The 50,667-nt window shown below is 35.2% G+C and overlaps 2 protein-coding genes across 3 annotated transcripts; one reads left to right on the top strand and one right to left on the bottom strand.

The window, feature by feature from the left end:
- Positions 1-11,912: 11,912 nt before the first annotated feature.
- CENPK (centromere protein K) lies at positions 11,913-30,156 on the bottom strand (the record flags this gene model as incomplete). Of its 2 annotated transcripts, XM_084233475.1 has the most annotated exons (9): positions 11,913-12,071; positions 15,631-15,684; positions 19,763-19,889; positions 20,241-20,339; positions 20,439-20,521; positions 22,160-22,206; positions 25,447-25,519; positions 27,426-27,482; positions 30,040-30,156. In XM_084233475.1, the coding sequence occupies 9 exons, from the start codon at positions 30,154-30,156 to the stop codon at positions 11,913-11,915; spliced, it is 816 nt and encodes a 271-aa protein (XP_084089601.1). The 2 variants fall into 2 exon arrangements, with proteins under 2 accessions (XP_084089601.1, XP_084089602.1); XM_084233476.1 differs by lacking the exon at positions 20,241-20,339.
- A 1,523-nt stretch (positions 30,157-31,679) lies between these two features.
- On the top strand, positions 31,680-50,325 carry PPWD1 (peptidylprolyl isomerase domain and WD repeat containing 1; the record flags this gene model as incomplete). Its single annotated transcript, XM_084233275.1, has 11 exons — positions 31,680-31,878; positions 35,398-35,500; positions 37,217-37,317; positions 37,466-37,586; positions 39,756-40,203; positions 41,334-41,524; positions 42,340-42,529; positions 45,413-45,594; positions 47,700-47,781; positions 48,674-48,856; positions 50,182-50,325. Exons 1-11 carry the CDS (start codon positions 31,695-31,697, stop codon positions 50,323-50,325), a joined length of 1,929 nt encoding a protein of 642 aa, XP_084089401.1. The 5' UTR covers positions 31,680-31,694.
- Between the last annotated feature and the right edge of the window lie 342 nt (positions 50,326-50,667).

The following is a 50,667-nucleotide window of genomic DNA, read 5'->3' as shown; positions in this document are numbered from 1 at the left end:
CTAATGAAAGGAATTCAGTTACCTTTATTTCCAAATATTTATATACAGTCTTCCTACTCCAAACCTTCCCATGAGACACTAAAGTATAATTGTTGCTTCATGAACAACACTCACTTTTCACTTTATTTTTTTCAGATCATTTGAGTGGTTTGCACAATAGTATCTTACATTAAATGAGTCTCTCATATCCTCCAAATTAACCTCCTTTTAAAGAAGAAAATATAATTAACACATTTGAATTAATTTTGATAGGATTCTACTGAATCATTGATCCTTTTTTTTTTTTTCCCCTGTTTTCTTGGGCACTGAAATTAATGATAAACTCACAATATAGTTTAGGGAACAATTTTTTTACCATAGAAAAACTTCCTGACCTTCACAGTTTTGTAAACCCCACTCTTAACATTACTAGCACTGACCTGTAAACACCCCAAGTTAACTAAGCCAGTAGCTTTGAAGAAAAAAGTAATATGGAACTACTTGGCCAGAAGCAAACTAACATTTGATTTAAGGTCTTGTAGAAAAAGAGCAGTGGTGCTCAGTAGAAAGAACAGGAGTTTTGAAGTTAAACAAACCAGAGCTACAGTCTGAGTTCCACCACAAGCTACAGTATTTGGCACATGGGCACTCAAAAAATTTGGCTTCCCTTCACCTTTCTCAGTCCTTCCTCACTCTACTTTTTTTCCCAAGCCTTTCCTTCCAGTGAAGAAACTTAACCTTAAGTAAACGAGTTAACTCAAGTTCAACTACAATCCACAACTAACATCTAACCAGTATTTGTCACTTACACAATAAAAATGAATGGGTTAACTGAGATCTGAATTGACTGGAAAGGAATCTGTACCTCATAAGCAAATATGTATAGGCATTGGCTTTCCAGGTATAGTTTCCAAAACTCTGACTAAAGTTAAAATATGACATAATTGCCCAGAAATCACAATGCACAAACTATTTGCAGTTTATAGTAGTAGAATTATTATGTTGTAGAAGGCACAAAGGCTTTGAGTACTGGCTCAACTCCAAGTTATTTAACCTATTTGGATATGTTTCTTCATCTATAAAACTGTGATAATATCTACCTCACAGAAACTGGGTGAGAGATTAAATTAGATTACACAAGATATAAGTGTCTGCACACTTCGCTTTAATGACTAAATAAATATTAGCCCCTTCCCCATTCATTATCTTATTCATCATTTTTCAAAGGTCTTCCTTCAGAAATCGTTCCATGTTCCTCTTACTCCCCCCAAAATGTAGAATAGCTGGATAAGATGATACAATCAATCAACTGGCTGTCTTATCTTTTAGAGCAAACAGTAAAGAATTTAGGTCATGATAACTGGGCTTACAACTATTTTAAATTTGAAAACAGAATAATTAAAACTTCCATTTTACTTTGATTTCACACATACTTCTTTTCACTTATAAAAGTAAGTGAAAGGATATTTTACCTGCTTGCATAGATTAAAGCTACACTAGCTAAACAGAAATAAGATCAGACAACTTTACTACAGTGATCCCCTCAGCAGTCTGCTCTGATAGAAGGGCACTTACTTGTCTTTTTCCTCTATCATCTTTACTTCCCACTCAAGTGATCTGGGAGTAAGCAAGGTCATAATTTCCTCCCCTGAACTATTATTATGGAGCTAAGAGCTTGTATAACATCCTTCTCAACTTCTTTCATCCATTTTAACTCTAGTTATTTAGTTTAAGACTGATTTGGTCTTTCAGAAGAACCAACAATACTATGCTCCCCGTGGGTACTTAATTTTATATGTGAAAATTAACTTGTCATTCCATCTTTCATCTATTCTCTCAACAAATATTTATTGTCTCCTACTATATGCTGAAGACATCACTAGGCACTACATACAAAAGTTTACAAATCATTACAAACTTTATGAGATTGGTTTCCAAGGGAAGGTATGAGTAAACATATTTAAAACTTATCAAAAAACCTAAAACTACAAAACATTAACCTATAAAAATCAAACCATAAATTATACATAGTCCCAAATTGTTTTTATAGATGATATGTTAAATATACATTCATTAGCTGTATTGTAACTTCTCTTCTGAGAAAGAGAAATACCTTTTTCTTTTGAGGTTAGTCCAAAATATTGACAATGATGTCTTTAATAGGACCATGAGAATTACCTACCTCTTTCACCTTCTTCCACCCTTCCAAATGTTCCAGACAATATTTTACTAACTACCTTAATGTGTTAAGTCTATTCTCTCACAATCCAGACACAGCATAAGACTTAGCATAGAAGCCATCCTAAACCACTAGTAGACACTAGGGGTTGGTAAGCAAATGAAGAAGCAGCAGTAGGAATAGATACAAGTAGAAAATAATCTTACATGTATTGGCCCAGACATTGAAAGAAGTATTAAAATATATCAGGTCTTGAAGTTAGAGAATTTTCCCCTTGAGAATCACAAAAGTGATCACAACATAGATTTCATCTGCTGTCATCTATGGTAGATGAATAAATTTGATTGGCTGAAAGTCAACTTATTTCCCTCTATAAGCTATTCTGCAAAAGTCCAAAACATCAACAATCACATTTAGACACAAAATTAATGTACTACAGAACTGCAGCTCACCACTTCGGTGAAACATAGGAAAACAATTATCTCCAAAATTAATTTTCTCAATTTACTTCAAATACACCAGTTTAATGTTATATTGCTTTCCCTATCATGAATTTTGAGAAATGTCATCCCCACATCTAAGTTCCAGTCTAATCAACATAAGCTAAAAAAAAAAAGGAAAAGAAATTAGTCCAAGAAATTTGAATATAAAAGAAAGTTAAAAATCACACTCCAGTGTCTATTTTTTTTTAAGTTCTAAGCAATAGTTAAGTTGCCCCCTTCCTCCCCTGCTCTGCACACCCTGCACCCCGACTGCCCCCTTTAACAACCATTCCACATCTCCCAGACAGAGGGTAACAGTCTGTGCTGCCCTGGTTGAGCTGATCCTAAAGTTAACATTCAGCAGCCCATTTCCAGACAGCAGCGCTAAATCTATTTGGATAAAACGCGTGTGACCCAGACAGTTGGCATTTGGCCCAAACGCGTTGCACCGGCAGCTCAAATAAAAACAAGAGTAAGAAACTCACTCTCTTGTTCACTCTCAGAGCGCTTTCTCACTGTTGCTCTCTTTGCCTCTAGCACAAGGAAAGAAATTACCCCAGACAGGCATTGTAGTACACATTATCAGAAGGCAGTTTTCCAATAACCCCTCCAGCACTCAACTCCCACCACCCCACAAATCCCTGAACTTTGATCTCATATACCATATATACAGACATACCCCGATACTGAAGGCTCTGGAGGGTTATGAGTCTAGCACGTCCCAAGTGGCCAAAAGTAAATCAAAAACACACGCTTCCATCTCTTTGATTAGCCTATTAAGAGCTTAACATATCCTAGAGCATGGGGGCTATAGCTAGCACATTAATTCTGCCCTCTGAGCCCAAGCATAAAATATGCACTTGTCTGACTACCTAAGACACTGACATAAAACTATAAAATTCAGAAGGCTTTGCTTTAAGAAAACTGGAAATCAGTTTAAAATACACATCATTATTACTTCCCTGATTACTATTTGGTGATTAGTTAAAACACCACAAGAATCATTATCAAGTCATATTTCATAAAACATGTCTATTCATATAATGAACGTATTTTTTTTGCATCATAAAATTCTTGCAAGACCCAGAATTCTCCAACCCCCGACTAGTCTGGAGTTAAAAAGATTTCTATCTGTAAAATGAGTTCAGTCAAGCTCACTCAATGCCATTAAAACACACACACACATACACACACGCACACACATACAGACACATACACACGCACAGAAACACACAGAGAAAAAGTTTTCTACCCGTTATTCGGAAGGCAAGCAAAGCACAAGTTTTGATTTTTAAAAAATGGTTTCATTGAATATTGTGAAGACTTCCTTACCGTTTTCATCTTCAAATTCTGATTTAAAAAGTAAGTTTCAAACAATAGAGATTGCACTGGACGACTCACGTACTCCCTCTCCTCTCTCTCTTTTTCAACCCCCCTTTGCAAAGACACAGCAGTCAGTTATTCTGCAGCCAGAATAAAACCCTATAGTCTGGCTAACCCCGGCTTTAAAGAACGAACGTTCGGATTTGGCAGAAAAAGAGATGCCTTCAATACATCCAGGCTATCATCCTGAGATGCTGCCTTTGCAAACCCCTTTTCTCTCCCGCCCCCCACTTCAAAAAAAAAAAAAAAAAAAAAAGGAAAGGAAAAAAAAGAAAGGAAGGAAGGGGAAAAAAGACTTATTGGGGGTGGAAGTGGTGCCCTCTCTTCCTGAACAGCTTAGTGCCTTTGCTATGCAAATAACATGTGAAGAGCATCAAAAGGTATCAGGAGAAAAGAAGACAAGAGGAGCAGGAAGGGCAGCAAAGTTTTGTTGAAGTAGCCCTAGATCTCACTACGGCCCCCAGCCAACTTGAATTGCAGCAGGAGAAAATTTTGGCAGCTTTTCCTCGGAGGGAGGCAAAGCACACTGACGTCAGTCTGCAGATGTGCGGGGCTGCTGCGTCGGGTGCGCATGTGTCCTGGGTCGTCACGTGGAGGGGGAGGGGAGGTAGAGGTACAATCGGGGAAACCAACTACCAGCTTTTCAGAAGGGCTTAAACAATGTCAACTTTCCACCCTGTGAATGAAAAATTCTGGCCCTCCTAACCTCAATCCCCTACCCCACTCCGCCTCTTTTCCTTCTCCTCTAACCTCTTTTAGAAATTCTAGCCTGGTTAGTGATTAGTTGTTTCTTGGGAAAAGAAAGAGGAGGGAGAGAGGATGAATGACTTTAGATGAACTAATGTCATTAAGATCTCTGGTGTCGTTCTCCGTGTACTTTTTTAAGTCCACATAACAAAAAAAAAAAAAAAAAGGTAAAAGTTGCACAAAAACAATGTCATTGGGACACTGATAGAAATTTTGATCACTGGCCGATTTCAAGAATCAGTAGCTAGCGGACTGCATATGCACAAAATGCCTTGTACTTTTTAAATATACCTCAACAAGTGAGATTGCCACATACAGAGAGAGTAGACTAAACTCAGCTAAGACCAGCACATTTTCCATCTTATTACCGACTTCAGGTTATGTGGGGCTTTAAAAGAAAAAAAAAAAGGTGGGGGGAGGAGGCAGTGGGGGAAGAGAGAGAAGCTTGCATTATTTCCAGATGAGAGTGAGACTGGATGGTGTTTTAAAGTGCAACCGGGGAAAGCTACAAGTGGAGTGTTGTGATGTGTTGGGGTTTGTTGTTTTGTTTTGTTTTGTTTTGTTTTGTTTTAAGTCGGTACATTGAATGAAACTTTAATGACTGCCCAAATGAAAATAAATCTTAAGTCAGAACCCCCAAAAGGGAGAGAGGGGATTGGACCCTGCTGCGATCTCAAGATAAACAAAAACTGAAAACTGGTTCTTCAAGCTTCCCCATCCCACCCTCCCGCCTTCCCCCTCCTCCAAACACTAGCTCCCAGTTCATACTTTAAGGTAAAACGCTGCTACAAGGTAGCACTTTCACTTTCATTTACTGGGAGAACGCCACTGGCATTGAACTGTGGGGATAATGCCCAAATATGTTTTCCATGTCCTAAGCAAGCAAACAGTCTGGCATACAAATCGGAAACAGAAAAAAAAAAAATGTGAAAATAGCTCAGGACAAATGTTGCCTTTCAGCAGTGTAATCTGCTGCATCATTTATCTGTCTCTACCGTTGACTGTAGGGTAGGGAGAAGTTTAAGAGTTTCCGAGGTTGGGGGGGGGGTAAGGGGCGCGGGCAAAGGAGATTGACGCCTTGAAATTCCAGTCCTTAGTTAATGCCAAATCAATTTCCGATGGCCAAAACCAGAGAGGGGAATTGGACCGGAGAGAAGGGGGTGGGAAAGAGGATCTTTCTGAATACCAACTCTTAAATTTCAAGCTTCTGCTAACATTATCGCTCATTTGGTGGTTTTTTTTTTTTTTTTTTTTTGGTTTGGGTTTTTTTTTGTTGTTGTTTTTTTTTTTTCTTCCTACACCGGAGGTAGTAGGTGTAATTCTTCTGGTGAATACATGAATAGTTGGCTAAAAAAAGGCATGAATCAGACTGAGAAGGTCCAAGAATACAGTTATTTCCATTCTTTTTTGAGGACTGAAAGAGCAAAGCATCTGTCCACAGTCAATAGTCCTCATCTTGACCTTAATCAGTAGTACTTGGCTCAATGCCATTTAAAACTTAGAAATAGGAACTGTGGCTGGCATTGACAGATTTAAATAGCGATGATTTATAAGGAGATATAGATAGAGGTATTAAAATACATGAGATGGGTAATTAGCAATAGTTTTAAACATCAAAATAAGAACTGGCACATGTATTTTTGCATCAAACCACCCTTTAAATAGTTGTAAACTATCTTTTTTTTTTTTTAAGAAATGGTAGCAGACACAACCAACACAGAAAACTAATGTTAGGTAGTAATCATCTACATAAGCTACCTGAACGTTTTAAAACTAAGACAAACTGCCCTAGGAAGTAGCAGCTCTGTAAAGGAAAGGTTTTTATTCAGTGAAAACTGGACTTTCACTAATTACTTATTCAAAGAGTGCCATCCTGTGTCTAAATAGAGTAATGAAAATTTTCTAACAGGCTCCTTTTCTCGAAATGACTATAAGGAAAACTGTATGTGTAAGGATGAAAAATTATTAACATGAGAAATGATAAACTATCCATTTAACTTTGTGGTTTTAATGGCCTTAAAGAAAACTTAAAACACACATGAAAACAGAAAAATGCAATGAATCCCAAAGTAACCATCATCCAGTTTCAATAGTATCTATCAACACATGACCAATTTTTTCTCATTACTTCCTTCTACCCACTGGATTATTTTAAAGTTAATTCCAGGTAATATTTATTTTTTAAAAAAGATTTATTTATTTATGCATACAAGAACTGGGGTACAGGCCAGAGGGGCAGGGGGTGAGAGGATTCACCAGAGTGGGGAACAGAACAGGCAGATTGACTGAAATACACTGCTGAGGGGAGCAGCAGGCAACACAGGAGAGGTCTGCTGCGCCATGTGGGTAGCTCTCTGGCCAGCAGGGGATCGAACTCGGGTTGCAGAGGCTGCAGATAGCTTCACAGCACCACACTTAACCCCTTGCGCCACCAGGAAGGCCCCCCCCCACGTAATATTTCATTGACTCCATTGAGAATTTCTCTATACTTTTAAAATACAAGGATTAAAAAATAACTACTATAATTACTCTTAAAACATTAATAATTCCATAAGTCAGTCAAATATGACATCTTGTCAACTGCAAATAAAGGCTTAAAAAACTTTATTGAAGTCAGTATCCATATGTCACTTTAGGTTGAGCTATCTCTTATGTCTTTCTTTTTTTGACTTTATATCAAAGTAGAACATTCACAGAGAAAAGTACATAAATATAAAATGAAGAAAATGTGGGGTCTACTGAATTTTCAAAGTAAACTTGCTGGTGTAATCACATAACTCTTTCTATCTATTAGTTCCCCTTATTTTTTCTTTATCTTGCAATATAAATAGAATATTATTATGCTATCTTTATACTATATACAGAAATTTTAGTGCAATACCCTTGCATTAATTCCTAATTGAAATACAGGAAACATGTTCAACTGTGAATTTCAATTGCAGTAGAAAATTTTAGTGGCCAGTCTATACTCTGAAAATTTTCCCTTCAGCTTTTCTTTCTCAATTTAAGAAATAAGGATTATGGACAGAGTAGAGCTAATAGTAAATCTCCTACTTATACCTAAAAAGTCTTGCTAGCAGTCTTTAGAAGCCAGAAACCTACATGTACTGCAACTTTTCAGGAAATTTAAGGTGGACTACATGGAAATTTGGAAGTGGAATATGTATGTGTGTATGTGTGTGTGCGTGTGTGTGGGTGTGTGGTGTGTGTGTGTGTGTGTAAGAAAGTGAAAAACAGGAGCAACAGCTGAAGAGTTTGAAAACCAAACAACAAGGACAGAGGAACTTTCAGAGATAATGAATATTGCTAATTTATATATTTTTAATTACATTATCTTGCAAATTTAATTTATTTTCCTTAAAACCAAGGCATTTCTTGAAATTAGACTGCTTTTATTTTCAGGAAAATGAGATAAAGAATTCTGACCTATGCCTACTGGGATTATTATATTGGAAGAAATAGTAGTAGACACAGCCAACACAGTCAAGATGGTGAATTTGGAATTCTACCTCCCAAACATTAAAATCAGATTAACCATGTGAAATTCTACTCACTCTCTAAACAGTATATTTATTCTTTCAATAATACTGAAGTTGAATTTGAACTAGTGAAAATAAAAATTTTCTAATATTTTGAAAAATTATTGTACAACTTAAATAAGGTGCAAAGCCTCAAAACATAGAGGAAAAGACTTATAAATTGAACTTACATTAAATGAAAATTTAAACCATTAAAATTGTAAATCTAAGCCAGAGATTGGAAGAACTTGCAGCTCATATAACTAAACCATAGTAATTACCTAGAATATTTAAAGAACTCTCATAAGTGTATGATATAAGCCAAAAATTAATTGAAAATGGCATAAAAAGAAAAGTCATAGGAGAAAAAAGCCAATGACCAATAAATGAATGATAAGTACTCAATATCACTGAATGTTTCTCTTTCATATGAATTGGGAAAAGTTGTCCCAAGTTGATAAATATCAAGTATTGGGAAGGATTTGGTGAACTAAACATCTAACATAATGTTGGTGGAAGTATAAATTAAGTGCAAACAGCACACAAAGCAATTGGCAATAAAATGGAAGATGTGCGAAATTTTTGGTCCAGTCATTCCACTTTTAAGAATATGCTAGGAGAGGGCCTCCCAGGTGGCGCAAGGGGTTAAGCACCACACTATGACGCAATCCACAGCTTCTGCAGCATGAGTTTGATCACCGACCCGCCAGGGAGAAACCCACATGGCGAGGCAGACCTCTCCTGCCTCACCCGCTGCTCCCCTCAGCAGTGTATTTCAGTCAGTCTGCCTGTTTCTGTCCCCCACTCTGTCTCTGGCCTGTACCCCAGTTCTTGTATGCACAAATAAATAAATCTTTAAAATAAAAATATGCCATGAGAAACGTTTGCACATGAGAATTTCCATTAATAATTATGACAAGGCCCTCCCTGGGAGCCTAGGGTTTGTCTCAGTGCTATCACCACAAAGGCCTGAGTTCAATCCCAGCCAGGGAGCTACCCACATATGGTACAGCAAACCTCTCCTGTCTCTCCGCTGTTCCCCTCAGCATTACATTTCAGTTAATACACCTGTTTTTCTCACTCTGTTTCTGGTGAATCTTCTCACCCCCCATACTTATGTCCTATACCCCAGCTCTTGTATGAATAAATAAAATAAATCTTTAAAAAAAAAAAGAAAATGCCAGGGCTTCCCTGGTGGCGCAGCGGTTGAGCGCTGGGTTGCGAAGCTGCCCGCAGCCTCTGCAGCGCCGGTTCGATCCCCGGCTGCTCCCCGGCCACCAGAGGAGGGTCCCACATGGCGCGCAGACCTCTCCTGCTGCCCACTGCTCCCCTCAGCAGTGTGTACTTCGGTCCTTTTGCCTGCTCTGCTCCCCGCTCTGCCTCTGGTGAATTCTCTCACCCTCCCACGCTTCTGACTGTACCCAGTGCTTGAATAAATAAATAAATCTTAAAAAAAAAAAAATGCCAAAGCATAATAGGTCATTTCATTTACCATTGTTATTACAGTTATTTGGTAGTAATCACCAGGGTATTGTATAGAATTGTATATTATATAGAATCAAAGAAATGTTAATTATCTTAATACATATTTTACATTATATATAACATAATACATTAATAATTATATTTTTATTTTGGATTATAATTATATTATTAAATATTGTAATATTATAATTGTATTGACAAAAGCAATAAAGCAGTAAACTAAAAGTTAACTAAACAAAAAAGGAAAATAGGGGAATCAGAAATGTTAATGTAGATGCACAACCATATAGAACATATGGTAAGACTCAACAGGGTCATATTCAACTTGGCTGGATTTTCAACTAAACAGAGATTTAATTTCTCTCAAATCAATCCGTGCATACACATCAACTAATAGTGAAGTCAAATATAGTTTGTGGTAGACTCAAACAAATTTTGTTTTCAAATTAGGATGAAATCACCATCTGATGTGGAAAAGCTAGAATGTGATATTACTTTCCAATATTTTGCATTATCATATTTAAAAGCTGGTGAAACAGAAACAAATCCTCAGTTCTGAATAGATATCAGTGATTTTCTTAAATGAAAAGGGAAAATAGAAATAGATCCCCAGAACTGAAACATTTCTCCATATAGGCTTCGAAACATCAAAAAGTTTTGAGGGCTGCAAGGTTAGGAGTACAAATCAAAACTGATTCTACTATATTTTGCTCATGATTAAGATCAAAAGATTCAGCAAATTATCTCACTATTCAAGCTTCAGTTAATGAATTAAATAAAGAGGCAATCATCATAGGTTTCTCTAAGTGCCTTATTCATGATACCATAGTGAAAAGACTCTTACCAGTAGATCTATAAAATGTGAAACAAAGTCCAAATAAATCAAGTTATTGCCTTTATATATTTCTTCCTATATTTTTCAACACAGAGAGTTTCACACACAATAGTATTAATTGCTCTGTGGAATTACAATAAGGCTTACACTGCCAAAACCATTTTTCCCTTCTTCAGTAATTTCAAAGAATAAAAACTGCTCATTCCTTCAACTCCCAACAGAAGTATTCTAGTTAAGTATTTTATATGTCATTTCCCCATAAAAGAACTAACAATCTCTAAAATACACCAGTATTTGTGTTTTCTATATAAGGGGCATCGTATATGTAGACTATCATTTGATAACTTTAAAAAAAGATTAAGTATTTTATTTAAGGTAAGCAAGAAACTTAGATTATATACAGTAGAAAGCATTTTCAAATAGAGCAGCAAGTCTCTTGAGAAAACAAATGATATTAAATATTAAATGGGTTTGGAATTTTCTAGTTTAACTTACATTTTCTAGCTTAGCCTGATTAAGACACACAATAATTCATTTTGAAAAGGTCCAATTTGTTAAAATATGCCACATCACAAAAAAACTAGAGATTTTTAGATGAGAATTTTATTTACAGAAAAGTCATGAGAATTAACAAAATTTGATGAACACAATTTTGTTAGGAAAAATCAACAAAATCAAAAGTACTTTAATATATAATATCATTTGTTATGTAATACATATTAAAATATAACTTCCATACTACTTTTCATATCATAGTTTTTCATATTTAAATTTTTAAGAAATCTAAACATAAAGCAGTATACATGGAACAAATTTTCTAAATAAATTATGCTGCTTTCTACATTAGATATATCGATTTTAAAACCACTGCAAATTAAATGCTTTTTCATTTTAATTCCTAAATTTAAAGGAGGTGAGTACCAAAAGGAACTAAAAATGCATAAAAGAAACAGTCATAAATTTTAAAAGGAAAATATAACATTAGCATTATCATTAAGTAACTAAAGAATTTTCAAAACAGGTTGCAGATAAGGTACATTAATATTTATAATGATTATGTCCAAGATATTTTTCACTTGTATTCTTGTCCATACAGTTTAAAATACCAAAACACAGACTGAGTGAGAAAGGATTATTTTTAAATTAATAAAAGATGGCAGCATGTGTCAGTTTAAGTATAAAAGGAAAATGGACTATGATCTTTGATTTGAAAATACGGTGCTTTAGCCAAGTAATCCTTAGTGCTTCCATTATCATTGAATGACGAGATTCTGTAAAGTCTGGGTGGAAAAGCGACCATTTTTTTACTGATGGAAGGCTTCTAATCTTATTCGGGTTGGATCTTCTGGATGTCTCAAAGCAATTCCATTACGCAGGAGCAGTTCAATATAAGGTGGCCAAAAAGAATCAATAATTTTGACATATGGATCATGTGGAACATCAAATAATCTATTTAAAAGAATCTAGGAAAAAATGTCATTGAAATTATATCTTACTTGTGAAAAAAGACTTAGCTGTAAAAAACATCAAAATTATTCATCAAAGCATGTTGTTCCTTTTACTCTTTGAATAACTGTTTATGTCATAATTTGTGTGTTAACATAATTTTCTTTTTTAAAAGACAGTGATATTAAAAGCTTTAAAATGAATAAAAGCTTTAAAATGGGGCCTCCCTGGTGGCGCTAGGGGTTAAAATGCAACCTATGAAGCTATCTGCATCTACTGCAGCACAAGTTTGATCCCCAGCCAAGGAGGTACCCACATGGTGCAGCAGACCTCTCCTGACTCGCCTGCTGCTCCCCTCAGCAGTGTATTTCAGTCATTCCTCGTTCCGTTCCCCACTCTGTCTCTGGTGAATCCTCTCGCACTCACACCTCTGGCCTGTACCCCAGTTCTTGTATGCATAAATAAATAAATCTTTAATAAAAAAAAAGCTTTAAAATGAATCTCTGCATCTTAACTCTGAAAATATTTCCTAAAAACTAGTTAAGGGGCATATACAATTCTCCCACTTCTCTTGGGATAAAAAGTTCTTTAGAAATTTGGTTATAACTTCTTAAAAATAAAAACCAGAAATTTAAAAATTAAAAAATTATGCATCAAATTAAAAAAACAATATACAGGGCCTCCCTGGTGGCGCAGGCGGTTGAGCACAGCGCTGTGAAGCTGTGCACAGCCTCTGCAGCGCGGGTTTGATCCCAGCCAGGGAAGTACCCATATGATGCAGCAGACCTCTCCTGTCTCGCCTGCTGCTACCCTCAGCAGTATATTTCAGTCAGTCTGCCTGTTCTGCTCCCCACTCTGTTTCTGGTGACTCCTCTCACCCTCCCACACATCTGGCCTGTACCCCGGTTCTTGTATGCATGAATAAATAAATCTTGGGGCCTCCCCAGTGGCACGGCAGCTGAGTGCTGGGCTGCAAAGCTGCCCGCAGCTTCTGCAGCGTCGGTTCGATTCCCGGCTGCCAGCGAGGGTCCCACATGGTGTGTAGATTTCTCCTGCTGCGCCCACTGCTCCCCTCAGTAGTGGATATTTCATCAGTCTGCCTGTTCTGTTCCCTGCTCTGGCTCTGGTGAATTCTCTCACCCACACTTCTGACTGTACCCAGTGCTTGTATAAATAAATAAATAAATCTTTAAAAAAAAAAATATATATATATACACACACACACACACACACATATCTTAGCATTGTAAGAAAAAGAAATCACCAACTCTACCCCCATCAGCAAAAAAAACCCCACCTATTCTGAAAAATCTTCAGAACAGTAGTTTTAGCATCATTTCCTTCAACTTTATCTTGAATATTTTTGGTTTCTTTTTTTTTATTATTAAATATTGTACTTATTTATACTAGGACTGAGGTATAGTTCAGAGGCACGGGAGGGTGAGAGAATTCACCAGAGACAGAGTGGGAAGCAGAACAGGCAGACGGACCGAAGACACTGCAGAGGGGAACAGTGGGCGAGGCAGGAGAGGTCTGCCACGCCATGTTGGTTTCTCCCTGGCCAGCCGGGAAATGAACCTGTGCTGCAGAGGCTGCGGACAGCTTTACAGTGCGGCGCTCAACCCGCTGCGCCACTGGGGAGGCCCTATTTTTGGTTTCTTGCCAACGTTTCTTGTCAACATCAAGAATGTTGACAAGTCTCGAGCATTCATACTAAATTACATAGGCTAACATTTCCCAAACTGCACCCCATAGAATTAGTCTTAAGGATCTTCTTAATCTTGAAAACAGATTTCTACGGTCAAATAAGGGGAAGGATTGCTAATGTGCACTGACTGTCCCCTTTCCTTCCCAAATCTAATGCATTAGTTAAACTTTTCAAGAAACACAGATTTAAAATTCTTTGAACACTAATGTTTTATGAAACATACTGGAAAATGCTAAATATATATGGATTATTACCCCTTTCCCTCAACAAATTTCCAGTATCTTCACAAATTACAAAACCTGAATACAAGAGAGTTAAGAGATTCCTCAATAGGTCATAATTAGTGACAGGTGATGGCCTAAATTCCTTATCGCTGAACTACCAAGTCCAAGCACTAAGTAAAAGACAGTAGCTTGGGCCTCCCCGGTGGCGCAGCGGTTGAGCGCTGGGTTGCAAAGCTGCCCACGGCCTCTGCGGTGCCGGTTCGATCCCCGGCTGCTCCCCGGCCACCAGAGGAGGGTCCCACATTGCGCGCAGACCTCTCCTGCCGTCCACTGCTCCCCTCAGCAGTGTACTTCGGTCCTTCTGCCTGCTCTGCTCCCTGCTCTGGCTCTGGTGAATTCTCTCACTCTCCCGCACTTCTGACTGTACCCAGTGCATGTACAAACAAACAAATAAATAAATAAAAAACATGTCTCTTAAAAAAAAAAATAAAATAAAAGACAGTAGCTTAAGTAACATGAATAAAAGAAAAAGCATAATGTACACAAATATAAAGTACCATAGAAGTATAATTAACCTGATGCTCTTATTTCAATTATATTTCATAATAATCATTTCATAATGTCAGTATCTCAGCTCTTAAAATGAATTTTCATCTACCATTAACTTTAGCTATTTCAGGTTTCATATCCTGGTAGAAAAAAGGTTTTGTCTTATTTCAGAAATGACTAATGCTAAAAATCCAACTTTAAAAAGAACATGTGTATTGTTCTACTTTTCACTGATTGCAGTTTAAATACTGGCTTACTTTTATTATTGATAACACAGCTTGGAAACGAAATGGTTTCAAAATCCAAGTTTTAAACTTTATTCCATAGCACATTATTCAAAAAAAATTACACATGCATTTCTCAGTTACTACTTATAATATTTGCTAATATATGACAATTTTTATTCAAGAAAGCTAAGTCATCCATGAGAAATATTAGTTTTTCAGTTTCAGTATTAGCTGGGATAACTAGAATTATGTTAAAATGCTCTAACCACAAAACTAATCAATATTTTTATTTTTCTTCTCTTACCATTCAAAACTACTTAAATGAATAAAAGTAGGCTTTAGCAGCCAAATCATACAAGCACAATGAAACAAATCACTTTCTTTTAAACTTACTAGTAACTTAAAAAAGGCACATTAATTGTTAAATAACCTTCTCTTCAGACTATATTAATTTCCTCTTTTACCAATTTGCAATGGATTGTCAAGTCAAGATCTAAAATATTGGCAATATATGTTAATTTGGCTTGAGTTCAAATACATTTTTTAAAAAGTCAAAGATATTTACAAAAGAAAGTAACTGTCAAGAAGAAAATGTTGGGATTACTCAATAGTTAACATTATTTTATAAAAGAGGCTGATGTTATTTAATGAAAAATTATACACAAAATTCTGCAACTTTGTGGGAAGAATCCTTAGACTCACTTACGCATTTTATATAGGATACAAAGTTGTCAACTAAAGATTTCCCAGATAAAAATTGGTATATGCCTTAAGAACTAAAGCAGTATGCTTTTTCAAGCTTGTGTAAAATTGTTCACATATCACTACTTCAGAGACACCTTCAGAGAAAATAACACAAAATACTTACCTCTAATATTTCATGCAGTGTTATCAGCTCCATAGCTGAGTCTTGAATGTTTTTCTTTGACAGAAATATGAATAAAAAATTAACATTTCAATTCTGCCAATAGCAGAATATAGATGATAAAATTAATATTTCTTAATTGTAATGGTTAAAAGTATACTAAAATCAAACATTTACAATTAAGCGATTTTATCAGAATTCTGGGCATAAACAACCTGCTTGTACTAAACAAGCAGGTATGTAAAAGCAAAGTGAAATTTTATCCAATTTTAAGATACAATTCAAACTATAAATATATAATAGACATTATTGTTATTCATATTATATACACTCATATAAAAGAAAGTCCAATGTTTGAAACCCCAATCAAAATATCACAATGGCATCCCAAACTGTATTTATACAGCTTCAGGAAAGGAAACTTGCTTCCCAGGGGGCCTTGTTCATCTTTCTACAGTTGTTCTTTTCTTTTCTTTTTTTTTTTTTTGCATAGAAGAACTGGAGTGTAGGTTAGAGGTAGAGGGGAGTGAGAGGATTCACCAGAGACAGAGTAGAACAAGCGAATTTACTGAAATACACTGCTAAGGGAAACAGCAGGCAAGACAGCAGAAGTCTGTCGTGCCATAAGTAGGTTAGCTCCCTGGCTGGATCAAACTTAGGGGATCTCAGGTGATAGCATTGAGAGTTAACCCGTAGGCACCAAGGAAGCCCTTTCTATATTCTTGACAGTTCCTCAAGTTAACTCAACTCACTTGGAATAACAGAGAATATATCTCATTCAATTCCATCCAAAAGTTCCTCAAATAGTTGAAGACAGCTAATATGAGTCCCAAGTCTTCTCCATACTAAGCATCATTAGTTCCTTCTATTGTTTTTCAATGCCATTGACTTGTGTCCCTCTCATCATGGTTGTTCTCTCAGTTTGTCCTAATTTGCCCTTTTTTAAAATCCAGCCTCCACAATGATCTAAGTATGTTTCCAACAACAAAGATGAAAAGAACACTCATTCTCATACTTATATATGCTGATATTCTATTAATTAAATTTAAGAATTCATAAGCTATTTTACCCTGATGACCTCTATCCGAGAATACTGTTATCCAAAATGCCAGTCTTTTTCATACACATACCTAATATCTTCTTTATTCCTCAATGTGTAAACCCAAGAAAGATATTCTATGAGTGCTACCAAGTATTTTATTTTCTTTGGCCTAGTTCCTGATCCACTGAAAAGTATATCTTATGTCTATTATCAAATACTTAATATTTAACCCTTTTAATTTCAATATCATTTGCAAACTTTGATGACTATGTCTTCAACTTCTTTATCCGAATTACTGTTAAAAATGTTCAATTGAAAAAAATTCTAAGGGAAACTGCTAGATATTTCCTTCCCAGATAATACTAATCCTAATTAGCAGCTTTTGATTCAGATATTCAACTAATTGCAAAGTTACCTACTGCAGAGGCAATCTGTACTTTCTTGATAACAGTGAAAGATTACCATGGAGCCTTCATAAGGTCTTACAGAAAGACAAATATATTAAAGAATTAGTAAGATAATCCTAACAGGGACCTCCCCGGTGTTGCAGCGGTTGAGCGCTGGGTTGCGAAGCTGCCCGCGGCCTCTGCCGCGCCAGTTCGATCCCCGGCTGCTCCCCGGCCACAGGAGGAGGGTCCCACATGGCGCAGAGACCTCTCCTGCCGCCCGCTGCTCCCTTCAGCAGTGTACTTCGTCAGTCTGCCTGTTCTGCTCCCCGCTCTAGCTCTGGTGAATTCTCTCACCCTCCCGCGCTTCTGACTGTACCCAGTGCATGTATAAACAAAAACAAACAAACAAACAAATAAATAAATAAAACATGCCTCTATAAAAAAAAAAGAAAAAAGAAAAGTTTAAAAAAAAAAAAAAAGATAATCCTAACAAAAATAAATGTGATTCTTAAGTAAAGAGATCCAGTAAACTTGGATGTCAAAATCTCTGATCCCTTAATACTTTATTAAATGAAAGAGTGGTAAGAATCAGCATATGACACATTTGTGATGAAAGGACTGAGACAATCAAAAAAAAATGCAGAGGAATAATACAATGAAAGGAAGTAAAAAAGAAAATGTTTCAAAACAGGGACATGAGAAACAATAGAAGATATAAAAAAATAAAATTTTCATGAAAAAGAAATATGAACTAAATCTGCCCCTGGCTGGCCTTAGGAACCTGAACAATCTCACATTAGTCTGAAAAATGAAAGAGATCAATAATGACTCTTCAGTGATTGTAACAGTTTTGTAAAAGGAAAAGAATGAGCAAAGGTTACTGAGCACCAGGTTATGAAATTCAAGACATGTCTAACTATATTGAGCATAGTTGGAGTCTTGGAGAAATGAGATATGAACAAAAAAATCTGAATATTAGATTTAACATTGGGAACATTATTTTCATGGTCATTGAACAGTCATTGTTCTCTAAATGACAAGCTGACATGGTGTCTATTCATTTGGAGGCATTTTGCTGTAAAATGGGTGGACTATTCTGCTATTAACATGGGAGATGATATAAATGTCAGGACAAGAAAAGCTTTCTGTTTAGTTTCTTTTCAAACTTGGAATATCTGGACATATTTACAGACTCTTTGAAATAATTCAAAAAAGAAAAGCAAATAAAGGAGAAAAAATAATTTTAAGAATTATGTCCTTTCAAGAGGCAAATAGGATGGGATCCAGAGGAGAGTGGAAATATCATACTATCATAATATTAATGGGAAATAAAATATGAGATAGTGCATGTCATTTTAATTATACTTAGGATTCAGTGTTGTATATATGTATAACCCAGCTTAGATGCACACATTTATTCCTCCATATTATTTCCACCTGTATGTCCCTTAACCAAATTAAATTGATGATGCACTAAATATTTCTTTAGAAGTCTTCTAAGCTTCATTAGGTGTCAGTTCCTTCAACAGAATAGATCAATTTAATAATGATTTATAGTATCCTTGATCTCTTATTTATTTTATCTCCTATATCAAATTTAGGTCTTTCAGTTAACCGCCTAAAATATATCACATATTTTAATACTCTTTTCAAGTGTTGCCATCCTTGAAATCTCCCCAATATTTCTAAAATGGAATTCTGTAGCAATTGATGTCTAGGTTTCCACTTATTGTATTTTACAAGACAGCCTCAAAATACAAAAAGATTCATTTTAAAACATTAAAAAAATATTGATTTTTCTGCTAAGCATTGTGTCCTTCATAGCAAATAGAATAAGGTGCAATAGACTGTCTTTTATTTAGAAGAAAGTCTAGGCATGCTCCAAGACTCCAGAAACTTCGGAAATTTTATCTATACCAATGTTCTTACCACTTTCTTATTTGATCTAATTAACAATATAACAGAACAATGTGATATTCTATATCTCATATATATATATCCAGATCTCATTGTACTATTTTATGGCAAAGGCAAGAGAGTTAATGTAGTCTTTTGACTAGTTGATAAATTAACATCCATGAAATAGACTCTAAGGACAGAGAGATTTCCATGTAGGAATACTTGTGGGAAATACTGATATTTTCAGAAGCTGTGGGAAGTTAAGGAAGCATTTTGAGCAGGGAAAAAGTCAGTAGCTATGCAGTCATACAGGAAAAGTTGGTTGCCTATGAAATAATACAAAAGCCTCAGCCAATCTCAAGAATTCTAGAGATGCAAGACTATGCAAACTTGTCTACATCAAGACTAAGAGGCTATGCCCTTTTAACCATTTACTGTCCAGTAATTGGATGAGTGCTACCTATAAGGAAAGGAACTTTTCTTTACAGAGGTAACTCACTTTGGCTAAAGTCAATGTTTCAAAGGAGAATCACCTATGAAAACACAACAACCACATTCCCATTTCACTAACTCCTTTAACAGAGTTCAATAGATTATTTTTAAAAGCTGCATTTAAATCATATAAATACAATATAAAAAATGGAATTTAATTCTAATATTTCAGTAAATATATTGATACTTCTATACATATATCTTTGTGAGTGTATATTATAAACATACAAAATATATCAGAGAATTTACATTTGAACCATCCGAAACAAGTTCACATATGAAAAAATACATGAATGTCTTCTCCAAAACTTACCTTTTTCTTTTTAACACTTCTATCGGGCAGAGGAAAATGGTCTTCTAGAAACTCACCCAAGGTAAACAGGAGTTCTTTCTTATATTCCTTTATATTATTCATTTTAGTTTTCAGCTCATTAAAGATTCTAATAGAATTTAAAAAAACAAGAGAAATATGTCACTGGTGAATATATAACTATGTGTAACCGATCACTCAAAGCTAATCAAAAACATTGTTCAAACTTCATTTGCTAAAACCAAATAACTGTCTTTATGAAAGCAATAGTCTCTGTTTAACATGTAGTGAAACTAAAGGTACAACCAATTCAAATCATTCATAAAAGATTGTATAGGTAATAGTTGGCAAAAGTTAGAGTAACTCATGATTTCTAGTAAAATTTATCATATTTTCTAGTAAAATTTATCATATTTTCAGATATGTAACATAAAAGAAAAATACTTTTTTTCTATTTTTATAAACCCAGAACACGAAATACCTTGATTCAGAAAACGTGACAACCTCATGTTTCAAGTCATTGTATACTGCGTTAAGGGATTCCAGTATCTGTTGCTGTTCATTCAACCACTGTTGTTCCCTTTAAACATGGAAAAACAAAACAAAGAAATAGAAAATAAAACACTAACACTAATTTAACATGCATCAATGATTAACAGTAATTATAATGTAAATATACCTTTCCAGGTTTTCTTTTAACTTTTCATTCTTTGACTGAACAGTAGACAGTACCAATTCAAGATCATGTCTCAATTTTTGGAACTAGAACAAAATAATAAAATAAATTGCTTAGTTTGTAATCTTATAAACAGCTGTATATCTTCATAATAGTAAAATTTACATACACTCCTAAGAAAGAGTCAGAAATTTATGAAGATATCCTAGAAAAAAGCATTTGAAAGGTAAATATACAACAGGTATGAAGTAATTATAACATCTGTTGAACTAAAAAACTTAAGAAGGGGTTTAACAACATATTTTACTTTCATATTGAAAGGTAGTTTAATGGAGAGCTTTCAGTAATCAGGTAGATCTGTCTTTTCTAAGGAGATCATACAAGAACAAACAGAAATGAGTATCATTCATTCAACAAATATTTACTGATCAGTTAATGAGTACCAGGCATTGCTGTAGGCAAAGAGGAACAGAATCTCTAAACACCCAAACTAGTGTCCTGAGTCCAGACCCTCAATAGTTTAAGTCTTCATAATACATACCTCCAGTTTTCATGTGTGTAGTAAAAAGTTAGCTACTTAATTTAAAAAGACAGAGAAAGAAAAGGTTGAACAGTCTATGTCTGATTCTAAATAACCTTGTTCTTAGCTCCCCACTAGATCCTAAATTTGCAGTACCAGTTTGATATAAATCCCAAGCCTTTCCTCGATTCTATTGAGTACATAATTTTTTTTCACTATTTCTGTCTCTAGCACAGAGATATCTTTCCATACTCCACAACCTTGTTGAAAATTCTGATTTGCTTCTATCTCATGCCTTATACTTTGATCTAATGGACATATGAATTAAGAACATGTTTTTATAGACATTAATATTATTTTGAGAAAGAAAAATTTACATTTATAGACAATTAGCTATGTTTAACCCTTTCTGCTTTACTTATGAGGAAAGTTTCATCAACTGAATATAAGACTTACATATTAAACATTACAATAGTTACAAAATAAAAATTGAGCTCAAAAATTAAAATCTTTTTACACTAATTCAAAGGGGAATATACATTCCTATGTTCATTGCAGCCAAAGACAAAGAAGTAGATCAGAAAAATGTGGGTGATACATACATACACGCTTACACACATATGAGGTAACTATATATATGTCTGTACTTATATATAGAATATAATGAATATTACTCAGATATAAAAAAGATGGCCTCCTGCCATTTGAGACAACATGGATGGCCCAGAGAAGATAATCCCAAGCAAAATAAGTCAGGAGAAAGACAAATACCAGAATTTATCACTCTTATATGCAACAAAAGGTCACACAAAACCAAACCAATAACCAACCCTTGACATCTAACTGCAAAGCAAAGGCAATCAGAAGGAGTGGGTTGTGGGAATGAAAGTAGGGCCCAATGGAGCATAGTGAAGGATTATCCGGGTTTAGGTGATGGGCCCAGTATGAAAGCATATATTTGTGGACATTTGGGCCTATAATACCTAAAACAAATAAGATTATATAAACCAACTCTACCTCTATAAATACAATTGGAAAAAAAAATACTATTGTTTTAGATATTCTGTTCAATGAAACATAAATAAAATTTAAAATTTATTTGGTTTTAAAGTTATTTCACCATACTTCTTATATCATGAACTTACCCAAGAAACTTAGAGTTATAAATTATTTGGAGTTACTACAAATTCATTAAGTAACTTACCTCTTCTTTTCCCAATGTTGTCAAAACTTCTTCACTCAATGGAATTACTAAAGAACAAAACAAACCAAAATTATACATGTACTTAGTTAATGCTCCAAAATCAAGAATTAAACTTTATTGCTTCTAATATACCACTTTTCATGTATATAAAGCTTCTTATGACTACTGTATACTTTTTATGAAATTATTTTTATTTAACTTCTTTACAAATATAATTTTAGATAAATGTGATTATACTTAATCACATTTTGGTTTTGGTTTTAGTACCATTTTCCTTTATTTTGTTTTCCAAATACCTCAAAAGAAAAATTAATAATCTATAGTGTATTCCTCAAATATTTCTTTCTGTAGTCATGATCCTGTGCAAACATATATACATATATTTTCCATAAAATGGAATATTATTCAGACTTTAAAAGGGAGAAATTCTGACACATGCTACAACATGGATGAACCTTGCAGACATTACATTAAGTGAAATAAGCCAGTCACAAAAAAGACAAATACTGTATGATTTCATTTATGTGATGTATCTAGAGTAGTCAAACTCATAGAACAGAAGTAGAACGGTGGTTGTCAGGAAATGGAGTGAACAAGAAAAAGGAAGTTGTCATTTAATGGGGAGAGTTTCATTTGCAAGATGAAAATGTTCTACAGAATCGCTCAACAATAGTGACTGTATTTAACATTATTGAATTGCACACATGAATATATTTAACATGGTAAATATATGTGCATTTTAGCACACTAAGAAACTAAAATAAAACTTTAAAAAGAAAAACTTAGGAATTCAGGTTGACTATAACAAAAGATCTAACATTCATGTCATTAGACTCCCAGGAAAGGAAAGAGAGTAAAACTAAAAAAAAAATTTGAAGAAATAAAAGTTGAAATTTTGCCAGATATAAATCTATGCTTAAGAATTGAATAAACCACAAAAAGGATAGGCCCAGAAAAATCCATGCCAAGATACATAGTAATTAAATTTTTGACAGCAAAAGACAAAGAGAAATCTGCAAAGCAATCAAAGAAAACATGTCTTCCCAAAAGAGGAAAAACAGTAAGAGTGACAGTATATTTCTTTTCAGTAACCACGGAGACAAGACTTTATAGAGTGATAAAAGAAAATAATTTAATCCTGAATTATATATCCAGTAAAAATATCCTTCAGGAATGAAAAAGAAATTAAGACATTCTCAGGTAAAGAAAAACTAAGAGACTCTGTCATAAGTAGAAATACCCTAGAGAATGGTTAAATGAAGTTCTTGAAACAAAAACATTAAAAGACGGAATCTTGGAACATCATAAAGAAAGAAAGAACAGAAAGAGCAAAAATGTAAAATGAAGCCACTGTCACAAGGAAATTATTCTGTCAGCATCTTGAGGTGGTTGGAAGTATATTTCTTTCCAATTGAGACTTTGGTGAGAATCTTTCATTGTAACCTCAAGACCTCTAAGCAGAGGAGCCAGCTAAGCTATGCCTAGTCTCCTGACCCAGGAAACTGTGAGATAATAAAGGTATGCTGTTTTCTAAAGCTGTCCCAAAAAGTCCAAAACAAGGCTAGAAAATGATGATAATTGTGAAAGCTGTTGTCTCAGTTTATTGAGTTCATTATATTATTCTCTTATCTTCCTTTAAATTTGAAAATTCCTACAATTAAAAAACAATCTATGTTAAGAGCTGAAAAGTCTATTATAATAATCTAGTGGGTTTCATGACAGAGCCTAAAAAGTAAATCTGTGGCAGTAGGGCTCAGTATTTAATATCTAGCAGTATGTAAATTATGAATAAGAAGAATCTAGAAGGACTCCTAAATGTATAGTTAATCAAATAGATTCCATTTAATGGATCAGGAAATAGAGATCAGTTCATGAATCTGAGACTTGTATAGCACATTTTTTAAAAGATGCCTAGAAGGGAGGAATATATAAGTGTAATATTACAGAGAAGTACGGTTTGGATATAAAGATTTAAAAGTTGTAAGAACATTGTGTCCTTCCCAAATATGTAAGATGAAGTTCTAACACCCATCTGATTATATTTGCAATTGGGTCTGTACAAAGGTAATTAAGTTAAAATGAGATCTTTAGGTTAAGCCCTATTGCAACATGGTTGATGTCCTTACACAAACAGATTATGAAGATGGGCACAGAAGGGTGAGGATTAAGGGAGAAGACAGCAATCTATAAGCCAAAAGAGGTCTTAGAAGTAACCAACCCTGTCAACACAGAGACCTTGACTTCTAGCCTCCAGAATTGTGAGAAAATAAATTTCTGTTATTTAAGCAAACACTAACCCATAGTAGTTTGTTATGGCAGCTCCTAGCAAACTTATACAGAAGCCATCAATACAGATATAAAAACAGGAGCAGAATATACAATGCTGGAATACCATACAAAGCTAAAAGAACTAAGCACTATCCTCTGAAAAACACCAACATTTTGACATCTGAGTATGAGCAATTTTTTAGATGCTCAATATAATACTGAGTAGGCAATAGGATATACAGTTTAATGCAAATAAAAATCACAATTGTATATGTATTTGTCACAAGTGCTAAAATTAAAAATACCAGGTGGTAGGAAGATGTGGAACAATGGCAGACAATGGCATGAACATAGTAATGAAGAGAGCAGATAAAATAGTCTAGGTAAGGAAAATGAGAAAAAAAGAATCCCAAGACCTGAAATAGAGAATGATAAGCCCACTAAGGGAAGTGTAGGGAGTTAAAGGAAACAGAGTAAGTACAAGAAAGGATAAGGGAGACATTAAATGGAAAAAGAGGGTACAATTCATATGAACACTAAGTACAACATATATATAGCATAGAAATGTAGACTTTGCTTAGTGGTTATTAAAACTACATCTGTTTAAGCCTTCTACTTCTCAACTAAAGGCAAACATAGAGTTGGCCTCAGTCAACAGGGGATATGTAATCTTTTTTAGCCTTATGTAAATAAGTGTCTAAAATAGAAATCTTTTCTATCATGTAAGTTTCATTCACTAAGAGACAATGTAGTTTCTACCCAGCATATAAGACTATGACGATAAAATGAGGGCTCTAATATTTCATAATCAAGGTTACTATCCCTAATGTGAGACAGACACATTCCTCTATAATAAACACAAAATAATGGCGTGAAGAAAGGAAAAGGTGGCTTCCTAACAGCAATGGAATTTGATCAATTTCAAGATGGCTAAATGGATACTATAATTCTTGTGATCATTAAATTAATTTGTCATTAGCTCTTCTATAAAAATGTAAATTTAAAAATAAAACTCTTACTTTCAGGAGTTTCTTTCTGCCATTGGCTAAGTTCGGCCGTCAAACATTTCACTTGCATAATTAATAAGGACAGCTATAAAAATAGAGTAAAAAAATCATTTCTTGTGGAATATTCATAGTCATTTTTAGATGAAAGTGTAGACCTTTTCAATACTTTAATACTAGTTCTTAAAACAAATTTCTGGTATAATAGCCCTCAAAACCAAAAAAAAAAACATCACTCCAAACAGAAATCTGCTTTAAACCATACTAATTACTTTCATAATTATAACGGTGATAAGTATTAAAAAATGGTAACTTCTGCACTATCATTCAACCTAAAGTAAAAGAACCTAAGCATGTTAAGTTTATATTCTAAACATGTAATTCTTTAAAAACTGGATATCCTTTCTTGTCAATACATTTGCATCAAAGTTGTTCTTTTTCTTCTGTGCCCTTTCAGAAGAATTGCCACTATTTCTAGCTAAGTAGATAAAAATAAATTTAAATATACAATACAGAGACCATTTAAAATGAGACCACATCCACAGTCACCCATAAAAACCAACTTTACTACACAATAATTTGTAAGTTATATACCCCATCATCCTTTTCATTTGCTAATTTTACTCTGTATCCTTTCAATGTAATCAATCTCATGGATGAGGATGACTATACAATAGTCCTGTGAATCCTCCTAAAGAATCACCAACCTGGAAGTAAACTTGAGAGCTCTCAACACAAAAGGAAACCACAATTTTTGGTTTCTTTGGAATAAGCAAAGTTATTATTGCTTATCTGAGAATACTAAACATTGACAAACTACATGAGCACTTCGCTCCAAGATAATGCTTGGCTTACTGGATGAAAATCATACAGTAAATCTATAGGCCTCATCAGTGATTCTGATTCAGTAGGTCTCAATTTCTACAAAATAGTAAGAACCACATTCACCAAGGAAATCAGATTATAGTTTATTTACTGTATAAAGCATTTCTAAATATAATATCTAGTTTTACCCTGTACAACACAGCTCCATATTTATCGATGGATAATTTTTTTTTTTTTTACAAAGATGTTTAATCCTTTATCATCAATTTTAAGATTAAAGATCTGGTGGAACAGGTACTCTCAAAAGTGACAACTTAGTTTTTCTTCTTTGACCCATCTTTCCCTTTCTCATTTTTCACTAAGTATCATTAGAGCACATATTTTTCTTCATATTCTTATAATCAATTACGGTCATTATTTCCTTTTGAAGGTTAAATGCTACCACATTTGGAGACAGGAGAGTTCTTCCATCAGTAACCATATCTTTTGACATGCTCCCAACAGTTCTAGAGAAATTTTATTGGAATCAAATGTATTTTTCACTTTGTTCCTAGAATTCTTCATTAAAGGATTTTAAATTTTTATATGGCCAAGTAGATCTAAGTTTTTCTTTTTCTTGTTAATTATTTGACGAAAAAGTTCCCACTGTACCTAGATTGCAGAGTCTCAGAGCTTTTCTTCTATTATTGTTGTATGCACAGACTGGAGCTATTCTCTCTCTCTCTCTCTCTCTCTGATATTTTAAATTCTTACAGTTACCAATTGGCATATTCCTAAGCCAATTCCACAACTCATTGATTACTATTAAAAAATCATAATCTCTTTTTAAAATCTAAGATAAAATCAGTTAAGATAAAATAAACCGTAATCACCGCACCTAACACAAAGCAGGACAGTCTCTTTTCTAATTTTTAACAAGGTATCATAACAGACAATAAGTGATTCACTTAATAGTTAAATGTATACATAGCGATTAAAAGATAAATAATAATAAAGTATTCTTATTTTTTATAATAGCTTATTCAAAAAGTGTTCATAGTACTACCAACTCTTCAACTACAAACAGTAATTAATAAAGCTATTATACTTGGGATAAACAGATGCATTTTTTATGCAAAACACAATGAATTCCACTTATCTATTTTTAGAAAGGAAAAATAGTTTCATACCTGAGCATTTTTATCACTGAGTGTCTCGGTTCCAACAAGGGATAATTTATTCTGACACTTGATTTAAAAAGCAAAGGAAAACAAGTCATACACTATAACCCACAGATAATTCCCTTCTCATCCCCATTGTACCAATGTAATATTCCTCTAAAACAAAATACAAATGTGTGATAAGAAAAGTTTGTTTAACCAAGATAAAAATGTACACTGTGCAAAAATGAAAAATGATGTAAAAAATATATAAAATAAAAAGTTTGTTTAAATTCCTCACTTTCTTAAACAAAAGCATCAGGAAGGCAGTCAAATAAGTCCCAAGGTAAGTAAAAGAGGATACTAGATGCTACACAGAATGAAAAATAAAAAATGAGCATAAAAATAAGGAAAAAGAATGAAGATTAGTAATTACATGGAATAGAAGTTAGCTATGGGTGGGAAAAGAAGAGGAAAAGTACTATGGAAAAAAAAAGGTAGTTACTATCTTAAGAAAATAAGGCCTTTAGAGAACATTGTTCCTGTGCCATTAAAAAATCCACAGCTGTTAACAGTGATTATATCTAAGAAGTAAAAACATAGGAAATTTAAGTTTTATTTGTGCTTATTTCTACTTACAGTATTTTTCTACAAAAAAGTTTTTAAAGTTATTTTTACACTTGATCTTAGCCAAAAGGCTGAGAAGCGACAAGTTATTTTTAAATTGAAGGTTCTATATTAAAAAAATATCAAAAGCAAACAAATGGGTTGGATTACACATATTATCTTAAAAAAACACATGGATAAAAATAATGTACCAAGAATTTATGATAAAAAACTGAAAAAAAAAAAAAAGGAAAAGGAAAATACCTACTAATCTCTGCCCTAACCTGAAATTTTACTAGGAAAAGTAAGATTATAAAAATGTCCATAGCCTAGATAATACATAACACGACATTAAGTAGAACAAAATTTTACCAATACACTGTAATGGACCAAAGGTGGTTTTAGCTAACTGAGAAATTGTATATACATTTCAAATTGAGTATATCCTAAATTAATTTATGTTTTCATGCAAGCTCCTTAATTATGCATTCTTCCTACTTCTATAATTATCTATTTTGGGAAACAACCCCACCAACCACCAATGATCAGAACCAGAAACTTGAAACTATTCATAATTCCCATCTCACAATCAACCTCCAAGACCTTTTGGTTCTACCTCCTTAAAATCTCTTAAATCCATTCTTCCTCTATTTGCACTGACAGAATTTAGCACTTTGGTACACCTTTCCAGGACCACTACTCGGGCCTCCTAACTACACTTTCTACCTATAGTTTCACTCTCTACAAAATATTTTTTTAAAGATTTATTTATTTATTTATTTATTTATTTATTTATTTATTTATTTATACATGCATACATACATACAAGCACTGGGTACAGTCAGAAGTGCGGGAGGGTGAGAGAATTCACCAGAGCCAGAGTGGGGAGCAGAGCAGGCAGAAGGACCAAAGTACACTGCTGAGGGGAGCAGCGGGCGGCAGGAGAGGTCTGCGCGTCATGTGGGACCCTCCTCCGGTGGCTGGGGAGCAACTGGGGATTGAACTGGTGCTGCAGAGGCTGCAGGCAGCTTCGCAACCCAGAGCTCAACCGCTGCACCACCAGTGAGGCCCATCTACAAAATATTTTCTTCAAAACCACAAGACTAACTTCCACTAACCATCTATCCCAGCATGTCACCTTGTATTTATACTCTTTTAATGGATTATAGTACACGCTAACAAAATCCATCATGTTCTTTCTCCTAATGACCTTTCCAGTCTCACCCTAAAAGTTTGCCTTCTCCTAATTTACATAAGCCATAATATTATACTTAGATGTCTCTAAACTCTCCCAATCTTTATATATTTTGTTTTCTGTTTGGTATATCTCTCCCATGGTCACAGGCTAACTTCTATTTATTCTTTACAATAAATTCAGTTATTCACGCTCTTGAAAGCTATCCTTAACCCCTTCGGCCTAGTTTAGTACTCCTAAGTACAATCTTTGCAATTCTTCCAGAATATATCTTATAATGTATTGTAACATAATGTGACAGCCGCTGCCTCCACTAGCTGATAATCAGCGGAGGGATTTAAGGCAGGTATTGTCATAATATTTTCTTTCTATAGTTCACCTAGTATAAAATTTCTTGAATGAATACTTATAAACCTAACAACTATACAAATATTTATCATATAATTGCTTTTGGGAGTCAGAATAATTCTTTCTTTCCTAAGTTTATTGTTGAAATTGAATTAAATTGGGGCGTCCTTACCAGCAGGGGTTAAAGTTTTAGCGCTATCAAGCTATTACCAGGCACTAAGGCATGAGTTCTATCCCATCAGGGAGCTAACCAGGGAGCTAACCCACATGGTGCAGCAGACCTCTCTTGTCTAGTCCACTGCTCCCCTCAGCAGTGTATTTCAGAGGATCTGCCTGTTCTGCTCCCCACTCTGTCTCTGGTGAATCCTCTCACCCTCTGCACCTCTGGCTATACCCCAGTTCTTATATGCATAAATTAAAAAACATAAATCTTTAAAAAAAACTTATTTAAATCATATATTTATCGACATACCACTTTTATTTCTTGATACTCACTTCTTCCATATCTTTCCACATTTCTTCACATTCTTTGATAAGTTCCTCTTCAACATCTCTAACATCTTCCACATCTGTAGTACTATCTGGATCTAGATCTTGCTGATTCACTGACATGAGCCTTGTAATTTTCTTAACCTTATTAGAAAAGCTAAAATTAAAAAAAACAGTTATTCATTAAGGAATGTTTGTTGAACACCTAGAAACTGCCAGGTAGTCACTTGGGATTTAAAGATGTAGCGGTGAACAAAATAGGTCAAAATATAAGGAATAGGTAAAAATATAAGGAAAACAAATAATAAATTATGTATGTATATGTATATATCGTATTGGACTATATCAAGTTACTTATGAGTACTATGGTAAAAAGCAAAGCAGGGAAGAACCACAAGAAATGCTAAGACAGGGACAATGTAACTTTACCTAAGACAGTCGTATAAAGTCACTCAGAATTACATAATTGAGCAAACCATGAAGAAGTTAAGGAAGTAAGGGAGATATTTAGGGGGGGGAGGCTCCAGGATGAGAGAACCACAAGCACAAAGGCCTAAGGGTGTTATAGGACAGGGAGAGGGGCAGCCCAAACCCCGCAAACCTGCCTATTCTAAATGGGTTCTGCCATCCGTCGCATCAACACAAAACATAGGAGACTTTAATGGGAAGGAACTTTAATAAAACTAGAAAACAATACAGGTAAGGCAAAGAGTCTAGTTTCTAAATGAAACACCCAAAGTTACCCATCCCCTCGTGGGTAAAAGTCCATCCAAATTGGATTGGCCCAGAGCAAAGCCCCAAAGCCTGCCACAAGTCTAAAGCATCTTCCAGTGGGGACCCACAAAAAAGGGTCAGAAACTACCAGACAAGGCCAAAAGGAAAAGAGCAAAATCAACATCAAAATAAAAGCTGCCATGGTCACCTCCCCATGGGTCTCACCCACATCTGTGTTACCCAGTCCACGACCAAAAGACAAGCACAGTTTCTTCAGGTGTCTCTAGGCTCCACGCGCCTCCTCCAGGTCTCCTGGCTCCATCCTACTTCCTTCCTTAGTCTCTTCTGCTGCTTCTCCTCTTCCTGCTCAGCTCCACCCTCCCTTGGGTGGGGCAGGGAACCTCCCCCTTTCCTGGGGACCACCCTGTTACAAGGGCAGGAACATGAATACTGTGTTCCTAGAGCAATAAAGTGGCCAGTGTGATTAGAGGTGAGATAGTAATACAGAGAATACAAGATGCGGGCAGATAACATGAATGTACCATGCAAGCCATTTTAAGGATTTAGGCTTACACAAGTGATTAAAGGTTTTGAAGGGCGGCACTCGAGACCTGGCTGGTCGTCGAATAACCGCTTTCCCGGAGGTAAGTGGCCTGGAAGGCTATAGACTAGGGGAGCCGCGTCAAGTTTCAAAAGTTACGGTGCCCTCCCCTGCCCAACTCTCACCTCCTAGGAGACCGAGACTTCAGGCAAGAGTCCTCAGCTGATAGAGTTCAGGGTATCCGGCCCCAAGGCCTGTGCGCGCGCTGCTTGCTGGTTGGATATGCTCCTACCCACTCCAGCCAATCCCGAAACAGTCTCGGTCTGCTGACGAATAGGCTGCGCCGCTATCTTTGGATTGGTAGTCGAGTTCTGTTCGTCGCGCCTTTTCTGACGATTCCGACAATATGGCGGCGGAAGGTGAAAGCGATTCGCAAGTGAGAAGGAGAAGGCGCCGGGATACAGAAGACCCGGAAAAAAATGAAATCAGCGAGAGAGAGCTGGCAGTGGCCCAAGAGAACGAAGAAGAGAATGAAGAGCGCTGGGTTGGGCCGTTACCTGTAGAGGCAACGTTGGCCAAGAAGAGAAAAGGTAGCAAACCAGAGTCACAGGGCGAATTGGAATAATTAATGCGTCCTCCGAGTAAGAGAGTGCAAGCCAGACCCGAAAACATACGGTGTGTGACTGGGATTGTGTGCCCTCAGAATTGAGTCTTCTCACTTCTGTTCAAGCTGGACTTGCACATTCTTCCAAAATAGTGATTTGGGCTTAATAAGACGTCTTTTTAATGCTATCTGACACTGCAAGTCAATGATTTGTTTAAATAGGTACTAAAGCTAACTTACGTCTGTACTTTAGTGCTTGGCGTCTCTCATTTTATCCCTATCAGCAGCCATAAGCGGTTGAAATTTTTAACCCCGTTTAGCAGATGTGAGGGCAGGGGTTTCGGGGAAGTACTGCTTCTCTAAGGTTTTCACTTCAGGAATATTGGAGTGTTGGTGCTGGCAGGAAGGCAGTGCCTGTTTAGAATCCAAAAGAGTGGGTAAAGACACTTCACTGATGAGGTTTCTGACTAGGGAAGTTACCTGGATCACAATTTTTCATTTAAAACCCGAGGTCTGATTGTCAAATTATTTCATGAGGTACCGTGACATTAAGCATTTTGCTATTAACGTGGATTAGTGACTTATTTTTATCAAATAAAAGGCATGGGGAAAGGGGTAGGTTAGATCTTCACCTCAAACCTTTATCAATCTCTTTACTTAAAACTCTTCTGTGGTTTTGTTATAGAGCAGCCCCGATATTAAACGGGTTCCTGGCTGTGGGTCCTCACCCGCGCGCTTTAAAGGGACTTATGAATACTCTACTACAGACACATGCAAAAGGGTTAATAAAAGGTTTATTTACAAGAGAAAAGGAAATAAGGAAAATGTACAACTCAGGGAGAAAATAGGGAAATAGTCTTTAATGCGCGTCCTACCTGATCCGACAACCTGGAAACCCAAAGTCACTCTCAGAGCTGGCCAGAAGCTGCGAGCTGGCGGAGAGCCAAAAATGGGGGATCCTCCTAAGCCCACTGTCTGCCTTTTATATCCACCTGGCTGCTTAACCCCACCCTCAGGTCCCAGCCACCTTCCCTTTGGTGGTGATGGGATTTGGAGTTCCCAGTGTCTTTGACTTTGACCTAGGGTGGGGGGTGGAGTCCACAAAGCCTATATGGAATTAGCTTTGAGACATCCTTTTCCCCCTAACAGTTTCTCATTATTTGCAAAAGTCCAAAATCCCTGATATGGCATACAGGCCCTTTTTGTTATAATCCCTCCTTATCTCTCCAGCACATTTCCGATACTTCCCTTTCCTAATAATTTGTCATTCCTTCTCAGTCTGTACCAGCCATATTAAACCACTTGAAAATAGGCCATGGTCTCTTTCTCCTCTAGATGCCTACACTGGGAATCATGGTGTCCCTACCTGGAATTCCCTCAACCCTTCTTTCACTTGGTTAACTGTTGTTCAACCTCTAGCACTCAGCTTAACTATCACTCCCTCTGGAAAACTGTGACTTCTTCAGTTTGGACTGGCTTTATCAAGCCCATTGATCATAATTGAGGTAATGTTTATCATTCTGAATTTACAAGTAGCCTTCAAGTTTTATCTGGATTTTGAAATAGCTGCTGTATTTTTAATATTGTACAAGTGCATTATGTATTTTACTGTGAGGTTTTCCTTTTAAGTGTTCAGTAACTGTTCACTGCACTTGCTGCATTTTGCAGTTGTATATTTGTTTATGTGATTGTGTGATTAATGTTTCTCTCTGCTAAGACTGTAAACATAGAAGAGCAAGGACTAAGTTTGTTTTGCTTCAGTGTTTGGTAAGAGTGCTTTGCATATATCAGTGTTTAGTTAGTTTAATTCAATTTACTCAGTAAGCTCAATTCATTTGTTGAATTAATGAATGAGTGTTAGTGTATATGCTCTCAATTATTTTACAGTAATTCTTTTTGTCCAAAAATAAGTGCCGACAGTGTTTGGAGACAAAGATCTTAAAAACTTAATACAAATTAAAAATGTAAGAAATGTTCGAAAAATAACATTGAAGATTTTGTCTAAGAGAATAGGGTTTTAAAAATACATTTACTTTCTTGGACCTCCCTGGTGGCGCAGCGGTTGAGCGCTGGGTTGCGAAGCTGCCTGCAGCCTCTGCAGCCGGTTCGATCCCCGGCTGCTCCCCGGCCACCAGAGGAGGGTCCCACATGGCACGCAGACCTCTCCTGCCGCCCGCTGCTCCTCTCAGCAGTGTACCTCGGTCCTTCTGCCTGCTCTGCTCCCCGCTCTGGCTCTGGTGAATTCTCTCACCCTCCCGCGCTTCTGACTGTACCCAGTGCATGTATAAACCAAAACAAACAAACAAATAATAAATAAATAAATAAATAAGACATGCCTCTAGAAAATTAAAAAAAAAAAAAAAGAAAAAAAAATACATTTACTTTCTAGAAATGGAATCATCCCCTTTAACATGTTCTTTGGATATTAGATTTTTGTTTACATTTTAACAAAGCTATTATAAATGATTATATGGTACTACCTTTAATTAAACTAATAGTTTATCAAGAGCAGGGGCCATGTTAACTCTTCTTTATGTCCTTGTGCCCTGGAAACTATTTATTTTCAATAAGTATATGCCTAACAAGTGAACTAACAAATAGGGTAAAATTTAGTTGCATATTCCAGAAAGACCCAAAATGACAATATGAAAAGATAAAAGTGTGTGCTTTTCTCTTACGTAACAAAGTCCCAAAGTAGTCTAAGAATGGTGTGGATGCTCTAGTGGGAACTAGGCTCTTTCCAGCTTTTTGTCCTAATAACACTAATACGTGGTTCTCATTAGAATTACAGTGATTATGTCTTACTTTCAAGTATAGGATTGAGAAAGGGAAGACCACACTTTCTCAAGGAGACTTCTCTACTGTCACACACTTCCACTTTTATCTCACTGGTACATGATCACATCTAACTGCAGAAGAGGGTGGGAGTCATCATCTTCTACCTGGATATCAATATTTCCATGGAAGACGTTTGAGAATCAGTTAACCGGGTAATCTCTAGGATTTTCTCAACTCTAAAAATCTAAGTCATGTTCAACAGTTTCAAGCCCAATTATCAGTGATTTCAGAGAGGAACAGTGTCTTAAAGGTATTGAGACACAGTGGTCATTGCTTCTTATTACATAATTTAAATTAGCACCAGTAAATGGATCTACATAGTTAGAAAAATAGCTGTGATATAAAACTTTTTAAGGGTTTGTTTTTTGTTTTTTGTTTTTTAATGGAACTTTTGAATTAAACCAGTTCTTAAATTCTGGGGACAGTTAAGCATCTGTCTGATTCCTGAGAACCTATCATGACTCATTAAATAATGGTGCTATTCAGTTACTCTGAAATAATAAAAGTTACAACTGACATAAAAGACACTTTTTTTATTACACATGAATTGAGAGAAATTAAAATCTGGTATACAGTAAAAAATAAAATTTACATCATTTTAAACTTTAAAAATGCCAAATACGTATTAAATTCCAGTTGTAAAAATAAATTTTGCTTTTTTTCTCAGTTCTAGAATTTGAAAGAGTCTATCTTGATAATCTCCCCAGTGCATCCATGTATGAGCGCAGTTACATGCATAGAGATGTCATCACCCATGTGGTATGCACCAAGTAAGTCATTCACATCTTTTAAAATTTTTTTCTGATTTTATTATTTTTACAAATGCTTCAGCAGTTGGGGGGTGAATTTGCATAAGTAACTTTAGGGTATTTTGGATTTCTACTTAATTCCGTAGATTCTGTAATAATTTAAGGGCCTCCTTCCCTCTGTGGTACAAAAAATACATTTCCTCAGATAGATCTCTATAGTTTGTACATTTGTCTTTTGGAGATAAACGCCAAAGAGTGATGAACCAGGTGTGTAAGCGTCCCAGAAGAAAAGTTTATTAGTTAAGGTGAGAGTAATTGGTAGATGGCCTCTTCAGTACCATTGGGGCAAATGATGAAAACTAAGACATTCTGGGAATATCACAGAACTTCAGAAGTGGATGAATGGGAGAATTTGTTATAATGATAGTAATTTGGTTTATAATGATAGTAGTAATTCTCTGCTATTTGTTAAGTTCATAGTATGTCTGGGTACTGTGTGGAGGCTTTTATATAAGTTAATTATCTTAAAGACAGTTTTATGAAGTAGTATATAATCTCCATTTTATAGATAAGAAAACAAGTTTAGAGAATTTAAATGGCAGATGAGGCTCGAGAAAAAGGGACATGGGACTAAATCCCAGAGAATTATCTCTTCTTTACATGGAGTCTGAACCTACAATCAGGAGACTAAGATCAGATTTAAAAAAAAAAAAGACCACTCTGGCTATAATGAAAATGGGATTCTTGCCCAAATAGGGCAAGAATGGATACTGAGAGAAGCAATTAGGAAGCTAGAATAGAAATCTGAATGAGATATAATTATGATGGCAACTTGGATGGTAATGGCAATGAATATAAAAAGAAGTTGATGAATTATTTTTTTCTTTGGAGCAGTCTATTTTTTATCTCTTGGAGATGATTTAATTAAATAAAATACATTTATATTTCATTTACAGGATAATTCTGGCCAAATACTAGCACTTTTCCTGGTCTAAAGGTGTCGATGTATAAAGCAGCATACAGGACTAGCATTGCTATCATTCAAGTTTATTTGTTTTTTAACCTAAAGCAGTGGGGTATAATAAAAATATTATAGGTTTTGAGGTTTGACAAATAAGATACTGAATGCCTTCACTGTCCAGCTAAAGACTTGGTACAAATTTCATCTTTTAAAACTTGCCTGATTTGTAAAATGATGATAAAAATACCCTCCCTAATAGAGTTGCTGTAAAGATTAGCTAAGGAAACACCTGTAGAGCAGCTTACAAATACTAGGTTTCAATAAATGGTTTCTCTTTATATGCCTTATGGAGGAGACTGTATTGCATAAAAACCTTTGATAGTCAAAATACCTTATATAAGAAAAAAGCAGACTTATGTTGAATTTTCCTGTATATAGAAGTAGTATGCTGGGATATAATTATTTATCAACTTCTAAAAAATAATACCTTTTCCTTGTTCTCTGAACAGCCTAATGGATAACTTTAGCATTAAAGAACCCTAAGGTCTAGTGATTCCTGGTGAGGTTTTCTTTTCTTCTAATGACAAATCCTAGCTTATTTCTGATCTCCTGGGATTAAAATTAGTGCAATAGCAATTGTTTGGATATCCAGGAAAGAGCTACAGATTTTAATAACCTACTGTGAAAGGTCAAAGATGCACAGTGAATGATTGCTTTGAGAGTACTGATTCATAAATATGTTTTAGAAAGTAACTTTTATAATTTCATATATACAGGACAGATTTCATTATTACAGCCAGTCATGATGGACATGTTAAGTTCTGGAAAAAAATTGAAGAGGGAATTGAGTTTGTCAAACATTTTCGTAGTCACCTAGGTAAGAAATTCCTCTTTTTTTGTGTTTGTGTGGCTCTCTTTCAAGCTGTACTAATTAAAGTTTCTCTTAAAATGCTTTTTTCTTTGATTTGTATTCATTTATTTCATTGGTATTTACTAGAATGTTTTAATTTGATTTATTTAAATAGGAGTTATTGAGAGTATTGCAGTTAGCTCTGAGGGAGCATTGTTCTGTTCTGTGGGTGATGATAAAGCAATGAAGGTGTTTGATGTAGTGAACTTTGACATGATCAATATGCTGAAGCTTGGGTGAGTATATCTTTTAATTTAGTGAAATAATTTTTTATCTATGCCATTTCATAGGCATTTCTAAACACAGTATGTTACCATTACATTAAAAAATATGCCCTTGATATTGCTGGGAAAATTTGATGTGATGAATCTTTGGTGTGATGCTATTTTGAGGCCTTTGATTTTTCTCATTAATCACAATCCAAATTGCAAGGATTCATTATATCTATTTAATATTATATAATAAATAAATGAGGATCCAGTTCTAATTTTCACATACGTAGATTAATTTCTTTGCTTACTTATATCAGTGATATGTAAGTATATAAGCTTATAAAGCTTATATACTTTTCTGAAATTGAGGTTATTTGTTGGTGATTTTAAACTTTGAAGTATATTAATAGCCAAACTATGTGGTTAGACTATGCAGTAATGAAGCTTAAACTTTGTTTTAAGCGTGTCTTTTAAAAATCACATACTGAATTCATATCCATCTAAGTTAATGTGACTTTGAAAGTTATAACATTGTCAAAAACAATTTGGGTACTTGTCTTGGTCTACTAAGACTGCCATAACAAAAGACCACAGACTGGGTTGCTTAAACCACAGAAATTTTTTCTCTCTCAGTTTTGCAGTTTGGAAAGTCCAAGTTCAAGTTCCAGCAGGGTTTGATTTCTGGGCTTCATGCTTTGTTCTTGTTAGGGAGGTTTGGAGAGCAGGAAAAATGATCTCTTTTCCTCTTTTTACAAGGCCACTGGCTATGGGATTAAGGCCCCACCCTTATGGCTTCATTTACCTTAATTCCTAGAAACCCGGATCTTCTGATACCTTCACTTTGGATGTTAGGGGCCCAATATATGAAATGGTGGGAAGGGAGCATAATTCAGTACTTAGCACAGTTCTTTTGGAATTTCCTTCAAAATCAGTTTATGAGGGCCTCCCCGGTAGCGCAGCGGTTGAGCGCTGGGTTGCGAAGCTGCCCGCGGCCTCTGCGGTGACGGTTCGATCCCCGGCTGGATCCCTGGCTGCTCCCCGGCCACCGGAGGAGGGTCCCACATGGCGCGCAGACCTCTCCTGCCGCCCGCTGCTCCCCTCAGCAGTGTACTTCGGTCCTTCTGCCTGCTCTGCTCCCCGCTCTGGCTCTGGTGAATTCTCTCACCCTCCCGCGCTTCTGACTGTACCCAGTGCATGTGTAAACAAAACAAACAAATAAATAAATAAAACATGCCTCTATTTAAAAAAAAAAAAAAAAAAAAAGAAAGATATCCTTTAAAAAAAAAAAAAAAAAATCAGTTTATGAGCCACTGAAGAAAATGAATTTTATTATATGCAGTCAAAATTTTTTTACAAAAAACGGAAATATTCACTGTTCATTTGTCCTATTTTACTACTGATTTCCCAGACATTTAGCTGTTTTTAAAAATCAGATGTATTCATACATCTTGAATGTTTGCTACCTGTCAGGATATTTAAGGAGTATTTTTTTAGGCTTTCATAGAAATTCTAACAGGAGAGTCAAAAATGAGTTTTAAGAATACCATCATTGGAATTAAGTGTAACTTCTCAGATTGACTCCTTTGAGTAAGACTGCTCACTTGACAGTACAAGTTTAGTAAATTGTTTATATCATATCCCAGTTATTTTATACTTTGTTCATCAGGTGGCATGATTATTGCTTAAAAGAAGAAGATTAAGTTACTAATGAGAATGTGATAAAGAATGTTCTTTTGCGCATGGTCATAATGAAAATATTTTGAACTTAAATGTATTCAAGAATGGATTTATAAAGTATACTATTGCATGCTAACATATTTAAAAGTAAGTTATACATAGACTGAGACACAGACACAGATCTAAAAAGCAATGCTATAGAAAATTTTAAGACACGGGTCATTAGGTTTCCTTATCTACCCAAGAGAAATAACTGGTCTGCCATATATATAATTTTCTTCACGTGGTTTGCTGGGTCTTCAGAAAGTATTGTTATTGCATTCATGATATCAAAAAGATAAAAACTAGTGTTCTTAATTGTTCTCCCCTTTCAGTATCACTATTTGCTTCTTTGGGGCACAGAATCCAAACCTAGTTAAATTACTTGAAAGAACATTTTTTGGTGGTGAGGCTGAAGAGAAATGCTAACTTGTCTTGACCTTCTTCCCTCTCCCCCCCAATTCTTTACTGTTTTAGGTATTTTCCTGGACAATGTGAGTGGATCTATTGCCCAGGGGATGCCATATCGTCAGTTGCTGCTTCTGAGAAGAGTACAGGGAAAATTTTCATTTATGATGGCCGAGGAGATAACCAACCACTTCATGTTTTTGACAAACTTCATATATCACCTCTTACTCAGATACGTTTAAATCCAGTTTACAAAGCAATAGTGTCTTCTGATAAGTCTGGAATGATTGAATATTGGACTGGGCCGCCTCATGAATATAAGTTCCCAAAAAATGTGAACTGGGAATATAAAACTGACACAGATTTATATGAATTTGCCAAGTGCAAGGCTTATCCAACCAGCATATGTTTTTCACCTGATGGGAAGAAAATAGCTACTATAGGTTCTGACAGAAAAGTTAGAATTTTCAGGTTTTTAACTGGAAAACTCATGAGAGTCTTTGATGAATCACTAAGTGTAAGTGCAATTTAATCAGATTTTATTTTGCTAAAGTTTTTATCTATCCAGTGGTTCTGTAAGTGGTATGGTAGGTTGAATCCTCAGAACTTGTGGGTTCAACTTTCATAGCAATATTTATTGTATGACAATCAAGTCACAGGTTTTGGTAGTGACCAATTTATATTAGATTCCCTGCAGTAAGCTCTTCGAGCTACCTGCAAATTTTTGCTGTTTGATGCCCTAAATGTCTGGAAAACTCAATGTAAAGATCATAACTTTGGGGAGAGTTGTAGTGTGCTAATATGTAGTAATTAAGAAGGGCACTCATAAAAATAATCACTCATCTTAAATCACATTTACCTAGTGATAGTCAAATTATATTCTAACTGTAGTTGTCCCACGTCAAAATAACTAAAGGTTTTCTGAAACTTCTGAAACACCATGAAGTTGTTAGTAAGTTAGTAAAATAATAAAAAGTTCATTCATTCAACAAAACTAGATACTTGTTAAGTATCATACCCATGATAATTGCATAAGGACCTCATAGTCTATAACTGCATTGTTCAATGTAGTAGCCACAGCAGTCAGACATATGACTACTGAGTAATTGAATGTGACTAGTCCAAATTGAGATGGGCTGAAAGTATAAAACACCCACAGGATTGCAGAAAATATATGAAAAAGTGTTATTTATCTCTAAATTAGATTTTATAATTTTTATTTTGTTTAATGTTTAAATATTTTGGATATGTTGGATTGGATAAAACTGTTAAGATCAATTTCACTTTTTTATTTGATGTAGCTATTAGAAAATTATGCTAAAATTACTTGTATGGTTTACATTATATTTTTCTTATAAAGTGCTACTACTCTGTGCCTTAAAAAAGCTACCAGATATAGTTTCTATAAAGAAAGCAGTTGTTATATTAACTAATTGGCTTTTTTTTAATTAGAACAATACCACAATGTAAAATGATAATCTTATGATTGAACTTAATAATGTCTTTTTATTTCCTGCTTATAGTGTTCAGAATCCTCTTTAAGATACATGTGTATAAACAGTGGCTCTTATTGTGTACTCTGCTTCTACTTAAATTCTCATTCCCTTCATTACGTAGCTTTTTGTTAATAAATGGTTTGTTTCCTAGATGTTTACTGAACTGCAGCAGATGAGGCAACAGCTACCAGACATGGAATTTGGCCGACGAATGGCTGTAGAACGTGAGTTGGAGAAAGTGGATGCAGTAAGATTAATTAATATAGTTTTTGATGAAACTGGACACTTCGTGTTATATGGAACAATGTTGGGCATTAAAGTTATAAATGTGGAAACAAACCGGTAAGCTTTAATATGATGTATGTTTTTAAAAAATGCATTTCCCTACTTTTGGGAAACAATGGGAGTTTTGTTTGTTCCAAGACAAGTGGAAATATCCCAAATGTCTAAACTTAACCAAATGTTTTGACTGGATTTTTCTGTGGTCTTTGGTTGTTTATAATCTTATGTAAAAAGTTTCCACTCATGTTTGTAAAAGAAAGGGAAAGAAGATATGCATAGTTTCAAGTTTTGTTTTTTTTTTTTAACAAGTTTCGGTCTGTCTTTTGCTTATTGATTTAAATTAGACTAGTTCATGTTAAATGTTGCCAAATATTTTAACCACAGAATTCAGCATTACATCCTGCTAGACATAAAATCAGAAGTTAAAATGCATGAAACCACAATAAGCCTTTTGTGCAGTCTTTTTGGTCTTCGTACAAAATAGCTACAATCAGATACTATCACTGAATATAAATGAATAAAACTTAAAATATATTTTAAGGAGGAAAAGTCTGTGCTGTACATTCCTACATTTAAACAAATTTATTTTGTAGTTCTCAGCAAAAGAAAATCTGAAGGCTTGAAGAAAGATTAAAATAATAGAGATAGGTTAAAACTGTACGACTAAATGATTGTATGTTTTTAACCTGAAAGTTATAGCTACCTACCAGTTGAAAAGTAAATATTTTGAGGAGATAGAGAACCTTTCATTACTCTGAACAAAGATAAACAGATTATTGATTCCTAGGTTTTCTTTTCAAAGTTGTATGTAACATTGTTTTATTGTATGAAACATTTTTGTATGTATTTTTATTGTATGAAACATTGTGTTTTAGGTGTGTGCGGATCTTAGGCAAACAGGAAAATATTAGAGTGATGCAACTGGCTTTGTTCCAGGGAATAGCCAAAAAACATCGTGCTGCAACTACTATAGAAATGAAAGCTTCTGAAAACCCTGTTCTTCAGAATATTCAGCCTGACCCAACGATAGTCTGTACATCTTTCAAAAAGAATAGATTTTATATGGTATGTAAAAGTACTGGGAGGTAAGCCTTAATGTTTCTTCCAGTTTTGGTGGTTTTATTTTCTTAGCTTGTGCCTTCAACTGAAGGAAATGTTGGCAATAATAGCAGACTTTCTAAACAACCAGAATACCATCTTACAACATTAATATTGTAAAAATTTAACTAGGACTAGATTTTAAGTATTTCTGTACTATTTTCCATCCTGCTCTGAAAATTTTTCAATCTGGCATCTACAATTATTTGTGTTGTCTAAGATGATAGGAAGTAAGTGGTTATGGTAAAAATTGCATCCAAAATAGTTTTTGCCATGGGGTTTTAAAAATTCTTGTTTTTATTATTTTTCAGCTTTTATTCTTGAACATAATTTATTTCCCCTATTCTTACAGTTTCCTTTTCTAAACCTAACTCTTTTAACATTTGAATCCATTTTAATGGTTATCCTTAGAATTGTGTATTCCTGACATTTATTTTTTTTTCCTGGAAAACTAAAAGTACTTGGCACATTAACTAAGATTGGGCTCAAAATCAATCTAGTGACCTACCTAAGAGTAGCACCATCCTAGTTGTTTAATCATAAAAATCCTCTGCTTTTAGATTCTATCCTTTACACTGTATTGAGTTTCTGAGATCTAAATGTGATTATTTCTCTGCTTAAAAGTCATTAATGACTTCTCTGCTATCTGCTTTAGCTAGCCCTCCTAGCTTTATCATCCATTAATTTTTACTTATTTCATTGACTATCATAAACTTGATCTCATTTGCATAACCGGGTGTTTTTTACTCTAGCCTTTGCACAGTCTGTTCCTTTTGTCAGCCACACAATTCTTCCCAATTTCTGCTCATAGTGTCTCACTTGGAAGCCTTCTCCACCACAATTTAGGTGTGCCTGCTTGTTTGTATCACGCTTTTTTTTTTTTTTTTTTTTTTAAGATTTATTTATTTATTTATACAGGCACTAAGTACAGTCAGAAGCATGGGAGGGCGAGAGAACTCACCAGGGCCAGAGCGGGGAATAGAACAGAGAGACTGATGAAGTACACTGCTGAAGGGAGTAGCTGGCGGCAGGAGTGGTCTGTGCGCCATGTGGGACCCTCCCCCGGCGGCTGGGGATCAAACCTGCGCTGCAGAGGCTGCGGGCAGCTTTGCAACCCAGTGCTCAACCGCTGCGCCACCAGGGAGGCCATATGTCACACTTTTTGGAATAATTTACTGATTTTGGAGGGGAAGAGATAGGCGTCTCTAATAACCATCATCTCTTCCTCAAGATGATACAAAATCCATACATACATAGGACATTATATTTTCTTCACTATTAAATCTAGTTTGGTAATGTACCCTATATGTATACCCATATAAAGTATAAATTCATCTGGGGTAATGGCTATGATGCTATTAAGGTTACCAATATTTAATAAATGTATGAAATAACAGTGTCCCTATCTATGGCAGTCAAATGCTCACCTAAAATGGGTTTATGTGAGAATTTTGCTAATAACTTTCCAGGTAATTATTAAAAGTTTGTTAACATGTATTGAAATTTACTTTTCTTACCTGTAATTTAAATTTATAAAGGTAAAAATCATAAAAGAATTCTTGGTATCACTAAAATCACAGGTACTATTTTTCTAGTCCCTTAAATACTTTAACAAATTATGTCCTTTTCCCCCAGTTTACATTTATATTGATTAGATGTTCCTTGTAAGCTTTGAGCAAAAAAATTAGTTACTCGTAGTTCTTTACAGCTTACATTTTCTTGAATAATCTGTTTTATTAGATGTGTGTTCTTAAGCAAAATTAAAGTGGTATACATATATATGAATATTGTGTCCCATTTTACAAATCCAGCATCATGAAATAAAATTTTACAAAACTGGAACTTCAGTAGTTCCATATGTGAGTTAAAATTCATATAAATAATACAATAGACATGTCATTTCTTTGAAAACTGAAGAATGAGAGGCTAAGGCAGTAACTTTCTAGTTGGGTTGTTTCTTTAGCTAGATCTATCCAAGTGTGTTAAGGGATGACATTTAGGAAAGACAGAGCCTAATACACTAGCTTTACCTTCCTGGAACACAGTCGCTAGCAGGTAGAGTGCTTTCATGGGAGGAAAGATTTCTACTCACTGTCAAATAAGAAACAACTTGAGAATTCAGACTTTAAACAACTGAAAGGTTTTTCTCTTCTTCCTGTACCCTGAGGATCCAGAGATTTCGCCTACTTCACTGAAAATTTGCATTCTTTCTCCCAAGCTTGAGGGTTTAAATTGATCACTTAGAACAATGCAAAAAAAAAAAATCTAGATCCATCACTGATTAATCTTTGAATCCTCTTCCTACCTAGCACTAGGTCCTGCTCATAACAACAATTATTGTGTACACAGTACTCTGTTAGGCACTATTGTATAAGCACTTTATATCTTTCTACTTAATCATCACAGTAGGTACCAATTTGAGGTAGGTATTGTTATCCCCATTTATGAATGAGAAAATGAAAGAAAGGAATTTACTTCCCCAAAGTCACATAGCTGGTAAGTGTCAGAGTTGGGATTCAAACCCAGGTAATCTACATAGTGAAAGGACATGATAAAAGGCAGAAATATAGAGCTACTTCATAGCCACTTCTTGTTAAATGTGCACCCCCAAAATTTTCTCTCTGATAGGAAATAAAATCCTATCACCCATCCTCATTTTACGAGCTATTTTCATATTACACAAATGTAAAAATAATTTATTATACATATCTTGTGATAGAAGTGATTCCTGAAATAAGGCTTCATTCAGATGTGCATTCTTTTCTCAAATACTTCAGTGAAAGTCAAGTTTTCTACACATACATTTTAACCAGTTGAAAATTTAATTCATTCATTGTTTTCCTCCTTTAGTTTACCAAACGAGAACCAGAAGATACAAAAAGTGCGGATTCTGACCGAGATGTTTTTAATGAAAAGCCTTCTAAAGAAGAAGTCATGGCAGCTACTCAAGCTGAAGGACCTAAGCGAGTTTCAGACAGTGCCATTATCCACACAAGCATGGGAGACATTCACATCAAACTTTTTCCTGTTGAGTATGTACTGCTTTTGTTTTATTTTCTTTTTTTATGAATGTGTATATTTATTTATATATATATACTTTTTTAAAGATCCATTTTTTATTTATATAAGCACTGGGCACAGTCAGAAGCACAGGAGGGTAAGATAATCCACCAGAGGCAGAGCGGCGAACAGAACAGGCAGACTAACAAAATACACTGCTGAGGGGAGTAGCGGGTGCAGCAGGAGAGGTCTGTCGTGCCATGTGGGACCCTCGCAGGCGGCTGGGGATCGAATTGGCACTGTAGAGGCTGTGGGCAGCCTCGCAGCCCAGCGATCAACCGCTGCACCACCAGGGGAGGCTCCGAATGTGTGTATTTAAAGAAACTATACAACTTTAAATTCTTGTTATTCTGACTTAAGGAATTTTGAAGACTTAAATCATGTTTGAAAGCGCATATAAAGTCTGCTAGAAAATGGGAAAATTTTATGCACATATAAATTTATATATCATAGATTTGTTATTAGGACAAAATGTACTGGCTATGAAAGTGCTAAATATAAAGAGAGAAATACATGTATTTTACTATTAGCATTAACTGCACATCCCAACTACAGGTTTTAAAGCTTACTTGATCTATAACTGGCTGTCCTCTCAAAGCAAACCTTAAGAGGAAGATAATTTTTCTTTCCCGACACTTGCTAGATATTAACTTCCTCTTCTTTGGTTCCAGTAGCTATATATATATATATTTTTTTTTTTTTTTTAAAGATTTATTTATTTTCATACAAGAACCGGGGTACAGGCCAGATGCGCGGGAGGGTGAGAGGATTCACCGGAGACAGAGTGGGGAACAGAACAGGCAGACTGATGAAATACATTGCTAAGGAGAACAGCGGGTGAGACTGGAGAAGTCTGCTGCACATGTGGGATTCTCGCCGGGATCAAATCAGCACTGCAGAGGCTACGGACAGCTTCACAGTGTGGCTTTCAACCACCTGCACCACCAGGGAGGCCCCAGCTATATTTTTAAAAATGAGTTTTAACCAAAAAATGCAAGGATTTCCATTTTAAAAAATCAGGGAAAAAAATACCTGGACAGCTTAGGTTTCCAAAAAGAATGTGCAATACCAAATACAAGAGTATCTCTAAATATTCTTGATGCAAAAGTTGTATCTTTTATCACACCTTTACTTGAAAATATTCATATTGAACATGAATGTTCTTATATCACACATTAGTACTGAGCAAAGAACTAGGCAGGTCCAGACTTCTGACCTGTCATGTCAAGCACTCAGTATCCATGCACCGATGAAACCTTGTTGTACTCTGTGTAAGATTCTCCTGGTTCTCCTTTCCATTCTCAGCCCTAAGATCTATTATATGATTAAGGACCATGTTAAATTACCTCATGAGCTTAGTTAATATTATTTAGGAAGTTTATGAGTATTTAAAGTTGATTAAATTTAAGAGACATTTCTCTGGGTAAAGTCCTTGGTCAGGAATGTGTATCATAACATTTTTTTATTAAAAAAAATCTTTTCCAGGAACTTTTTTTAAAATACTTAAACTTATTTAGTTGAAGAACTAGGGTGTAGGCAAGAGGTGAGGGGGTGAGAGGATTCACCAGAGACATAGTGGGGAACAGAACAGGTGGATCTATTGAAATAAACTGCTGAGGGGAGCAGCAGGCAAGACAGGAGAGGTCTGCTATGCCATATGTGGGCTAGCTCCCTGGCTGGGGATCGAATTCAGGCTGTAGTGGTAAGAGTGCTGAGACTTAACCCCTAGGCCACTAGGGGGGCTCCCTTTTCCAAGATTTTAACCCACTACATAAAGTAACTATATACAATTTTTAGGTAGTACATTGGTATTTTTTAAATTGATAACAGACCTTGAAATCTATATATTGTCAAACTCTTGGATAATAAACAATTGTGATCTAAAGATACTCCATTAAAGAAGAATATGCCACTTTATATACTCTTTCAACTCTTGCTTGTTGTGAGATGAGGTTATTAAAGTCTGGCCTTCTAAAACATTCAGAAGATACTGAAAACACATTAGGAAGCAGAACTGCAAAGAAAACTGGCCTAAGATGCAATGAATAGATTTCCTATTTTTAACATGTCTTACTAGGTGTCCTAAGACAGTGGAAAACTTCTGTGTTCACAGCAGAAATGGTTATTATAATGGACATACATTTCACCGTATAATTAAGGTAAGTTATGCAAATTTTATATGACTTAAGGAATGTTACTATATAACAAGCAGTTTTTACTTAAGGAATCTTATTCTCTCATACTTATCAGTTTATTAGAAAGGAATAGGAAAAATGGACTACTGGAAGCCAAAAGAAGAATGGATGGTCATGAAATCAGATCTAGAATCAAGGACAGGAATAGTAGCGAAACACTGCAGCAATATTTTGCCAGCAGCTAAAGCAAAGGGTAAGACAATTAGTAAAGGTTATACTGAGATAAGATCAATAGTCCAGGTAACCTATTCCTAACAGCTAGACAAGTCTAGATGTAGAGGATAATATTTTAAATAGTAAGAGATACACAACCACTTAGAATCTGAGAACCATCAGTTATACCTAAAAAGAAAAATGAATTTGACCCAGGATTTTGTTCAGTAGGATGCCATAAAATGGATGGATTAGTCATGCAGTACTTGGCAGGGCAAGAAATGGCAGGAGAAAAAATGAGATTGCAAATTTCTGAAGGAAATTGTGAAATGACTCATCAGGAAATCCAGAGTGTTTAGGGAAAGGGAGATGAGTGGGGCAATTATATAAGACCTAATATAGTATACAAATCCTAAAACTTTAATTAATTGGTTTTAATTAAATTTTTAGGAAAGGTTCTACATGTCTATAAATGAGAAGGCATTTGCATTTGTGTTTCAATCACGGAAGTACAATAGTATTTGAGCAGTGAAAATACATAATCCAAATCATGTAACTTACTAAGGACTTAATAAAATCACTTTATAAAGTGTTAACAATGTTAAGATTTTTTTTAATATAAAGCACTCTTAATGTACATAAACCTTTACAACATGTCTAAAAAGGGCAGTGTAATTTATTTTTTTGTATATTTTCTATTAAGGGCTTCATGATTCAGACAGGAGATCCAACAGGTACTGGTATGGGAGGAGAAAGCATATGGGGAGGAGAATTTGAAGATGAATTTCATTCAACATTGCGTCATGACAGACCATATACACTCAGCATGGCCAATGCTGGATCAAATACTAATGGATCCCAGTTTTTCATAACAGTGGTCCCAACGGTAAGTTGAGCCGCACGGTCCATGAGCCAGAGATTCGTAAGTTATAGTCTAAAAGAATGAATTCAATGGGAGAGATAACTGTATTATTTCCTACCATTATACCTTCCAAGGTAGAAAAATGAAAACAACTTAGAGAAGAAAAATGTAAAATTACCTTATAAATGAGATTTTACTTGGTAAAATAAACTTACATCATCCAGAACACAAGTCAAGTTTGCCATGCTAATTGTACAAACCAAAACAAGTTATTTTGCCTTTGGCATGTTTCCTCATCTTTAGAATAGACTGATAAAAGTATATGAATTCTCATCGCTTCTCGGCCTTTTGGCTAAGATCAAGTGTAAAAGTATATGAATTCTCAATTTTATCTTTTTTTGCCACATTTTTGTATCTCTGAAATTAGGATGTGACCCAGGATCAGTAGCATTTTAGATTTGGCGAAATACGACTTTAAGAATTTCTAGCAGTTCCACAAATTCATAAAAACTACACACTTTGGAACTAAGCACCAATCACTGAAGGAAAATATTTATCGATAACTGTCTGGCAGGCACATAGTTTTATGTAATGGTTACAGTAGTTCTTGTATGATTACATTCAGTTCACATAATAGTGAAATATGATAATTTGTCAACGGTCAGGTAAGTAGCAGAGCCAGTATTTGAACTCCCATCTAATGCTAAAAAAACATGCTGCTTAACTATTCCAAACTGTCTCTTAACTGTGCAAGTAGGTTTACAGCAGAGAATTTTTAAAACCTTAGTAATAATTCTTTAAGCCATGCAAGGAAACATAACCAGCAAAAATCTTCCAGCTCCCTTTGGTCTGAAAGATGAAGATATTTAAGTATTATACTACATTTTTATATTTTTTCACATAATCAAGTAAATCACTCTTAAAAGCTAAGTGAAATTAGCATACTTTATTTAGTGTTTTTTTTAAAAGATTTATTTATTTATGTATACAAGAACTGGGGTACAGGCCAGAAGTGTGGGGGCAGGGGAGAGGATTCACCAGAGACAGAGAGGGAAACAGAACAGGCAGATTGACCGAAGTACACTGCTGAGGGGAGCAGCAGGTGAGTCAGGAGAGGTCTGCTGCACCATGTGGGTACCTCCCTGGCTGGGGATCGAACTCATGCTGCAGAGGCTGTGGACAGCTTCATAGTTTATGTCTCAACCACTTGTGCCAACAGTTCTCCGGAGAACCATACTTTTTTAATTATATTAAAAAAAAGCATAAATTCTCTATAATTTGCTCCCCATAGAGGGTGTCATTTTAGAAATTTAGGTTTACCAAGATTTTCCATTTGTCCTTCAACACAGCCTTGGCTTGATAATAAGCACACAGTATTTGGACGAGTGACTAAAGGAATGGAAGTTGTACAGAGAATCTCCAATGTCAAAGTCAATCCCAAAACAGATAAGCCCTATGAAGATGTCAGCATCATAAATATTACTGTCAAGTAAAGTAAGAATTGTTTCATTGTACGTGTAAGTAAAAATACACATGTTAACACAGGATTATTTTATATTAGGAAATTCTTAAGAATTGTTGAACATAGAAATTATGTTTCAAGGATATTTTTTTAATTTTCATTAAAGGCCATTTGTTTTAATTCTGCCTTTGAGTTTTCTTGCAGTGTTTTCATCCTAGGTGATAATGAACTAAACTTTGGCAAACAAAACACTCCTTATATATAATTTTTCATAAGACTTAAAACCATATCAAATAATAAGCGGTATTACATTTGTTCCCTAGTTTTTCACAAGCATGCTGATAAACCTGCCCTCATGGCTTTTTAGATTCAC

The sequence above is a fragment of the Talpa europaea genome, assembly GCF_964194135.1.
Source record: "Talpa europaea genome assembly, chromosome: 5".
Classification (NCBI taxonomy): Eukaryota; Metazoa; Chordata; class Mammalia; order Eulipotyphla; family Talpidae; genus Talpa; species Talpa europaea.
Note: the sequence above shows the minus strand (reverse complement) of the source record. Positions and strands in the feature narration are given on the sequence as shown.